A 60,948-nucleotide genomic window follows, 5' to 3' on the forward strand; every position below is an offset into this window, starting at 1 on the left:
TTTAAGTTTGAGGGTAGCATGTAGGAAGAAAAAAAAAAAGAGACAGACACAAATCCAGATGAGGGTCTTGCATGTGTGCTGAGCAGAGTGGGTGCAGTCTGTGTGGGTCTGCGCACGGGTCCGTGTGTGTCTGTACTTAAAGATTGTGGCCTGATGATGTTGTCTGGGCCAATCTGCTGGAGTGAATGGTTTGAATTTACGAGCCCACGACAGTCAAATTGTCCTAATCACTAAGTAAATAGATACTTCCCCAAACTATCGGGGCACACACCGACAAAACTGCCGACAAGAATGAGGCTGAAGAGTGAAAAAAGGAGAAACCCTTCACTGTTAATTGTTGTTTTCCTTCTTATTCCAACCTATAAACACCCGGTGTAATTATTCACAAGTGCCACTTTGATTCAGCCGAATTTGTTTGAAAGAGGCTGAAGGTTTTTTTCGCTTGAGTTATTCCCTTACAGAGTTTGGGTTGTACACAGAGGGTCTTTTCCTTGCAGCGCTTTCAGTTAAATTGAAGCTGAGAGCCTGGGCTTGGATAGAATTACACACCTTGTGCCCCTTTCTGAATGACTTGCCTCTAATCTAACCCAATCTGGCTTTCTGCAAACCTTATGGTGCTATATTTCTTTACATGCAACCGGGTCTTAAAATAGGATAACAACTGATGAAGCTAATCCACTCAAATGAAATTAGATTTGTTAAAAAAAGAAAAAAAAAGAAATGCCCTCAGTTTAAGAGAATCCAGCATCTCTTGTAAACATTTAATTAAACTTTATCGTGGCCTATATTGTGAAATTTGACTCTTTCTTGATTGACAGGAACAAACTAATGTGTGCATTCCTATTCCTACACAGGACATTTGGTAGGATAAGCATGTGCAACAAGGCATTTAGACCACATTATGTTGTTTGCCAAATGCAAAAAAAAGCATAGTTCAGTGGCAAATACATTTTTCTGCATCACAGTGGAGTTGTTAGACCTTTACTCAGGAACGTCCATACTCCAAATGCCTTCCTGTCTCTCTTGGTGACACAACTGAAAGTACCATGGCCTGAAACGTAAAATAAATCATTAGTTCGCTAGAAATCAAGGTGTGGGCGGGTTGGCATAGGGGTCATCTGTGATTTCAACATTCGAGTGTGGTTCAGGCCAAGTCAGCAACCCAACACCAGAATATAGAGTATCTGTCATTCCTGGTTTACACTAGACTCATGTCTGGAACAGGAGAGGAGAGGATTCTGTGTCATTACGAAGATTGAAACTCTCAAGTGTAGCATGTCACACGCAATGTGTAGGTTACACAAAAGGCCGAATATATACGTGACACAGATCTGCCGTGTGGTCATTTTGAGAATCTAAAAAGGACAGGTGCGGAGTTTTGTTTAAGGTCATTTGTTACCCTTACGGCCAAAGTTGGACATGACAATGTAAATTCTGAGTTCTATAAATCAGATTTTTGGAGGGTTTTATTGTGCTGATGTTTAAATAACTCACAGGAAGAATGTAAACTTCAAGTAAAATATCATGTAAAATAAATTAATGAGCGTTTTGGCTTGCCACACTGTACATAACTGTCCGTTATTTAAGGATTCTCGTGTAGAAAACAAAACAGTAGAAGATCGTCTAGACACATGCGTATCAGATGTCCACATAACATGGCTTATAGGAGGTCCCAGTCTTCTTAATGCACCAAAACAGCAGCCTCAAGCTTTACCGTCTCACATTAATGACAACACCAAATACCACAGCCTGCGTTTAGGCTGTAAACTGTAAACGAGGCAGCTCAGACTGTGTGTGTGTGTGTGTGTGTGTGTGTGTGTGTGCAACAGTAAGAATTATACGAACAGCTTTTTAGCAGTTGTAATAGAGACACAGTTTTTACAGCATCTGTATGAATGTGTGTGTTGCCGTGTGTGTTTATAGGCTAATTAGGATCAGCGTTACACCATAATTAGTTTTGCGGCATTCTCACAGCACAGAGAATCCTATTACAGCTCATATGCATAATTAGCTAAAATAAACATCCAGGGCTTTGGTTAGCTGTTCAGAATCTTTCAATACATCCCTTGTTTCCCCCATTTACACGACCTCCTCCGTCACACACCAGCATGTTATCCTTCCTTCCTTCCTTCCTGTTTTCCAATCGTAAAATAGTGATCTGTGGCAACCAGTTCCATGACATCTACAGCAAAACCAGGCTCTGCACCAAGAAGGAAACACGCACAAATAGACATGAACATACACAAGCATACCCTTTTTTATCTATTTATTGATAAAGAACCATAAAAGTTTGCACAGAGAAACAACAGAAGAGAGGACAGTGGCCATAAAGATCTAATGGAGGGCTGATTTAGATGTAGGAGTCAGATAATATAAAACGTTTTTAAAAGCACACACACGCATAAATCGTTTCCATTCATTGTTGTCTGGAGGTAGACTGTGGAGATTGCGACAGTGAGTTGACTTAAGGCCCGTTTATATTCCCTCTACATATGGAAATAAATATATCAGCTTCAAACGATGCATTTGTCAACACCCACATGCCTCCATATGTTACTTCTGTACGGAGTTGCTGGAGCCTATCCCAGCATGCTATGGCCAAGAAGCAGGGTACACCCCGAATGTGTCACCAGCACATCGCGGGACTACACATAGACAACCATTCACGCACACACCCTACAGACAATTTGGAGTAGCCAATTCAACCAACCGGTACTGTTCCAGTTGGTCCATTTCATTTGTGTCCGCAAGCACAAACAAAAAGGATACGCCTGCATCCATACACGTTTGTGACGATGAGTAAAAGCAGCGTCTTCTGTTGTGAGACTCCAACGGTGTGTAACAATGCTAAGTGCGACTCCTATATGTGAGTGGTGGAATGTTTGCGTAAAAGTAAAAATCTGAGAGTTTAAATGGTTTTTAGGCTTTTTTTCTTCACTGTCATTTCTCTCAGCTCTTCCTGAAGCCACCGCACATTTTATTTTATTTTTTCTACATAAGTACCCCAGTGCAGACACATGATGTCAATCCCTCTATTTATTGTGTTTATTTTGCTCTCGCTCTTCATAACATTCTGGAAAGGTAAGCCTCAGTTTCTAACTTGGCTGGACATTAAAGGGAATGTCAGCAGTCTATTTCTCCTCTGTGTGTTTATGTGTGCGTTACTGACAGATTTTTTCTTTACATTTTAAGATGAAATTGACATAAGACATTTAGACCTATGTGTATTTGTGTTTCTCCACAATCAGGAGCTATGCTCACTTTGCTGCAGTTGATGTGTGTATTTGTTTGTGTACATGTGTGTGTGTGTGTGCAAGTAAGTGTGTGTGTATGTGTCTGCCACCATATTTACAAATTTTGGTAATGAGAAATAATCGAGGTGCTGTACTGCATTCCCTTCACCGCAGGTAATTTATTTTTCCAGGTATCTATATATATTTATTTTTAAACTGACTGTTGGTCGACAGATGAAATGAAATTTTAGAGCAAGTGAAAAGTTATCCTCCACACCCATCTGTGCACTGCTCAGACTTGTGTTTACAAGGCTGATTTTAAAATGGTTGTGACCCGCGGGTGTTTATAAGACGAGTTTAGCTTGCGAACATCTCAGAAGTCGCTGAAAAAGAGTTGCACTGGGGAAGAAATTAGTTCCAGAGAGAAGGGGGGTAGGAGATGGGAGGTAGAGAGATTGAGAGGAGGGGGGACAATGGAAAGATGAGGAGGAAAAGGGCTCAGAAGGAGACTTTATCATGTCTGTGTGTAACCATATCTAAATCAAATATGGATTTGGAGGTAGCAGCAGGACAATACTCCCCTTGATTTTGGTGTAATTCAACCCCCCCACAAAATAATGTGATTTAACCTGCGATGAAAATGTGCATAGACAAACAGATATGCTGGCCCACGCATTTATATGTCTGTCTGAGCATCTGTCCATTTCTACATGGACAGAAAACAGATGTTGAGAATGTTTAGGCTTGTCCGATAATCAGGCTGCCATTAAACATGTAGCGGTTTACACGTGTGTGCATGTAACAAACCCTGGTGCTGGTAGCCATATCTGAGTGGAGGGGATTACATCTACTCTGTGCCACACACACACACACACACACACACACACACACCCCTTTGTGGCCATTTATTTCTGGCTATGTACACCTAAGTGTTCTTAAATCTAAGGTAGACATTAAACAGATTACATGTGAATTATATACATTTAAAACAAAGTCCTCATTCAAATTTAAAATCATAAATGAGTGATGTCATTGACGATTATGTCAGTGCTTTGTGTGTGTGTGTGTGTGTAGTGTATACGTTTGGTGTAATTGTGCCATGCAGCATACATCCAGCACAGAAAATGAATTGGATGGATTTCAAGTAGTTAAATTGCACCAAGGTCATGTAAACACAGCCTGATAGAATGGATTTGATTTCCATCAAACCCACCAGGGACACACACGCACACACACACACACACACACACACACACACACATGCACCATGCTGCTCAGACACTTTCAGAGACATCCCAAAACAGAAGCACCTGCAAAAGCCGAGCGCTAAAGTGCAGTGATTACTTATTTCTACAGAGAGTTGTGGAGAGTAAAGAAAGAGAAAATTCCAGTGAGCGAGCACACACACACACACACACACACACACACACACAGCCGAACCAGTTTTATTCAACAGCTGCACTTCCTCATGGCTCCAACTCAGCACATTTCCTTCAACCACCTCTTCCAGACCACAATACTCCAATAACCAGCGACGCACACACACACACACAGTGCATTAGTTGTAGATTAATGAAAATGTCTCGCTGAACAAGGAAGAGAATACCTTGCTCTGTAAAATTGCGTGCGGACTGTGTGTGTATTGTGTCTGCATGTCAGAGGTGAGGACGGCATGTTTCATCTCAGTCTTTGTTTCTCACTGCTCGGGTAATTCTTTTCTTGACTCACTGCTTCATACTCTTCCTCATTCATTTACCTTTGTCAGGAGGTAGCCATTAAAGCCAAAAGCCTGCACCCAAATTTTTATTACAAAACCATTTATATTCCTGAAAGAAAAATAAATCCCCGGTTGCCTCCGACTGCATTAGGCCTGCGGTTGGGTGATTTGTTTAGGCTGATAACTCTCGGGGCCTACCAGCCACAGCACGCTTTCTCTCAGTCTCAGTCTCCTTCACAGGGGCCGTATAAGAGCCATCGTCTCAATGGTAACCAGCTGGCAGCAACATTAGCTTGTATTTTATGTGACCTCTATTAGCAGAACAAGATATCTAACAAAGAAGGCCGTTTTTATGCACCCATTCTATGTGTAGGAAAGAAAGGAAAGAAAGGAAGAGAGAATGAAGGAAAGAAAGAAAGAAAGAAAGGGAGGTGTGGAAGTGTTCTCAATAAAAGCAGTTGGATTTGCTCAGAGTTCTCGTAAAAGCAAGTGGGCCGGATCAAAACGACCGGGAGGGAGACCTAACGGAGCAAAGGGTCTTCCGAAAAGTGTCCCACGGATTGTGCGTGCTTGTGTACAGACAGACGGACATTTTCGTTGCGCGTCTTGTCGTGGTTATGCGTGCGTGATTTTTCATACATGTGGCTCTCGTCTTGAATGTAGCGTTTCACCCCGGAGCTACAAATTCTTCCAATTCCTGTTCAAAAACTGGAACCTGATTTCCAGACTGTTGCTCCGGCTGCTTCCTGGTTGCATTGATTTCCTGATGGTTTCCGTAGGGTCGGGCCGATCGGGGCTTCATCTTCCTGACATACCGGTAGTAGGAATTCCACAAAGTGATGGCCTTGGACGAGTAATGGCTATTCACATCGAGCTGCCAAAATGTAACTCAACTCTGGACGACTGGGGAAACATTCCCATATCTCCTGTTAAATTGTCTGCCGATTCATTTTGTGCAATTGCTTCCCCCCTCTCCCCCCCCCCCCCTTTTATTTCTTGCCCTTTCCTTTTGCTCCTTTCGCTCTCTTTCTCACGCTGCGTTTGAAGTCTCCATCCCTCCTTCCCATGGCAGTATAAATGACAACTAGTGAAATACAATACGCTGGCCCACCGTCATATATATATATATATATATATATATATTTTAAGAGTCATGATAGCCATGCCGTTTGTTCGGTTAATCAAATGTGGCGTAATTGTCATCTGAAGATTTTAAAGGACACGGGGGAGGCACCATAAGACAACCCTCCGAATCCGAAGCCCAGAGTCGTCTTTGTGTTTGACTTTTGTGTATGGTCATGCTGAGTTAAAGAGCTGTGTCTGGATGGAGAGAGTCCTGTGGGAGTCTGCTGTCCACCCACTCATTGTCTGTCAGTCTGTCTGCTTCCAGTCCTCCCTCCATTCTGTTTTCACTTTTCTTCTTTTTTTTGGGGGGGGGGGGGGGGGGGGGTTCGACTGTCTCCATTGTTGACCTCAATTTCAAGGGAGAAGAGAAAAGGATCCTAAATGTTTTGAAATGCACATTTATTTTTCAGATATAATTTTTTTCTATCTACTTCCTCTTGTCCTTCAGTAAAGATGGACAAGAGATATAAATATTTAAACATTTAAGAATATTTGACAAATATTTCTGCATTTATGTTATAGAATATTACCGGTATGTATGAAGTAAGTATAAGACACAATTTATAGTTGGTACCATATAAAATATATCCTCAAAATGCACACAAAACCGACAGCGCCCCATATTTCAGCGGTCGCTCTGGTTTTCACCAAACCATTTCTCATCTTGCAGCTGAACTGTGATCCAAAAATCAGCATGTGGCTCTTCAATCAGCTAAAGGTCTGACCGATTGCATAGTGGAGTGGGATGTGCCGCGTGATCTGTGCGAGTTGCTCTGGATGCCTTTAAATAGCCACAACTATTTAGAGACGTGCGCCAGGGTGTGGATCCCGTGTTGTGTCGCTGTCTGATAAGGTGTCACTACTAATTAACCCGGTCACATTGTAACACACAACTCAGATGATGAATGGTGAGTGATGATGATGATGATGATCTGAGAAGAAATGGGAGTGCACTTTTTATACTACACTGAAGAGACAATAGAACAATCAGAGGAGCAGAAGAAGAAGCAATTGAGAATATGAAACACTTAAAAGTGCCAAAAATGACATGTGGTTAAACTCTTTTTGTGCCACCAGGAATCCACCCATCAAATTAAATCGAAAGAGCCGACTCCCATTGGACAACGTGCATGACTTCACATCACTCAGCGAGTGTTTCACGGGGTAACAGACCAGATTACAACACCGGGCAAATATGCACTTTATCGCCTACTCAAGTCTTTGATTTTCTCTTTTGCTCCATTTGGATTGACATCAATTGTGCAATATAGTAGGCTTGATTTCTGCTCCAGGCAGACAGACATCTGGCTGGGGGGGTTGAGACAAGGACCGGACAGTAAGCGGTGAAGTCAGCACCAGAAATAAAATCGTAACTGTCAATGCGCGTTTATTCACACACTTTCACTGCTGATTCAAATACCACATTCACACAAGCAGCATAAATGCAGGTGACTTTAGCTTCATTGTCCTGCCATTGGCTGGCGCCTTCCACGTGTCCTCCCTCGCTCTAAACCAATCAGTTCCCACATCCTTAAAGGTACAATATATATTTTTATACCAAGTACATGTTGTTGGGAAGCCTTGTGTAAAAGTTGTGTTAGACTGGGAGTGGGATCATATTAGGTTGCAGTGCATGCATGTGTATTGTACGCACGGCTGTGTGTGTGTGGTTTGAAATCGGATAGTTCAGAGAAGCCTGTGCTAAAATATCCCAAAGAATGCTTATGACGAGGTGCCAACTCGCAGCGATTGCAACTGGTAGTGGAAGAGAAAGAAAAGAAGCCTTTGGTTTCATTTGGGTGGCTGTGGAACGCTCAATCAATATTTTAAGGCCCTCCCCCCTTCATTTACAGAGACGAGATGACATCACTGAGGGGGGCAAATATCGATTGTTCAACACTCAACACGTTTGGGCTAACCCTCGGGATTCTCATAGTATGCTGCATCTTTACTAACATAATATTACCGCACATAAACACTCTAACACTACTAGTGGAGTCGCCCCCTGTTGGCCGTCTGACTGAAAGCAGTTTTAAACACTTCACTTTGGTTCCTTCCACAGTTTAATCCAGGGCTGTCAAATTTACGGCCGTCCCCTAATTGTGGCCGCTGCTTCCTACAGCAACGCTCGCGGTTGCTGCTTTACCCGCCCGCACCGAGGGGGGGGGAGCGGACGCCTGCATAACTGTATCGCATGATTTCTGTATAGTATACGTACCGTTATATATCACTATTGCAACTGCACATCATCAGTAGGGTAGAACTAATTTAAACTAACGAAAGGGCTGTTACTAATCACGTTAGAGAAGATTAGATTTTTCTTAACGAAGCTCTTTTTTGTGTGGAATAACCGATGCGGCCCCGACCTCACCCAGACTGCCTCCTGTGGCCCCCCTCATTTGAGTCTTCATCGAGTGTTTTTCACACATTTAATAATACTTACTGAGGCCTGTATATCCACTCCGATGTGTGAAATGCTTTTAGCTGTGCGTGCAGGAGACAGTGATGACATTCAACATATCGGTATCTGATATCATAATTAGGTGGTTCACATCTTGGCTTTTTCCCAGTCCTGCTAATTGAGGGGAAAACCTTAGCATACTGCCACTACTGTGTTAAGTGCATGGAAATGTGTGTGCGGTGTATCTGTGTGTATTTACACGTTTCTGCGTGTGTGTGTGGTGAACACACTGGTAATTCTTTTTTTTTTTAGGTGCTGCAAAGGCAAAAACTCTTTAGTTTCTCTCTCTCCTCACCACTAATGTGCAGATATTAGGATCCTCTCCCGCTCCCTTTCATAATTGTCAAACACGATCATGTTACTTCATTCATTGTTAATCTTAGGTGTGTTTGTGTGTTTAAACATATCCCTGCTCTGTTGACTTAGGCTAGTTCACATAAATGGCTACACGCACACACACTTTATTATGGTCCCTGTGTCAGGAATTCAAGACATAATGGTTTTTTCTTTTGTGCATTCTAACTCACATTTATTGACAGAACTAATGGAATAATGTTAATGTCCCAAAGGTTTGCTTGTTTTAGTTTTTAATGTGTTTTACATGCCCCTCAAGCGTCTGCCGATCACCATGTGCTTGTTTAAGATGCCGTCTCTGCCTCCGACTCATCGTATCTGCGCTCATGCATGTCGATGTTTATCGATATAGCTAATGGATTTTCTGCTGGTCCAAAGTTTGCTTGTTCAGTAACCCAATGCGTGAGTCAGAATAGAACCATGGCTCACGACTGTCGGACAATGTTCAATGACCGGACACCGGCCGTGGAATAATGGCTAAACAGGAATTTAGGTAGGTGCCCGACCGCAGAGAATGATGGGAAATCCTTGATAAAAAAATATTTTTTATTTCTATGACAAAACGTTAAACAAAAAGCTATATCTTGAATAATTGAACTCTTCTGTTCTCAAGCCTGGTGGTGTTGGTTCGATCCACGAATGGTCTAATATGTGTTTAATGCTTCACATTTCTGCTCTCCCATGGTTCTCTCTCTTTGTCTCCCTTTGTCTCAGCCCGTCCTCCCTTCTCCGGCACCAGTTCCAACAGCCCCCCAGCATTGTTTAGAGAAAAAAAACCAAGGAGGATGGATCGTCTTACCTTTTCAGGAAAGAGGAATAAAAAACAGTCCGAACCTAAAACTCCCTGAAAACACAAGGGAGGGCAGGAAGAAGTGACGCCAGGAGGGTGACGGGTGTGTGAGAGGGCTGAAGCATTTTGATTTAGGAGGTTGGGGAAGGAAAGACACCAACACAGTGTGTCTTTGACACATATCCCAATCCTCTGATTAAAAAAAAAAAAAGAAAACACTTCCAAGATGTACTTCAGAGGACAGTAGAACCCAAAAAAGGAGATGAAATCTAGAACTGGGGCAGAGAGAAGTTTTTAAGAGAAGAACAAAAACCTTTGCAGCAGCTTGAGTCATGGTTTTAATCACAGTAGCTGCTACTACATGAAGGAATTCACAGACACCATTCTTCCTGTTAATCCCTCAGACTGGAAGAGCTCAGGAAATGTTGAAGAGATGTCGCTTGTCTCGCTCTGGTAGTCAGAGACACGGACCAAGAGTCAATGTCACCAGTTTGATGCTGGCTGGGAAGCTTTTTATGAATGTCACCCCGTCTCATCCCATCCGCGTTCACCGTCAGCTTTTAAACAAGTGTCTTCCTGAAGATGACATTTTTCATCAGCACCCGCAAAAAATGCATAAAAAAAATAGTAGTGTGTTTTACTTCCCGTCAGACTCACTTTAATAAATAAATGAACATTTTAAATCTAACGAAATATCTAAAGACTCTACTTATTATGATTGACTATGAGTTTGGTGAAGTGCAAACATATAATTTATGAGATTTTCTCTGCAATCAGTTGGAGCACAACGGTTTGCTTGGCAAAAAAAAAAAGAGATGAAATGAAAACCATAAATTATAGGTTCATAGCGTGAAAAATCGATTCATCCGAGTGAAAAGATTTGGACTTTTGGTAAGAAATAAATAAACACATGTGATTATATCTGACTAATAGCTCTGTTATTGCAAATTAAAGAATTCAAATGTTAAATTTAATTTCTACAGCCAAAACATGATGCAACGCATATCAAATAGTTTATAAAGGATCAATAGCATGACACTATAAATAGTAATACTGCATTACACCTCAGTGATTTCCACTGGTAGCTTTCCATTATTCTCATTCCACCCGGAAGGCCTTGGATTCCAAGTAAGCCACTGGATGATGTTTTTGGTGGCGTGAATGAGCGTTCAAGCCTCGTCTCACCCAGCCCGTGAGCCATGATCAGCTTTATCGGGGGATTTTACAGAAAACTGAGACGTCACACACACACACACACACACGGGGTCGATGTTATCGCTGTGATCAGGTATGCATGAGAAACTCACTTGCCCTCTAGATAAGGAGGCACAAGTTTCCAGCTTTCTTCTGCAGATGTATCGTGTTACTAATATTCTGCCCTGGGCATGCATACCTACACGAACATCAACTTCCACCTCTCCATCACCCCCTCAGCTCACGCTTGGTCTTTTTCACACGGGTTGTCCAAATTTTGACGCGCCATCGCATGTCAGATTTATTTCAGATACAACAGATGAAAGTAGGCGGCGATGTTTGATGGACTTTACAGTCATCGCTGTGTGTCAGGCGCACACAGGATCAATGCTACGTTATTACTATGTTACGACTACAGCAAAGCGCCGTTGAATGTAAATGATAGAGAGTGCGGTTAGGCAGAGAGAATTGACACGTGCTTCCTTTCCCACACATCTTCCTCAAGGCTTAATTTGCCCTTTTGACTCCAATAAATTTAAACAATAAATATATGATAGATTTACAGCCAACGCAGAGAGGAGTGACAGGATTAGTATCTTTGCAAGCTGACGCTAAATTGTTGGCAGATGTCTCTCATCTGCTGACTTTGTGCGTCTGGCTCTCTGAGTTATGTCGATTCATAGGACAATGAGAGCACAGGTGAGCATCATTTGGATTGCAATCGTCAGACTCAAGGAACTTCCCTACTTCGAAAGAGATGCGTCTCATCCTTGAAGCTGTGATTGGGGATTCAAAGGTCACGGACTCTGTTCTCGCTTATCGTGACACATGCGGATGGTTGATCGTTACCTCCGTTGCAGCCGGCAACTATGCGTCCGCCCGCTTGGTGTTTACCCAGGAAGTCAAATCCAGAAAAGAACCTGAAGAATGAACCTATTGTTCCAAAATCTACTTGTTCTGTCGTAAGTCAGAGCGTTTCCCGGTTCAACTTGAAGAGGCTTATTTAATTACTGTTCCGTCACGTGCAAGCTAAAAGTATGATGTCAGTGTTGTCTGTGAATTCAGAAAGCAGCAGTAACAACTGGGTTAAATTTGACTAGCTCAAAACCTGCAGCTCCAGCGTTCTTAGTTCATCAGACGTAAATGGACAACTACAGTGACCAAAACTCTATCCCAGCTTTGTCTTTAGTGACGGTTTATGGCGGTGGGAGGGAAAAGCCCAGAGGTCCTCATCGGGTCTCAGAGATTTGAACCCAGGCCCTTGCTGAGCATGTCTTCTTTCCATCCCCATTTTCCTCACATACGACCATCACCTGCTAATAACGTCAACTCAAAGTTTACCCAGGCGCCGGGAAAACATTTATAGAGGACCGAGACGAGTCTTGACACGTTCACTCAAAGGCTTAAGAGTGAGATTAGACGCGAATATTGACAGTTAACGCACACACACACACACACACACAGTGGTTGGCTGGATGGACAGCTCCTACCGCACTAACTGGTAAACGACAGGATTAAGGTGACACGTCTGGAATGAAGAAAATCCTCTTTCATGAGGAGCTGTTCTCTAATGCCACAGGGCAGGTTTGGCCCTCGCTCCTGTTCTGTGAATGTCGATCAGCCTCCCAGTGTGAACCTGTCACGGCCAACTGCATGTGTGTGTGTTAATGTGGCGGGTTTAGCATGATGAAGTGGTTTAAGCCAGCAGAGATTTTGTGTGCAAACAGCTGAGCACAATGTGGCAAAATGGGACAGACAATGAAATCATTTTAGAGTCACGCATGATTTAACAAATGTATGTATAATATCAGTGTTTGTTATGGAATCAGTTGCAAATTGTGAAAGTGAATGATTCCGTCGTCCCATATCATCCATCTTTTCTCATGTCGGATGGCCAAAGTTGACATGAAGACCTCAGAAGACACAGAATGAGAGCGGTTTGAGGTAAACATGTTTCTACCAGCTCACCAAGACGGTCTGAATCTTTTTACATTTTTCAGGGGGGGATTGTATGATTTGGATTTTTAATCTTATTCAACTATTTTATTAATTTAATTACACAGACACTGTTGTTACCTACATCTGCCAAATTCAGTGATCTGCCGATAAGAAAGACCAGACATTTTAATTTCCTGCTTGTTTTCTGATTTGTGCCATGGGTGAGACTGCATGTGTGTTTGTGTGTCTGTGCGTGTGTGCATGTGCATGTGCGTCAGTCTGCTAGTCTGCTATTTAAGTGACTCAGGAGAGTCACAGGGAGTTCACCCAACAACGACGTGCCAACACTGTCATATTCAAGCTACGTAGGTAATTTACAGGAAAGCTGTCGCACACACACACACCTACACACACACACACACACACACACACACACACCTACACACACACACACACACACACACACACACACACACACACACACACACACACACACACACACACACACACACACACACACACACACAGAGGAAACAAAGTCCTCTGTATTCCACATGTCAAACTCAAATATAAGATATTTTTAGTCGTCGATGTAGCAGGAGCCGGAGATTTACAGAGGTAGGTCAACGCTGTGGAATAAAATACACCTCTGAAAGACTATAAATATGTCCAAAAATCACAATTTAAATTACTTATTCTATTTCCAACAGCCATTTTGCCAACATATCCTTGATTGTTCCAAAATTGTATATGAACCACACCAACTATTAATCAAAACAGAGAGGGTTCAAGGTCGCATATTTGGACAAAACATGAATATATTCCACGCTACCCCGTGTCCCTGGAGTTTTCTGGAAGTCCCGCTGTGAAAGCTGAGAGGTATCGAGTCTCTTTACTCTGGTCAGGGCTTCGCTCACCTGGCCCATCCCCATCAAAGGTCTTCTGTTTGGGTGTAAAAGAGTTCAGTTTCTGGGCCTCCCACCACCAGGCTGCATGGTGGCATGCATGGAAAGAAGGTCCTGGAGTGGAGAGCTGCTAAGTGAGCGGGGGCCACGTGCGAGCCTGGGGAGTGAGTGTACAGGGCAGGCTGGCTAATGGTTCCCTCACTGGGGAGAAGAGGAATGTATGCTGGGGGAGAGAAGGGGAGGCAGGGCCCTAAAAAGCGATGTGTGTGTGTGTTAATTGTAGATGCTATTTGGGGGACATGTGTGTGTGTGTGGACTACATTTCCCCTCAGCACCCACACCGGGGGGGGGGGTGGACTCTTGAGAGAAATGCATTCAACACTTCATTCATTATACTCAGTACTCAGTTGTCATCCTCGGACACACGCCGACACGCATGCGTGCAGAAAAGCACACGCATGCAGTTGTGCCTGCAAGATCAGCTCAGGCGACACGTTCGTATGTAAAGCATGTCACTGATACCGTCAAGGTTAGAGGTTCAAATCCCGCTGGGAATACCAGGCAAAAACTGCATTTACCCAAACAGCGGAGTGCAATTTGTTTTATGGTCAGCCTTCCAGGAGGAAAACACACTCTCTAGCATCACTCCAGAAAAAAGACTTTTGGGTTCTTTAGCTCAGACAGCTACAAGGCAAGGTGTAAAGCATGCTTTATCTCATTTCAAAATGTGAAGGTATGATGGCATCTCATTATTAAAATATTATCTCGCACGCAACAGCGATCTAACGCCAAGTACTGAGCACAGTTATGACATAACATAAAAATACTGGATGTATTTGTTCCTGCAAAGTAACTACATCTTCACGTTCACACACTCATGCATATTTTATGTTATTATCCCCGTCTCACCCGACTCATGTCTGCAGCTCGATGCCACAGACAATAAAAGGAGGAAGGATGGAGGGAAGGACTGGACTCTACTGTGAAAATAAGCATGCGAAACAAACACCCAGCTTGAGGGTCGGGTTCCACTGTTGTGACGACAGCGATCGCGATGGAGGGCCATCGTAACCGGAGACGACGTAACGCACAGGATGTAACGGGTTGGCTGCTGAGATACAAACAGCGTTCAAAGATGTGTGGTGCAATGCGTGGAAAAAATTACATAAAATGATGAGTGAGCACATTCAATCGGAGACGCATAAACGGCGACAAAACAATATGCATGCAAATATGCACAGAATCAACACAGGCTGGGGTAATTTGATCAGAACCAACCCTGGGATAGCTGCGCAGATGAGACTTCAACCCAAATCTGGGAATCCCCACAGCCAAAATCCACACACACATACATGAAGCATTAACGTCCACATAGATGTCTTTATATGAGCGAGTAAATCTCGTCTACAATGTTTACATGACGGCTAATAGGTTATAAACGTCAACGCAATTAATGCGCAGCATTTAAAGGCGTTCATTGAGTCCTCCACCACCTCAATTACATACTGATGCTTTCCTTCTTAAAATGGCAGCCCACCTCAGCTCGGTTTCTATTTCTGACCGTATATGTCCCAATCTGTCAAAAATATAAAAATCAATTGATCCTGTCCTGCCCAAAAGCTTTTATTTCCTTATTAACGAGCTTCTTATACAAGGTAATTTTACCATTTGGTATGAATCTTGAAACACAGTCTACTACTCACACGACTAAAATGGTTTATATATTTGAAGCTTCCATACGTGAGAAAAAAAAGTCGACTCTTGCCGTTTTCCTCTCGCACTCGTCTTCTCTGTCTCACCTGAGCTAAAGGTCCTGGGAACAACACACTAACTCCTGCCGTGAATGACAGCCCATGGCCCGAGGTAGCCGGCGCCGCCTCAAGGTGAGGTTAGACCATCTCTTTCTCAGGTTTCCCTCTAAACGCCCCCGTTCTCTTCCTGCCTCTCTCTCCCCTCTTAATGCACCTTAAGCCTCGCTGTCGTGACAACGCTGCATGCAAACAAATGCAAAGCTCTGCAAAACCTTCACAAAGTGACAGGTGAGCGTAATGATGCAGAAGGTTGGATGCAAAGAGTGCCACACATTTAGTGTCTTAGGATGAGTGATAAACAAATGTGATTAAAATCACAGATACAAACCTACATCAACGGAAATACCGCCACATGCTCATCTGTGTGTGTGTGTGTGTATGTGTGTGTGGTGTGTGTGTGTACTGCCTGAGGTAGCAGGGTTTCTATTACAGTGATGCTTCCTTTCCCAGGTGAAAAGGACGCGGTGCAAAATCCCACAGCCTCAGGGGTCTAAAGCACCAGTTGCTCCCTAATTCTCCCCCCCATGCACCTGCAACACGCCTGTTCACTACGATCAAAATAAGATAGAAGTGCACCAATCAGATCCCACCCTGATGACACCCACACTTCAATTTATGTCTGAAAGCGTGCACGATCAAGCCGAGTTTGGATTCTGCAGGAGCCTATAGAAGAAAAGCACCATGTTTAGGAAGAAAAGCAAAAGTGCAACCCATAATAATGAGAAGAAAATCAATATCAATCAGATTGCATTTTTATTCTGCGGAGAGGAAAGCGCCCATACATGTTAAACAATAAATTATGAAAACACGGCGATGTTGTTACTGGAAGCCCTTTATGAAGACTCGGTAAGAATATTATTGGTATACATTTAAGTAACTCGGCTCCTCGATCGATTAAAGACTCAGACTTTCTTTTGCACTGCGGGCAGTTTTCATATTCACCGTTTATTTGCGGACAGTGCTGTCATCCCCACAACTCATCTGGTAAAGCCGTCACATTTCTCCTCAACTAGCTTTTTACAAAAATACACCATTATCGTACAGGCATAATTCATTTCAACGCTGCAGTGCTTAAAATGCAATCCCTACAGTTTATTCACCAAGTAATCTGGATTCCAGCTGCTTGGCTGTTTAAACGACAGCTTGCCAGAACTAGCTCAGCCACCATGGAGACCCCTTACTCAAACAATTGTTTAAAGTGTCGGGGTCTTTACGTTTGGTCGACCCACATGTAGAGACAGCAAGAACGGAAAGGGAAGGAGAAGATGAGGAGTACATGCAGACATGCAGAGGAGAGGGATGTTTAGCGAGGAAGGCTGGAAAGAGGGGTTCCTACTGTGTGCATTAGTGTCTTGGGGTTCTTGTAGTACATGGAGGCCACAAGGGAAGTCAGAATGAGCAATGAGACAATTAAACAAAAGGAGGACATGGATAATGTTCTCATCCATTTGAATGAAAGTGCCAAAAAATGAGGTCTGAAAATTGTGTAAATTGAAACGGCCATACTTCAAGATTATTCATTTCCTGTGGTATCTGAGTAAATATTATGAAGCGTACTCCAGAATACGAAGCGTGCTATCCATCATGACTCACACAAGCCAAGTTTGAGCTCACCGTTTCTTCAACATAATTAGTTGGAGCATTATAGAGGCTGTAAAATATAACATCTTACCTAAAACAGGAATCCGGAAGCGGACGGCAAGCGAGCCAGAGCTGCTTAGGAAGTGTTGAATGGAATTCCATTATACTCCATATGATTGATTTTTTTTATTTCTGTATTTACGGTAAGTATTTTGTGTTAATTATAGGAGAGGTACTGTGTTACTTTCTTATTGCTTAAAGCCTGACTTTACCTTGGCTTGCCAGAGACTGATATTTCAGCCTGGTCTCATTCCCGTGGCTCAAATCTGTTTGACATCAGACATCCATCACATCAGAAAATGTATTGAGCATGACCAAATCCTTTGTGAAGGTTAGTTTTTGATCCAAAACATAAAATATTGCTTCACATTCACAAAGTTAGCGAGGCGTCATGCATTGAAGTGCTAAAGGTTACCTTGCATAGATCGGAGCAAAGCGGCGTTAGCATCTGATCATCTGGAGGGAACGTGTTGCAGCTGTTTCCAACACATTCTTCTCCTCTTTTCAAGACAGTGAAATGCTACTGTACAAATAAACACTAGCAGTGTTGGCTTCTGGTGGGACATTGTGCATATGCATGGAACAGGGCTTTATAAACATGTAATAACATGGCAATGACAATCATGTGCCCTCCTAATTGCACGGCGGCTGATCCCACCTTCTACTCAGAGGGGAAGGAGACCCGAGACTTTGCACCGGCTGTGTAATTTCAACCCCCCCCCCACCCCAATTTAATCTTGTAACGTTCACACAGAAAAGTGAGGCCCGGTAAAGGAGCAACAGCAGAGAGAGAAAGAGAACGAGAGAGAGAGAGGGGGGGGCTTTCTCGCTCTGCAGGCCAGCTGAGATGAGGCGAATGACTGGATGCATTTCTCTCCTCTTTCCAATGCCTGCAACACCGCGTGCCAGCTGGCCAGACAGGAGCAGAGACTTCTGGGATAGATTTATGTGTAGCGGTGGGTCTAAACTGGCCACACATAAGGATGGCCTCTGAAGAATTAACATTGATTGTTCCAGTTGTCGGGGTACGTGTGCAGGATCCTGGCAGCCTGCATACGTCTGGTTTGCCTTGTCTAAGCCGCTCTCCGTCAGAAATACAACTGCAGACACTTTGTAGAGACTAACACACATGTTCGCATGAACACAACCACCCCCTCATCCCCACTTGGCTCCGGATGAGCCGACCACAACACATGAAGAGGCTCAGTCGATGCAGCGTGATGACTAAAACTGCTTCTCGTTCATCACTCACTTTACAGCAATGTCTTTGTTTCTGACCTCTTTAGTTTAGACACCCATTATAAATACCACTGGTGCAAGGAAATACCCCCCCCCCCCCAATGTCCTTACACATGTCCGCTAAAATAGAGTAATTTAAATGCTTGTCTAAGCAACAATTTTCATGTCTGTGGAAAGCGGGATGAAATGTTCTCAGGATGCCGTGCAATCCAGCCGCCTCTGAGCCCGCTTTGGATTTATACACAAAAAGGTGCTGCTCCACTCCAGTAAGACTTTTCTCAGGATTCTGAAACCACAGCTGACTCAGAACTGGCCTGCTGACCAGAAGAAGAAGAACGTCTGATCTGGAGAAACGGTTTACAGACGATATTGCAGAGGGACAAAAATAAATAAAGAACATGTTCATATATTTAAACATTCCTGGATCCACATAGCGATCCGGATGATCGTCAAAAGGTTCTAAATTGTTCTCGCTATCTTTATGCACCAACCATGTAAAGTAAAAGTTAATCAGACTTGATTTTAAATCCATAAATGGGGGTTTTAATGTAAAAAATTGAAAACAAATTCCTGACCTGATTCTGGATCAGAACCAGAGGACCTTTTTCATGGTAATGCGTTCCCAAACCACCTCTCTAGTGACCTATGCTTATCCAACAGTGCAGCAGAAAGGCGGTTCTCCATTCCTGATATTTTCTGCTCGAGTTATGACTTCAATTTAATACCTCCTCTTGATTTTTCATTCTATTTGCTCACTTCAATGGATGTTGCTTCGCTGATGCCATCAATGTCACTTTGGAAATGTTGTTGAGGGAAACAGTCAGTAACACCAGTATTGGTTCAGATATGAAGCTCAGAGGTTTTATGAGAACAGATCAAGAACCGATAACGTGATAGCAGAATTTCAGTGCAGTCGGTGCAGAAATGGACGTGATCACAATGACTAATTCTTGCAAATAACATCTGGCATGTGACAAGTATGAGAAACTGGGATTTACGGTGCATCGACAGCGTTCAGACAGAAGTACAGAGGGACACGATCACAAACTGATCTATCAAAGAACATCTGAGGGATGTAGATGGATCATTAAACGCAAGCAAACACATACTCAGAAACTCTAGCGGTTTTCCAGCGGAGTAGAAATAACATTATGCTGCTAACTGTGCATAACAAATTGGCTGCCAATTGTCTCTGGAGTATCACATGGCCACCAACGGCTACTACGATTGGCTACCTGACAGGATGACACGAGTATTGGGTTAGCAATTGATTGGGTGACGTGCGGTGGAACAGATGGAGTAGAGAGGAAGTGTATTCCCAGGAAAGCACACCAAACCACTGGGTTTTTCCACAGGCAGGTGAGGTGGACACACACACACACATACCTCCCTCTGACTGGCTTTGGCTCTTCCTGGTTTTCTCCAACCCTCATAAGCTATTTGGTTCTGAATAGATCTCCATTATGTTTAATTAGCCTCTCAGGTTTCGCTGGAATGAACACACATGTGCGTGTGCGTGTGTAGGTTTGTTCTTTTTCTTTTCTGACTGTAAAGTCGTGTCTTGTCTGCAAAATAGGTAGCATTGACCCATTAAAGACAAAAATCAGAATCGACACACTTTCAAATGCAAGAATCAAACAGTCTGCTGTGATTCATCAGGATTTATGATGTCACTGGCTGACCAATGACAAACAGAGCATGGCTGCCCTTGTTAAAGGGGGGTCTCAATGCTCAGAAGAAAGCAGGACCCATTGACAATCAACCTTTAATCTCCAATCATACCCCTTGTAGTCACTTCAGTGTCCCCATAAATCTGTCCAACCTGTGACAGCCCAATACTGAATGAATGCACAAACCAAAGCTCAGGCACAAGCCGTGCCTTTCCACTAATTTACAACAAATCAGAAAAACAAACCTCCTGCACTGTGAGAACCGACCCACTCCCCCTCTGTGCAGAGGTCTGCAGCAGGGGGCTTTATTCCCTTCACCACTGGTTGGTCCGTTCGGTCCGCTGCCAGCTGTCTTTTATTAATATGTTTGAGATATGGATGTATTTTACCTTTCAAAAAACATCGGTGAAAAATGTGCCTCTCCTGGAACTCTTTTCTGAGCGTGCCGCCCTCTGTGTTGAATTCTTCTTTGCTGCAGAGGCCTGTGGGGGTTTATAAAAAGTGCCATGAAATCCAGCTGCTGTTGGCACGGCAAATATCTCTCAGCAGATAACATGCATCTGCGCTGTTGGTGCACTTACAGCCTCACGAGCGAGGGAATGTTTGGTGTGTGCTACAACATGAAGGGGGAGAATTCACGGGTGTCAAACCGTAAACTAGATGAAAACGGCTCATTTCACGCTCTCTGGGCAGGTAAACCAGAGAAATGAATGAATGGATTGGGAAAATAATCACACACCAAAATGTGTCCCATCAAGGCACCCCCTTTCTCACAAATATAAAATGATTTAAAATAAAGATTTGTTCTACCTGAAGTGACTTCAGCGAGCGTCGTGACAAAGAGAGCCGCTTCCAGGATCCTTGAGCAAATGTTACAGCAATTTCCATGATATTCATAAACAAATTAGGATTAAATATACTATGTTACTATATAATTTTATGTATGTTTGTTTGTTTGCTCTTTGTTCCCTCAAAGGTGACCCTGAGGATCTCAACTCCAGGTCATGTTCATGTTCAGCGGGCCCTACCTTAGTAGCTTAAATCCATGAGTAATCTGTGTGGAGGAAATTGTTTCCAGGTGTGTTAAAGACACTCCAGAACTGTTGGGCCTCGTGTTAATGGTTTGCTGAGACACTCAAGGCGGCTTGGTGGTGTAGTGGGTAGAGCTGTCGCCTCACAGCAAGGAGATACCGGGTCCTATCTGTGGCCCCCCACCCTCCAAAAACATGCAATTTAAGTGAATTGAATTGATTACTCAAAATTGTCCGCAGTGTATGAGTGTGTGCGTAAACGGTCGTCTGTCTCTGTGTGATGCTGGAGTGGCAGAATCCTTTCGTCTGTCGCTGAATAGAGCCGACATGGAAGTTCTTGTAATGAATCCGGATGCTTCCAGAGCAATTTGGGAACCCATACAAAAATTTGAACAGACAATTCACAAAAAAGTCTTTCTTTGGGTTATTGGCTCTATTAAGTGGGCTACAAATGTTCCCACATAAAAGTACTACTAGTGGGTAGAAATGGTAAAATGTCTTCGAGTCATGAGTCAAACCACTGAAATATGAAACTGAAGCCTCACACATCACCAGTCAAAGAAATGTAAACCATAGGCTGTTGGCTTTATAGTGGTGAATGTGAATGTGCGTTTTGTGCCAGTAATGTAAAAGTGAATATCAAATAGATATTCAGTGGATGAGGATGAATGTCACATAATTTAACTCATCCTACAGGGAGATAAATAACAGGCGATGACATGAGAAAACCCTTTTTCTGCCGTTTGCCTGTTATTTCAGTTAACTCGTAATGAAGGTGCTCCTTTTCCTGTAAGAGACATTTCAATTGCATTGCAGGTCTAACCCTGTTTTATTACCGGTATACTGAATGCATTTTTAAAAAAAAATTACAGTCAGCTCTATCACGGATTGTTGCATTATATTATCCCGATATCCTAAAGTCCAAATCAATCATCTTCATGCACTCTGAGCTGTCCCTCAGACGAAACACAGCAGTGCATTGCTATTATTAGAATGACTAGCTCCTCATGCCAGCCGCCATTAAAGTGTGCACGAAGTTCTAATGTAGAGGAAACGCGCACAAAAAAGAGAATACATTTTCTGGATTAATATCTTGGTTGTTTCCTTGTTTCAATGACAAACCGGGGGGGTCAGGACCCGGGAACAGGAAGTGGCCGTTCTGTCCCAGACCCTTTCTCCCTGCACCACCCTGGAGGGAATCACATGGAGATGAATTTGGGTGCTTAACTTAATCATTCAACATCATTTTTTTAAGCTTTAATTTCCTTCCATGACCGTCTGCAATCAATACAAGTCGATTACTTTAAACGGGACGTAAGAGCTGCAGCTGTATGTGGTATAACAAAAAAAACTTCTTCTTGTGCCCAAAAGTACAAGCCACTTTAAACATAATTAGTTATGGAACACGAGACATTTTGAAAAGGTGCCTGAATCAGCGATTCCTGTTTTCTTTTACAAATTACAAGATTGCACAACACAGAATAAAGTTCCTGACAGCACTCTGTGGAATGCATGACATAAGGGAAGCTATGAAGGTGGACTGGTGCATCTATCTATCTATCTATCGATCGATCGTATCCGTCCAGAGCGGGGGATGGCTGGTGAACATGAACACCAGGATCATGACTGCAGGGACTTTTCTCTTGATATTCCAGCATCCTCCGATTCCCTTTCCTTGTTTTTCCACTCCACCTCCACCTGCAGGACTTCCTGCCAAATAAAACACAGTCTGACAGCAATAGACCAACCAGCGGCAAGGCTGCTGGACATTGGGAACTTTAAGCAACTTCAAAGTCAAACTTAGTCGCTGTCTTTGGAATGCCTGGCAAAAAGTTGGAAAATAAAAATCAGCACAAGAGATGACAGAGAGGAAAAGAAAGACAATTTAAAACCGGAGGTCTTTCGGAGGAGTCGGTCCTCCCTCGAGGAAATCTGTTAGCAGCTATTTAACTTCACCTGACTGGGGAGGCGTTGGACCTGTTGACGATGCATCATCTTCCCTGAGGGATAGATTTTATATGACCATGAGCTTATTCTGAAGATGAAATGTAAACGTTATTGCTCTCATATATATTTTCAGCGCGAGTGAAAGCGTTTGCTACATTGTACATCCTCAGCTTTCTTGAAAGGCTAATACAACCAGTAGCGACAGAGGAAAAAGCCGCAAGGACAGATTGTCTTCCTGTCTGGTAGTATTTGCACGTCAGTGGACCCAAGCACGCCGGCTTTTCGGAGCATCCAGATACGTGATGAAGTATGTGAACGCTTGACAGAGAGAGTGCGAGAAAAGGAACAGACAGAGAGACAAAAACACATGACAAAAACACAGTTTGTCTCAGAGCCAATGAATGATATATATGTCCCTATGTGTGTGTGTGTGTGTGTGTGTGTGTGTGTGTCCTGGCACGTGTGAGGTGGTGTGTGGGCGTCAAGAGGGAAAGCTCATAAAACCCATGATCACACTGATGAGGTCACGGGGAGTGAAACCGGAGAAAGCCTTTCATTTCCTGTCTCATTCCATTCCTCGGTCTCCTTCCTCCATCCATCCACGTCTTCTCTCTTTACTCGCGTTTCTTTTTTTTTTAATCAGCAACGTCTGAAACCAAACTCTTCTCATCCTCTACCATCTAGGAGCGCTTCAGATACCGTAGTTTAGGTTTCTTTTAGTAAAACAAGAGTACAGGGACAATTATTTGTGACTCTTGTTTGTACTCATCATAAACAAATGCTTGGCGCTCACGTTAAAAACCTTTCTCTGTTGTTTGTGGTTTATCTCGCCGAGTTACAAAGAACTCAATTTCACCATGTTCTGTTTTCAGGAACTCAAGATGCCAAGAGGATTCTGCTTTCACTAGCATCTATTTTTGGGTTTGTTAGTCTGGTTTTCATCATAGAAGTCGATCCAGATTAAATTGTAATATGGATTCCCCCCCCCCCCCCCCCCAATATTTTAATCAATTACACATAAAACCACAACAGATTTATTTAGACTCCTTTGGTTGATGATAAAAGAGAAACTTTTCTGCTGATCAAGGAATTTTTGGCAATCTAAGTACCGGTAAGGTAGGGAATTTCCATACCAGATGGGATTCCACAACGTGATTACATGCCGCGAAACACCGAGCAGGCAGAATGAGAATTCCAGTAGAAACGCAGGCACGAGAGATGTACTGGAATCCAGCGCTGATATCCGAACTAAACTGTACTGATCTGTTAATTATATAAATGTCTTAATCTGAACCCACATTCTCCTCATTGACTACGCACCCACTACGGAGAACAAGAAACGGAAGAGGGATTAGAAATCCCTACAGAACTGATGTAAAAACACACAATATATCAAAGGTTTATTAAATGTCTAGCTAGTTTACTGGACGATGCTGCAGCAACACTTGCAGTGGACATACTGACACCTTCATTAGCAGGTTCCATTGCTCGTCTTTTCTCCTCTAATGGCACTAAAAGATGAAGAGTCCGCATGTGCCTGTGTAAGTTGCTTGTAGAGCCTGTGAGGTATGGCTTACCATCAATTTTCTTCACATTTCACCAAATCCTCCAGGCACACCTGAGCTCAGTCCATAACACGACAGTAGAGACGCACGGCACTGGAGGACAACCACTCCTGCTGTTACCCCTCTTGTCATTGGCTCATCCACTGGTCAACACTGGACAGAAACTCTGAGAATGATGCTGAGGGAAGCAGCGTCTGCTTGTATGAATGTGTTGTGTTCCCCAAGACAAAAACACTGGATGCGTTAAAAACAAGACACGCTGCCAAAGTACGGTGCAGAAGATCAAAAAGCAAGCACAAGACAAAACGATGACAAAGTGAGTTAATGTCATATAAAATGGGCAACGTTTATGACAAAAAGAAAAACAATGGAATACAGTATTGTAGTCCAGGCTGTGTGTGTGTGTGTGTGTGCGTGCATATTTCTCAGATCATCACTAGGCAGGCTGCCACTTGTGATTAATGTTGACTGAACATCTCTTTGTGTTTGTGACTAGAACATATTCTATTTGTTCCCTCAAGGGGAGAAAGTGAAGCGGCAGCACGAACAGTGATTAGGTATCCTGCATTCAGCGTAACGTTTAGCGCTGGAGACCTCAGGCTCTCTCGGAACTATATTTCATGCATTTTTCTTTGTTATTTATTCCGGTTTCATAAAAACAAATTAGATAATGTGGATTGGGAGTCTGGGATTAATTTCAAAGCAGCTGATTAGTGTGTGTTTGCATGTGTATGTCCTGGGATAATTGTGTCTGGGACAATGCCTGAAAAGCCTTCAGGCTTTACCGCAGTCTGGGAGATAGACCCCCCCCCCCCCCCCTCCTCGTCATCTCTGACCACCCCCAACTGCCCCTCAGCAAATTCGTACTGTTTTCACATTTTCCTATTATGTGAAAGAAAAACTTGTTCTTTAACCGGTGTCTTATTTCCTCTTTCCGTGATTTAACACATCTGCTCCTCTTTTTCTCCCACCTTCCTTTTCTCCATCCTCGCTCTTTCCATTCTCATCCACGTCCCTCCTCTCTGATGTGAATCTTATCACAACAATGACTGATAAAATGTTTGCTTCTGACAAAATGTACCTGGAGAGATATGTTGGAAATATTTTTATTATCATAAACTTTGCTTTACTAATGTATCCAAAGACAATGGAATCAGCTTTGATCAGACTTTTGTTTGTTTTTATTGAATGTGTGTCAGAATTAGCATTACTGGTAAATAAGATATTCACAATGAATCGCCCCTCATTGGTAAACAGCACTGTAGAAATCCAGAACTTCTGCACATATAAAGGACTAAAACTGACTAACAGGGAACATGCACATACAGTACTAAAAACGTATGCTGAAAAACTACACAGGAGTAAACTACTGCAGGACTCTGATTAGATCCAGACCAATACGTCCCCTCTGAGGGTCCAAACTCAGAACCCGGACCTCCACGCGTTCCCCGGGTCCCAGGACCAGGCTGCGGCGGCGCTGGTTGGCAGGAAGTTTGTCGAGGGTGATGTATCTTTTGTGGATGAGGCCGGAACGGCCAACGCCGATGTCTATGAAAGACCCGAACAGAGCCGTGTTGTCGACTCGGCCCGTCAGCACCGCACCCACCTGCAGATCACTCATCGACACGATGCCTCGCTTAAAGTCTGCCCGTCCAAAATCTGTTGACGGTTAAAAAGAGAGGCAATATCAGAAATATAAAATAAATAATCACTTTTTAAGGGAGGGGACATGCTATGAGTAAAACATCAAACACACATATTTGGCATTGGAAACGGGGATGCAGGAAAGCAAGCGGGCTCCCAAAAGCATGGGGGGGGGAGGCAGAAGTGACAGACAAGACACTACACGGCGAGAACCAATCGAATACCCGTGTCTGCATACGTCCATGTTTCTCATCACTCTATTTTGACCCTCTTTTCCATTTGGTGCATTCATGAGATGTTGTTTTCTTTTCTCTAGCGTTAACACAAACGAGGACGGCTTGCACCCCAGGAAATAGTCCGGTCCAATTATCCTCCCCGCAGCACTGATTTCATGCGGTAGCCTCAGCCCATCTGTTTACTCAGCTGAGCAAAGGGTAGGAATTCTAGTGCAGAGTGCTGCAACCCAATAAGGCCAACCTGAGAATGAACCTCAAGGAGAAGAGCTAGCCAACACAGACTGGGAATCCAGACTCCACTATTTTCTCCCCACACGCTGTACAAAGTGTACCCTAAAGAGCAGCCTGGCATTAGGACACGAGCTAGTTTGGATCTACCTGACCGGGCCAAAGGAACTTCTATAGTAAAAAATGATCTCTAAAGAATATAAAGACTTTTCAGGCCAAGATGATTTGTCACATGAGCCAAGAGCATAGAAGGAGATTATTTAGCTAATTTATTCTTTTGAAAAATGTGTAAGTATTTTCTATATTGCTCATCTCAAACAGGAAGTTCTCAAAGGCTCATTTTCTTGACATAGAGGCTTAGTTACAACGTTTTAGTTGAAGTTTTGTTGAGAAACAAATATCCAATATCCATATTTATTTACAAGAGCGACTCTTGTATTTCAAATACCATTTTCAATTTCGTTTCAAAATTCAGACCAGCAAAGGGTTAGACTCTAACCCCCCCCCCCAGCAAATTGGCAGCAATTTCATCACAAACATGGTCCCATGAAAACTGAGGCCAAAATTCTTCCTGAGAAAGCAAAATTGAGCTTCAGAAAAAACGGTTCTGACCGAGAATAATTTTATGGCCATTTTTACGCTTGCCTGAATGTATGAGAATGAATTGCATGAAAGAGAAAAGCAGAGGCATTTCTGTATTTGTGGCAGTAAAGATATGATGTCCAAAAGCACAGTCTGCTGGACCCATCACATCATAGTGTTAGTGTTTCTGGGCTGTAGGGAGGAAGGGTAAGCACTGTCAGACGCTATCATGTTACACTGCCAGGACATGCCTATTATAATGAAGGCAATAGAAAAGCCAGTGTGTGTGTTTTAACTAGCAAACCAGTCAAATAACTGGGCAAAATACAAGTTCAAGTCTGTACCAGTCAGCGGGGGCCAATAAAGGACATCACGAGGGAAAGATGAGAGCCTAAGAGGAGTTACTGCGACTGCTTGGTTGCAGATTCAAGCCGGCTATGAAATTTATATGATTGAAAACACTGATAGTTCTGTGTTCAGTGACTTCAACACAGAGACATATGTGAAGCGATACAGATGCTTGGCACAGATATAAAAGATCTGACTCTGGTTTGGTTCAATTTAAACCCCTTTAAATGGATTAAAAGGGGTTTCAAATGAACAGAATTGAATGAATTTTCTTTTTTTTTTATTATTATTGATAATTCTCCTTTGAGTTTTTTTGTTCTTTTACTTCATGTCTATGTTCTGTGACATAAAGCATCTTTAGACAACAGAATATCAATGTTCCAGCAGCGGGATTCTTACTTTGTCGTATGTCAAGGCCCAGTGGCTGCGTGAGACCGTCTATGATGAGCTTTAGGGTCTCTGCGGTGGTGTCAACTGTCCTGGCCAGTTCCTCCATGCTGCTGCTCCCCACTTTCCTCTCCACACTTTGTCGCAGGCCTGCGCTTCCAATCTGGTCTGGACTCCCCCCCACTATGGACAGAAGTCTGCAGAGAAATGGAGATTGTTCAAAAACATGTAAAAGCATCAAGGCGGAGCTTAAAAATCCCATTGCCTTGATAAGGACAAAATATAAGAAGAAGAGAAAAGAAGACAGGATGCAAGGAGGGAGGGAAGGTACAGGCAGAGCAGGAAGACTGATGTGGAAAAGAAAAACGAAAAGACAAAGGACAACAAAGAATCAGGAAGAAAGGAAGGGAAATGAATGCTAACCCTAGGAAAATGTAAAAGAAGGAACAAGGGGCTGGAGGAAAGGAGGGAAGGTAGGAGGTGTGGAAGTAATTACACATAAAGTCGCGAGCAGCCAAGTCGGGACTTTGTGTCCTAAAAGCACAATCATACACATTTATTTTACCCCCTATTAGATCAGGTAAATCCATGGAGGGCTGTAAACACCCTCACACCTCGTCTCATGAAGCTGCCTCCACTTTGCTAAGGTTGGACTGTTTGTCCTTCTGTCAACTGGCTGGAAAACTCTCCTTCGATCCCTTTACTGTAACAGGATGTCCCACCTCCAAAATGTCTAGACATTTCCTCAAGCTGCACCATTTAAAATTCATCGAGTCTGAGACTTAACGCCAAGCTAATTAGCTCGTCTATAACACAAACAGACTGGCATCAGCGCCGGTAGCAAACCGGCGTTATGGGAGACAGCCGACGTGTGAAATCGTGCGTACAGTCTGCACTATTTAGAGTCGGCGGTTTCCACGGCTAGTGATAAAATGCATTTGCCACTATGCATGTGTTCATGTGTGGACCAGCTGGGTAGCGTCCATGATGGATGTCGCTCACTGGCAGCCTGACGCCAAACAGGCTCCACAGCTGCCCCCCCCCCCCAAGCCGCCATGATGGACACAACAGGTGGACGGCAACGTATAAGAATACACACATAACACACAAAGTTGATTCATACAGCGTTGGCAGTGGCAGGGACGATGCGGATGTAACGGGACACAGTTTGTGTACAAATGAGACAGCTGTGAGCGGAAAGCCCCCCCCAGCTAAGTCACCATTTACCACCCAACAGAGGGAGACGAGCTGAATTATCCCTTAACACCAGCGGACCGGATCGGCACAGAGTAGAAGCCAGACACATGTCAGATAGCCCCCCCCCCCCCCCACCAGTGGGAATCCAGCCTGGGACCTTCTACTGCTGCTGGTCACTCCTACTACTCCCTTACACATCCTGTCTTTCTCTACTCTGTTGAAGCGTGTTAAAATGGAACGAAGCTGAAAGTGAAAGCAGGCTGACCTCGTTCCCGTAAATTAGAACACGTCTCATCTGAGGAGAGAACGATGTTGAATTACGATCAAGTTGAGTCCTGGCTCCGGATCTTACAATAGTTTTGGTGGGTTCTACTTTCAGGTGTGTGTGTATGGGGGGGGGGGGGCATGAAACAGACTTTATCCAGGCCCACAGCAACACTCTGTCTTGTATTATAGCAGCATTGAGTCCTCAGAGGAAGATTCAGAACGGACTGTGAGTCAGAGTGAATTCAATTTCTTTATTTGATCCAAGATGTTCTAATAAAGTAGATCCTCCACACCTTCTGCCTGTATGTGTGTGTGTGTGTGTGTGTGTGAGTGTGTGTGTGTGTGGTATAAGGTTACAAAAAAGAGGGCAATGTGTGGGCTGTAAACAGTAATGGAGGATCCAGTTTCACTGATGTGATGAACATGATATTCCCCACACATCATATAATCGCACACACACAAAAGCAAATCCACACAAAACAAAAAAATCCACCACAGTTCTCCCTCCATACTTCTTGTTTTCAGTTGTAGATGAGGATGTGAGAATAAAAGGAGTAATCTCTATGATTCCATAACAGTTTATGCTGTACTCAGTCTGATATTTAATTCTTTGAGAGAGGACAGAGGTCAAAATGCATGTAATTTGCATGCCAGACCAGCAGTTGGCAGTGTAGCATGTCAATATCAAGAGCAGCGCCACTGCATGGTGCTTGGACTGAAAACATAATGGTCATGCAAAATGTGTGGGGATAAAAGGAAAGCAACATGATATACGGACGCACACGCCCACGAAGAAGACGCACAAGAAACACGTTTTCAGAGAGCAGCAACAATCTATCTTCACACGTCCATACGGAGGGACACGCCCACCCCACTCACATGCAGTGAGCCCATTAAAGAGACGACAACATACTGGGAGTGATGGTTTGAGCCACTGGTGTCAGGACTTATGTAGACTAAACACAGCTGAGTGACGACATCTGCAGCAGGGAGGCTTCTCCCTCTCTTTCGCCCCCCGTGTGTCACGGGGCATGGAAGTCTCGGACACATGTTGGGCGCGTTTTCTGGATGAGCATCAGCAGCCAACGATCACCTCTCACTCCGGGAAACGCACACACAGATAAACACAGGCAGCAGTGTATCTAGTATCTCGTGCCTCTGCAAATCAAATCAGATTCCTGCGCCGCCATGCAAACATCTCAACCCTTATATAAACGTATCAAACGCGTACATGTAGGTTTATTTCATCCCATGTAAATATATATGTATATAGGCGTGAGAATGAACATAAAAAAGGGAAATGTCTACATGTATATCGAATAAACCTCTCTCGTGTTTTGGATGGACTGTACCTCTCTGCCACATGGTAGGACTCGGGGTGTATACAGGTCTGGTCCAGGGGGTTAAATGAGGTCGGTATGTTGACACCAGTCTTTCCTTTGCCGGCCTTCGCCGCTGGTTTCACCAGCACTGCAGACGCAGGACGAGCTGATGATGATGATGCACTGTTTGGACAGAGAAGAGAAGGCCGCGTAAAAAGACAGCATTTGATACATTTACAAATATAAACCTAATAATACTTGAACGGCTTTAACATGTACTTTTACTCACTTTTTTTTTGTTAGTGTTCTTTAGCAAGTTTAGACATTTCATTGCACCAGAATTCTTGATCCATGTCGTGTATTGCGCTTCTATGCAGACGCACGTTAACATTCTAACGTGTTTGATTTCCACTTTATTTTCCACGCATGTGTGTGTGTGTGTGTGTGTGTGTGTGTGTGCGTGCATCTTGGCCCATGAAGCTGCACCTTGAATTGAATGTTTCTGATAAATTTCTTCAGAGAAAAGTCGATATATATTTCTCAAAACCGGGCTAATTCAAACTGAAGCGGCCTGTTTGGCCAGACAACACTCAGTGCAAGTGCTTTAATCTGACACATAAAGGAGATTAAAGCGAGAAGGCAATGAGAAACAGAACTGAGTCCATGTTTATGTAGAAACGGCTTTAGAGATTACCTGGTTTGCAGGTTGATCCTAATGAAGCCAGCACATTGCTGGAAGGACTTCGGCCCCATGCCCTTGACCTGTTTGAGCTGCTCCCTGTTGGTGAAGGGACCGTTCTGCTCTCTCCACTCTGCAATACTCTTGGCCCTGCCTGCATTCAGACCTGCTAGATGCCTGAGGAGATCAAACAAATGTAAATGAGAAAGGTTCGCAGCTCATACGAGATTCCTAGAACAGACAATCACCCAGAGCGTATTGTGCAGACGGTAAAATAAAGTTGAAATGAGCAGGGGCAAATCAAAAGATGCAGTTTGCTAGTATCGGATATCTGCATGCGAAGCAATGAAAAAACGACGTTTGAAACTCAATCAGGTCCGCTCTGTTAATGTCCAGAGTGACTCACTCACACGTAGCAATGTCAACACTCGACATAATGCCTCAGTCATCAACACGTCTGTGTGCTTAAGGTGTCTATGTGTTGGTACCAGAACTACTGGCAGGAGTGGAAAAAGCTCACTTGCAGAGCAGACGGGTAAACAGATGACCTGATGCCGGCTCATTTCACCGTTTGTATCTACCGTGCGATTCCTGTACTTCTCAACGATACATGTGTGTTGCCTGCTATAAATGCAAATTCATGCATACATATTGAGTGTGTGCGTGTGTGTGTTCATGTTCTCACTGAGCATCTGCCTACGCATGTGTGGATGAAGCTCTGTCATGCTGTGACTTCTAAGGGAAACTATGTCAGCTTTAAGCTCTACTTCACCTCCGTTTCACTATTTGCGTGTGTGCCTGTGTGTGTGCGTGAGTGTGCACGTGAGTCCAGGTGTGGTGTGCGCTAACTTGTGTTCACATTTATGTATATGTCTTTAGATGGAGTCTACCTCATCAGTGTCTCAGAACAGATGTTGATGTCCACTCCCACAAAGCTCACACACTCCTGCACCACGCCGTCCAGGGCTGCCTTCAGAGCTTTAGCTGGCACATCGTGCTAGAAACACACACACACACACACACACACACACACAGAAGAGATGTCAGGCTGAATAATGGATTCGCAGACAGAATGACAAGCGAGTGCTGACTGAGACAGTTAGTGGTCGATGTAGTCATAATCATTTACAGATAAAAATCCCATTAAACAGCTGTGGAAACCTTCACGCGGCTCACCGTGCCACCCTCGGCTGTCTCAATACTCTGATTTTTCCATCATTTGAAAACAAACATGTCTACCCATTATGTTTTAATGGATATTTTTACTAGAATCAACCTAAAGTGTTCCGTTTACATAAACCCCACGCTGTATATTTGCTCACTATTATAGCTTGTTTCTGCTACGTGTGATATTGTCTCATATCGGCACAATTTTCCCAAGGGAATTGTTACAATTTATAAGATAGACAGATGTAACGCAATGAAATACAGTCAAAATGAGACAGGTTTGACTGGCAAGTAAAAAGCAGGTGAGAGGCAGGGAGAAAGAACAGGAGGTAAAAGAGGGGGGGATATTTAGTTTGGCTCTCAACGACATCTGACGACCACAAACGGTTCTTGTTAGCAGAGCTCCCCCCGTCAATAAGGAGCCCCCAAATGAAACCTTTACACTTAACACTACACTTAAAATATTGCCTGGATATATTTTCCATATGCCCTGATAAATAAGTAGCAGGGAGGAAAGGTCATGACGTCAAAAAATCAAGCGAAAGGAAAGGTTTGTGTTATAAATAATAATAAAACATCCTGAAAAAATGCACTGAATCAAAATAAGATATCGGAAAAAGACAAGACATCCTATGAAGCGGATCGCCGACAGTTCACATGCATGTGTGTGGGAATGGAAGAATAAAATGGGTTGTTCTGTCACACGATCTGAACAAATACAGCAGACAACAACGGCCGCTTGTAAACACACCCATCCCCGACAACAACAGCAGGACAGCGAGACAGATGAGGACACAGGGAGCGTGAGACGGACCAGATGCTTTCCAAGTTTACCGCTATGCTTATACAGACGGTTCTAAAAGCCGAGTACATGATTTAGTCTGAATGACGATAATTACAGATTTGGACAGATTGTGTTTCTTATTATTGGGTTTACAACAGGACGGCATCAACAGGGAGTAACACACTACACTCTTAACTACTGTATGTCTTCACTCGGGCGTTTATACATCCATGACAGGTTTACTACGATGCTGATTCACATGTAACTCAAACATTTGTCCTGCTCTATCAGCTCCACCAATGTAGACAGGGGTGTGAGCCTCTGCCTTCAATTAAAGTACCGGTAAGCACGCTGCTTTTTGCTTTGAACAGTAGATTGCCTGTGCACCACTCTACAAGGCTGTTGAGTAACTCCTGACACGAGCTGTTAGTCATTGTACGTAATGTGTTGCGTGAAAGGGAGAGGCTTGCCTATCAGTTAGAAACAAGGCATCGTTCCCACCAAACCAGGAATGAAGGTTTCCTGATTTCCGGTAGGTGGATGCAGAAAGAAGAGAGAGACACAGATGGTCAGAGAAGAGGAAATAATGTGTAACGGCACACCCCTGGATGCTTTCACATGAGAAAGGTGGAGGTGTGCGCGAGTGAATTTTTTAACCTGCTGTAAAACCTCGACGAATGTGTTCGCACATTCTTGGTGAAACCCAATAGAGCTGGGAGCAGCAGAGGATCGGAGACATACAATCGTTAAGATGTGTGTGAACCTCGGTACGAAACTGTTCAATTAGGGATGGGAAAAACTGAAAGGAAGCTGAAACCTCACTTCATTAGTATTGATTTCATCCGAGATAGAAAAGAAAAGCGATGTGCTTGTTTGACATAACAGCGACAAAAGAATAAATGCATTTTCCGGGTGTTTGTCCTGAGATCCCGAGCGGCGCTCTGCTCTCAGTTTCCTGAGGCACTGATCGAACCGATGGAGCGCATCCATCTTTTAATCCAGCTCTCGGTTCACACATCACCGGTCGCTGTCATTCTCGTGACTTTGAGGTAAACTGGGAGCTGAAAATTACAAAATTCTGAATTATCATGTGTTAATATTTTTTTTCCTCCTGTGACTTCTTTTTTGCCGCTCTAATTTAACGTCTCTACTGCTCTCTTTTTAAATTACAACTTACTCTCACGTTTCATTTCCTACATTACTTTTCATCCGAACTGTTTTCTAAGACTAAGTCAGGACATCAGGATGCACTGATCTAATACCAGAAAATATTTAGTGCAACCTTCATTGTTGAATAAATCCCCACGTCCCAACACAAGCCTGACTTAGTACACTTTAGACCGTCACAAACTTGAATTTCATCCATCCCACAGATACACTACCATCCATTTCGGTTTTAACGCCTGGACCCCTCAAACCTCAAAATCATCAAGAGTCAATGGACTGGATCCCATATTTGGATTGGCGGGATAAGCAGCTGAACGCAACCAACACATATACAAGAACAAAGTGCAACTGTCTGCACCTCGAGTAACTCTGCAATGTTAGTACATGTCAATCAGAGAGAGAGAGAGAGAGAGAGCATTGAAAACACAGAGCAGGAGGGAAATACAGCAAACTCAAACAAGCTAATGTCCCTTTCTCTTACACAGAAACACACAAAGATTTTCCTTTGGAACACACACACACGTACACACATAACGTAAAACACACTTATTATGAACTGAGAAGCAGGAAGCAGATTCTAGTTAACTGACAGTGATGGAGACGTCTGAGGACTGACAGCTAAACAAAATGCTTTTTGTGACTAATGTAAGTAAGAGCTCGCAGATGGAACCACAATGAACCCATAACGGCTGCAGGTTCCAGCGCCTGGAGGCAGTCGATAGTGGAGGGATAAATGTGTGACGATTACCAGCTATAGGATCATGTGGCATTACGACTCACATGTTGGCTGGGACATGAGAAACTTATTCTCATGTCCTGCAAACTAGGTTTATTTTAATATGTCTCTTCTTTTAGAGAGAATGTGTGTGTGTGTGTGTGTGTGTGATGGCTGCAACATTTGCATACCTTTAACATTTCTTCTCTGATAATCAATGGATTATCATTCACAAATGCTCACGGTGCCTGAGGTTACCTGAAGGTCATGTACTCCTTGACTGACAGCTTCTATAAAGGACTCTGAATCATCCCTTTTCAACGTTGTATAATATTACAAGCACAGAGGCTTAGCTAACAGTTGGGGGGGGGGGGCGTGCCTGCGAGAGAGCGCAAGACACGAGGAACTAAAAAACAGAGCATTAGAAACACAACATAAAACAAGTTGAAAAGCAGGCAGTGGAAGTTCAAATGAAGTTTAATAATCTGGGTAAAATAAAATAGTGGAAAAGTGGTTGGAGCAATCTATTGATTTAATATCGTTTTATTTTATTCTGACGCTTTCTGTTTGTTTAGTTCTCTACAACTGTTTTTGTATAAAACCCCAAAACAACCTCGGTATAAGTTGTTATCTATGAAAATACTTACTACTACAGAAAAACAAACCTCACTCAATGAAAATAATTACGTTGCTCCAATAAGTAGCCTGACATGACAGCCGGTAAATGCTTTATAATTTGCTGAGTAAGTCGAGAATTGGCATAAGTCTGTTTAAATCTATTATACAGTGACAAACAATCTTGACTCATCTTGGCACACAAACACCCAAGAGCAAGAACTTAAAAAGTATAAGCAGGAAGTATCAATCAATCAATCTCAGCGCTTCATTTTTCTTTTTTTCTTGCTCCACTTCCTTGTCTCAGCTCTGTCTGCTCCTGTCTCCCCCGAAGGCTCTACCTCTCAAGAGTAAATGATAGCACACAAACACATTTCATTGGCTGCACACAGACACGCACACACACAGCACTGCAGGCACAGGACATTGGTATGAAAAGCAAAATCGTTTGCAATAGGTGTCGGTGAAAACCTCAAACCTCATTTTTTAAGTCAACACCAACTCGCCTGAAGGTGCAGATTTCATATTTTACCTGGCTGGCTGTACAGAAACTCAACACTGTCAATGTTAAACTGAACAAATACCTCGTGAAAACACAAAAAAACAACAATCCTAAGAGATTAAATAACAAGCAACTGGAATCCTTTTCAAGATTGAAAGCATTTCACCTCTCATCCAAGAGGCTTCCTCAGGTCTGAACTCCTGCATTAGAGGTGGAATCTGATACCACGTAATTTAATGGCCTCGACACGGGACCCTGCTACTTCCCAGCAGTGTCCCGTTTGAGATTGCTGCGTTAAAAAATAGGTCAGTGGTTGAAATAAATGTGTATTTTCCAACCATTGGGGCATCAACCACCATCTTCAACGATCAGTGTGATAGTGCGCCGGTCTGCCCGTCCAAGTCATGCCATCAGCGAAAAATTCTGACAAGAACTAATGGAGTGAGTGAAGGAGCGCATTTGAAATAGTCCGGGGTGGAGAGTGGCACTTTTATTAATATCCGTCTTGCAGGCAATGTTTTTTCACACAGCAGTGTGTGTGTCTGTGTGTGTTTTAAAGTAGCAGTCTCAGAGGCTTGGGAATTACCCGGCTGTCACAAAAACCATCCCAAAATGCAGAGGTGACTGACAGATGGAGGAGCTGCCCAAAGGCCACACCGGCTAAGTGCTTGATCATGAAATGTTTGTCCAATGCAAGCGTCTCAGATCAATAAGAGGATCAGGGGCCTTTTAAATGTAGGTTACCATTGATGTATATATATTTTACAAAAACAAAACCCCATAATATCTATTTTTCTATTTAAACAGACGTATCTCTGGCAAGGTCAGTATCCAGAAGAGCCTATCAGCCGGGGGTGCTGTAGTGAAAACAGAGTTCCCACACCAATAGTTATGTCCAATCTGATTTTAATGGGCCTCACTTTTTCAGCCCTCAGCTCATTTCCTCCTTCCTGTCAGAGCTGTCACTCACCGAGTCAGCAGAGGGAGAAAGAAAGAGAGCGCATGCTGTGCCAGCTGTCTAGAGTTACATCTGCCCTTATGCTTCTTGGGTCTAACAGCAATAAACTTTCACAAAACTCAAAATGCCATGAATCACACAAAAGAATTTGCCAGAAGACATGCACGAGCGCACTTTTCTTACACCCATTCTGCCTCATATACATTTTAACGTACACACACTTAACCCTGACTCTGAACAGGGATGAGGTGCGCTTTGCTGTGTGTGTGTGTGTGTGTGTGTGTGTGTGTGTGTGTGTGTGTGCTAACACACAGGCCAAAGTTATGTCCCATCTCATATCTGTCAGCACCAAGAGTTTATTTACCTGGTTATCATTTGTTGACCTAGTCACATGATCTGAAAGCAGGAGGCGCACAGGCCTCTGGCACCCCAGGGAGTCCGGTCAGGACTTGATGAGAGACACGTACATAGAAGCACAAGCACTTGGCACGATGTGACACGCTTTCTCCGATTAACTTCTCCCTCGTAACCTCGGATCGCCGTCATCCATGTTCCTTTTGTTGCATACAGTATATTAAATCCTTATTCTGCCTCGGTTGCTGCAGATACAGAACTATATTCTTCTCCTCTTTATCCACTTCAAATGGTTTTTTTCCAGTTTACATGTTTTTATGTATTTTTTCACCCAAATTACCAAACAGAGGATCCTACTCCGTTAATATTCCCTCTAAATACCAGACGCATTGACACAAAATCATATACTCTTGTAACGACCAAAGTCAACACTGAGTTGAATGTTTTTTCATCTGTACACACACACACACACACACACACATATGGACAAGCAGGGATATACAAGAAACAAATGTTCAAACATACGTCATCCCTGATCTCCATTAATTGAATTAGCTGTCACCCTTAGCATCATCTGTTGACACAGGCCTTAGCCAAGTTTATCTATGTCCCAGTTAGCCCCTCTTCTCTGATCCTGTTTAAGTTTTTATCACTCGTCCTGTCAGAGCTTCAGTTGCTTGCTCACATTCCCAGTATGCATCAAGTCTCGATTGCAATATGCTTTATTTGTTTAGCCCGAAATGTGAAATCCACGGCTGAACTCTGCTGAAACTCGGAATAAAATCACCTCAGCTTTTATTGAGTCATACTAGACTTCTTCGCTCTCCTCCAGTGAATAGTGGTTGCATGTCGGTGCATGTCGTAGAATTACATTTCCGTTTTGGTCAGAATTCTCTGAAAAAGTCCATTCCGGTTGAATAAACCGGAGACTAATGAGAAAAATAAAAACCCACATTCTGCGCCTTTGTACAGAACATCAGCCATTTTATAACAAAAGGAGCAACAACTGCAGACGCCGCAATAACAAAACGCACATGTGCACAATTGTGGTTTAGTGCTAATATGCTTTTTACGCCGACATCCCACCACACACACACACTTGTCTGTCCGTCCGTCTCAGCAGATGTCCCACCGCCCCGGGACAGAGAGCACGCGGGGAAGACGTAAACGCAAACCTACCTGGTAGGTTCCGATGCCGATGTGTTTGGGATCGATCTTCACGAGCTCAGCCAGTGGATCCTGAACACGTCTTCCAATGGACACTGTCAACATGCGCACACACACACACAAGCATTAGGTTTCGTGTCTCCTGAGAATCTGTGTTTTGCACTTCTCATGACCGTGCTATCTGAATCACTGTTATTGAATATGCAAATCTACTTTATTTATAATTACTGAGTATGCAAATTGGCGGCACCGCTGGCCCGAGGCGAGCCAAACTTAATTGTCATTTATTCAGCCCTGGTAATAATAATTAAAGCCGGGTTTTAAAATGAAGTATTCGCACTTGTCATTTAGCTTCCTGATGGATGTTCAAGCCGTGTACCTTTAAAAGTACCAAGACCTGGACGCGCTAACACGCACAGTCAGATTTAGCACACAAATAAGCACACACTGAGGTGGTGTTGCTCTTAGCGATGACGTCTGTAAGCTGTTTCACATGAAGCCAAATGTCTTTTCCATGAATACGCTGTCAGGGCTCGGTGACAAGGAGAAAAATTACAAACAACCTTCCTCACATACACACCATAATACATGACATAACCCCCCCCCCCCTCACTCCCTCCCTCCCTTCCATATTCTCAGACAAAGGATGCGAGAGAACTTGGGAACAATTTTCATTTTTTTATTCTGGGATTATTTTAATCTTATTATATTCTCATGATTAACCAAATACAAACACATGAAATTTACACTTATAAGAACTGAAAGTTTAAATATAAATTAGACTGACGTTTCTCAGGTGTCCATGGGGTGCTGGGGCACTATGGGAATTACGGTAACTCCACCTTTAGCGCCATCACCTGTTTATCTCTAAAAGTGCTTCATATTTTGATATACTGATATGAATATTAGAGATTATTTTAGTGTCAAATTCAGATGCATCTGCCCATCATAGGACAGACAGCCCAATGACAGGTTGTGCTACAATGCTGGCAATTAAACCACTAACAGCAAATATTCGTATGACAATGACGGGTCAGCTAATATGCCACATTCATGACAGCCCGAGATGAGAAGTAATAAAGGGAGTATGTCTGGAATCAATGGCTCTCCTCTCCTACGCTCTGGCTGCTGCCTGAGATAATATTTAGACAGGGATGGAGTTTCAACCTTGGCCTTGCTCTGTGCACCAGCAAAACTCCCCAACACTCTTTAAAAATCTATTCTGTCTCACTCTCTCCTCATCTCCTCCACTAAGAGGAGCCGAATGTTAATTAAGTGCATCATAACTCTGCAGCACTTATTGAAAATTCAAATGCAAAATACGATTCCACAATGAGAAAGAACTGAGACACAAAATGCATCTACTCTGGCCCTCGCCTCAGAAATCCTTTTAACTTTTTTATTCTGTCACAAATCAGACAACCAATATTAGAACACAAAGTACCCCGCTTCTTTGGGCGGGGTTGAAATGTCACCACCAGGAGTCCAAGAGGGACAATGCTTGTAAATCAGTTACCTGCATACTATGCATCACGACCATTTGTGTGGACAGAGACAGAGCCACACTTTCACCAAAAGGTAAGACAAATAAAATCAAATGCAATCGATTTTTTTTACATCCATCTTTTAGAGTATTAATGGCTCTCCGTGGCTCTTGTGCTGCCGGCCACAAGCAGCCAAGACGAATCCAGCCATGCATGACTTATAGCTTTTATTGAGGAAGTCTGCTGGAAACATTTGTTCTCCAAGCCTTTGAGCCATTCATTTTTATTCTGCTGTATTTTGATGGATTTAAATGTGGAGTGAGAGTGAGAGAGAAGTGAGTGAACTTAATAGCCACACTGATGATCTGACCATCGTGTGCTTTTTTGCTGGTACGGTGGGAATAAAATAACGTAAAATAATGTACCTTATGCTCAGACAAAAAAAATACAAAAATTAAGTGGTAGTTTGAGAGTAATTTCCTGTAATATATACGCATTTGACAATTAGAGGTGAAATAATTGGTCAACAAAATGTCAGCTTATGTCTGTAGGTTTTTGATCATAACAATCAACATGAACCCGCATACCTGCACTCCTCAGGTTAGGGTCCAGGTCTGGCATTTCTTTGACTGCTTCTGCACTCACACTGTAAACAGAAGCTCCGGCCTCGTTGGTTATACTGGGGAAATAAAGGGAAGGGGAAAAGGTAGAAGAATGAGCGGAGGAGTGAGGGGAAAAAAAGAAAAGATAGAGAAGGAAAGCACAACATTACCATTAAACTTATTAATAGAAGCATAATGGTGCTGCTCTCTCCTTGGTAGGTTGGGTTCAGCCTCCAGGGCAGGCAATAAGTATACAAGATGAGCGCTATCGCTGATACGGGCTTAAAATGAGCAGCAAACAGAAAATATCTACTGCTTAAATATGGCACCGCATCGGAAAGGTCAAGGGTAACCATGATCTGACAACCTTTTCAGGAAATCAGACAGTGTGATATGTTTTATGATACCGAGTCAGCAAAAAGCCCCAGCACGTCATTTTATGTGACACTACAGCCATCTAGAGGTCATTGGGATGTACTGCATCCCATGAGCAATGTCCCACTTCTCCGAAAGACAAAGCTTTATTTTAGGGGCATGGACTTAATATACTTTAATCAATAGGGTTTATAAATCAAAATGCTTTTGTGTGGCATAATTTTTTTTTTATCTCAATATCATTATATTACTTACATGTCTTATCATAAGCAATACTCTATTTAACATGAAGACTGTATATTTATGAAAAGCGTCTGAATTAGCAACGGTTTAAAATCATTCAAGATTTTAACAACATTGTTAATATTTCATATCACTAATCAGTATCAAAGAAGACTGTAAATGATCTGATATTCATGCACCTCACGCCTTTATTACAGATGTAAAATCACGGAAATATTGATCAGCTTTGTATTGGACGTGGCAGCATATGATATCGTTTCCCGTGGTAAAGTCGGCAGGATGGTACGACAACGCCACTGATACCCGTGTTAATGTTGCCGACACACAAATTACGCTGTGATGCTGTTCAGTCCCTCCATTCTGTCGGGTGAATGGAGGGAGGGAGGACCGGAGGAGGGATAGGGGATATTTACTCTTAGCGCTGACGAAGGGGTCAACACCTCCCCAATGTCCACAGCTCAGAATGAGGCGCACACACACACACACACACACACACACACAATACCAGAGGCCTGGACCTTGCCACAACAACCTTGCCAATTTCTAGTATCTTGTTAATGAGTGGCAGAGGCCTTCTGATTCGAATCACATCTAAATAAACTCGTCCTCCCTCTTTATCCCCCTCTTCCCGCCGTCTCTATTCATTACTTCCTCCGCTTCACTGTTCTTTTTGTCAGCTTCCTGTCCATCGTGCTGACAGCTGACATATCACCATGGTGACACTACTAATGAGCACAGACACATGACCTTCAAGGGGGTCAGAGGAGGGCTGGTCATTAATCTGACACACACACACACACACACACAATTGTTTCTGCTGATTAACACACAGAATATATGAAGATTTTTTCTTTCTTTTTTTAAACTTGTGATGTCAAAATCTGTTACGGCTTTCAGTCTTCAGAAAATATAAGATATTTACAACACTAGCTTGAAAGTATATTAAGTTGCCTTTTGTTTAGGAACGACTGACCGAACAACAAATCAAGTGACGAGCACAAAAAGAAGAAAGAAGTCAGGAAGAACACGGAAAAAACAGAGCACAAGAGGATGAGGAGAGAAAAGAGAGGGAGGCCACCAGCCCCTATCATGTCCAAACTAATTAACGTTGCTGCCGGGGCAGCTGGGTAATAGCACTGTCGTGGGTGAAGCTCTGAACCCTCATTGAAGGCTGTCACCATGGTGAGGGCATCATCCTGGCAGCCAGCAGAAGGTTGTCTGCTCTCTGGCCTGAGCGGGAGGATGGTCAGAACGTGGACACACACATACAAAGTCAATGGTCGCCTGGTCGTGTAAAGCGATGACTTGGTGGCGCTGGAGGGTTATCACTTATTCACACTCTCAACTGTACAGTATATACACACAGAGGCCTGCTTTAATCCCTGTCCTGTCCTGGGGCAAAGTCACAAACGGGTCCCCCTATCTGTTCCCCTACCAGTGGTCTTTGAGACACTCCCGTGGGCCTGACACAGACACACAAACACAAACACAACCGCCCTGAAGGAGGGTAACATCGGAAGAGATGGATACACACTTTGATACCTTATTACAGCCTGAGTCTAAATTAAAACCAGTTCATCAGATCAGTCCTAAAAGACAAGGGGGGGAGATAATATCACCAACCAATCTGATACACAAGAGAAAAAAGAGGGGGTGGGGTTCAAGAGGTTTAGTCGAGGAACAAAGTCTTTAACTTGTCATGACGATCTGAAATGTCTCCAATAAATCTTCGGTATCTTAATATACACCAAAGATACACACAAAAATATTTTGAGAAATACGATTTTTAAGCCGATGAAAACTGCTGGAACATCTACGGCGCAGAACGGCCAGACGAAGAGCCAAACGTAACAGGGCTTTATAGGTCAGCATGCAAAGTGTCGCTTTCTTTGAACTCAGTTCAGGGTTCCTTGTCCTCATTTTACAACCTGAGAAAGGAGCGATGATGTCACAAATTACTCGACCAAAAATGTCTTCATACAAAAGACGCACAACACGACACACACACGGACACACACAAGTTTGTCTGTCCGGCTGCTCAAACAGCTTGGGTCCATTGTTCAGTCAGCTGCAAAGCTTGACCTCGGGGAGACAAAATGAGGGGAGCACAATTTTCTGTCTCACACAGACACAGACACACACACAGACACACACACACACACACACACACACACGTCGGGTCTGAAGACGATGACATTTTTCACAGAGAAAAGCGTTCAAATGGCAGGTGTCAAGGGCCGTCAGTCTCCAGCAAGATGCTAGAAGGCAGGCAAACGCGCACAGACACACACACACACACACACACACACACACACACACACACAAACTCCAACTGCCAGTGTGATGCACATCTGAAAAGAGCAAAGCCTCACAGACTCTCGTGTCAATCTGGGAACAGGCGCTGCACTCGTGTCACGCCTGTTCCCAGAATGCGATTCCCGAATGTCTCCTGCATACACATCCCCAAATCAAAAGAACGCACGGCGTGTCGCACAAACTCGTGACACATTTGTCACACGCAGGACCATCGCAGGGGTGGGGGGCAGTGGCTGACCACCAGTCAGGCATGCTGGGAGAGAAGAAAGGGCTGCTGGTGATATGGCTGAGACTGGAAGAGCCCCCCCCCCACCTGCAAACGTCCCATCTGAGACGTAACATTTCCACGGGTTCATTTCACTCTTCTGAATAAGGAGACGTTCCACATCCAGGCTGGGGCCTTTCCATGCCTCAAAATCTACGTGGCCCCCTGCTCTGACTTCTACTGCAGGCCTTTGAGGGGGGGGGGGCGACACGGACGGACTCATCATCGCTGGTCCTGCCACTGCATGTTCATCACTCGCTCAGTCCGGCCCTGGGAACTCGCCTGGACAAAAGACATGACAGCGGATACACACATCCTCACCCACACACCGCCGCCCCTCCGAGCCAATCAGCTAGCCAGTAATAATGATCTCATCCCACCAGGAGTGAGCTGGGGGGAGAGACGGCCAAGGACTCGGTGATTCCCGAATGTCTCCTGCCACAATTGTTGAAGTTCTCTCAGACAACTCTGAGTACGAACCAGTCAAGGAGAGAGCGATGGGAGGGGGCGGGCCTTTGACTGTCAGCACATGCGTGTTGTTAAATGCGGAAAACAATCTTTACATTCATGGTATTCTATATTATGCGTGTGAGAGTGATAGATTTTCTTCAGCTAGCATTACCTTCCGTAGCAAAAAACACGTAGGAAAGTATCTTGTGAAGTTAATTATGTTCTTTTTGACATTCATAAAACATGATATCAAAGAGAACCAGCTTCCACTATCGACTCACAAATTTATCCAAACAACTTGAAAAATATTCAAGGCAAGGTGGTAAAACTTTCATATTAATTTTTCAATTGCAAAAATGTTCTTCTCTCTTGAACAGATAGATATGCAACACTTAAACAGCGCTAAAGCAGTGGCAGACACGGTCATGCTGCACACACACACACACACACCAAAGATGTTTATTTTCTAACCTGTCACAAACTAATGTTTGGCAGGAGGTCTTTAAATTATTGGGACACAGATGCGTGACAAACATTCATGCAGTGGGAGCCGTCACAGACACAGACGCAGCTCGTCAGCTCGCCGCATGACGCCGGTTTCAGAACGCCGTTGTTCAAGATTAATCATGCGAGGACACTTTGTAGTAATCTTCATGAGGGATGAAAAGTTATATCTGGTGACAACAGTCAAGGACTTTTACATCTGATCCGGTTAAAAAAGCTGCTGTTGTATCGTTGCTCATTATTAATATTAACCAGCGGACTGTTATTTTAATGTGAGAAAATGCCTACAGCCTAATTCAGCCAACAGAATGCAATAATTAATGCGGATCAATCATGCCAATATATTCTAGATTCATACACTGAGCTTTCAAGAAAAATGCTTTCTGATATACGGAGGGGAAAGAGCAATGTTTTAACATTTAATGACGTTAGGGGGAAAATATTTAGTCAAGGTGTCTTCTAAATAATTACCAGATTAAATGACAATCAAACAAATGATCGCTGGACAAATTTTAAAATACTTTAACACATTCATAGCTGCTCCTTCACCTAAATAAGAAGACTTTGACACACACACACACACACACACACACACACACGGTAAATAGAAGTAAGGATGTCCCGCAGGCTGGCATTTCTGGCTGTCATTCCAGCTGAGCACTGAGGCAGAAGGACAGAGAAAAAGAGAGAGACAGGCGGGTGGAGAAGAAAGGGTGTAGACGTGTGTGTGTGTGGGGGGGGGGGGGGGGGGGCACAATGAAGGCTCACAGTGAGGCAGGAAGCAGATGGTGCAAATGAGGCCGGGGTTGTTAATGAACTTCTGCACTGTCAATGCTGCGAGGAGCGGAGAGGAGAGGAGAAGAGAGGAGAGGAGCGGAGAGGAGAGGAGCGGAGAGGAGAGGAGAGGAGAGGAGAGGAGAGGAGAGGAGCGGAGAAGAGAGGAGCGGAGAGGAGAGGAGAGGACAGGAGAGGAGCGGAGAGGAGAGGAGCGGAGAGGACAGGAGAGGAGCGCTCCAGCAGACCTTCTACACCTGTCGATCACCAACCGCTTGAAGATGATTGGGTGGAAGGTCAACTGACACCCACGTCCCACATGTACCAGTAAACCAGAAACTGGGTCAATTAATTATACTGGGGGCAACCACACAGAACACTCGCTGTTCCCGATGCTACCACTATTCTCTGTCACTGCCATCATGTGATTTGTGTAATGGCAGGTCAGGGTCAGCTGTGGGTCAGTCAGCACTCTGAGGAGGAAGAACTTCAAAGTCTGCAGCATCTGTCACTCCTTGAGACCAGCAACCATTCCTGATTTCCCATTATCACCCATCAAGGGATTCCTGGCAGCTTTAACGGACCTGCTGGATGGTACGGAATCATTTCCGTACCATCCAGTGCTTCTCGCAGCACTTAATAAAAGAGTGTCTGCATTAAAATAATCTGATTGATTAACGGTAATCACTCTTCTAAAAGTTGGTGCTTATGAATACCAGAATCATACATATGACAAGGAAAGACAAGAAGCATGCAGAAAGATAATTTTATGTTCTAATAAAAGACAATGATTTCACGTTAGCATCAATGTTTCAGTCATCAGCCAAAGAAATGCACAAGACCAGACACAGGAAATATCTGGATAACTACGGCCGCCACAAGCTTTCCAAGTTCCAAGTTCATGCACCAGCAAAAGCTTTTGTTCCACAAATCGTATTAAGGCAAATGCTGACCAGTTGCACATGTGTTAACATTCTGCACCAGTAGAGTTCATCACATCATGTGATGGAGGACATTCAGATGGCGCCACACCAAACAGATGTCCAACATTCTTATGTGACGGGAAGAGGACGACTCGCGTCTTTAGCTCCAGTGGAAAACCGGAGAGACATTACATCAAGATGTGTGACGTGAAGTTTGCTTCTCTCTCTCTCATGAAAATAATCAGGTGGAAGTTAACTTTATAAACGCCCTGCTTTGCGCTTTTCTGTTCTTGCAAATAGACAGAAAATGGAATTTTAAGAGAAATAATGTGGGTTATTACCCCAAAGATGTGACCTCTGATGTGTGCATGAACACAAAGAAGCAGGGAAAACTCCCAGGATCATTCTAGGCTACGGTCCCAATGCTAACCTCAGTTCAACAAACACACATGGAACTCAGCAGAGAGCGAACAAGGGAGAGCAAGGAGAGGCCGGTGGTTATTATGCTTGGAGCCAGGTTCTGCGGTGTTGTATTCTGAAGTGTGGACTGTGCTTGGTTATAGACACAACGTGAACCACAAAACGTCTCTTTAATTGGGTCGAGGTAAAAACAAAGTCCAGATGTCTTTAATAGACAATATTCCTGGATGGACACGTTCCAATTTATCATTCTCTGAATCTGTGCCCCGCTCCGTCGCGCCCACATTTCTACCTCCTCTGCACTTTATTCTTCCACAAATCATAAAATAAAAATAAATATCAAAAGGTCAGTTCAATAATCACTGTTCTGGGATTCAGGTTACTTGCAAACTCTGGATGAAAGACCTTAGTCACCTTACCAATACGACACATCCAGGGGGTGAAAATAACGCTGAGAGATGAGGTCAGCAAAAAAGGACTCAGTCTCACGACACGCTGTCCCGTTGCCAATGACGACCCTGGTACATCTAACAGAGGAGTAAGAAGAGGAGGCTGATGAGGATTAACCATAGGATGCAATTTACCTTCCCTGTTTGCAAGTGATGCATCAAAATTATATTACTGTATATGCTTTAACAGTGATGTTTTTTTTATAAAACATTTTTATATACTTATACACGCTTTGGACACAAACAGCAGTACCTGTATTTTGTCATAAGGTGGTGCAGTTTGCTGGCTTCTCTATGCTGACCTGAATTGTGCAGGTACACAACATCAGTATGGAGAATCTGACCTGAGAGCAGCGAGGTAGAGAAACAGCGGGCAAGAAAATGAAGTGATGCGGACAAAGTATTCTAGCAAGTAAACCAATGAGTAAATCATGTTTTATAATATATTACCAACATAATGGTATTTTTATCATTTAGTGGAGGTACCAAGACCCGTGCACTATATGGTTACTTACTGGTGGGGGACAGAATTGCCAGTTTACAGCCGTGTTTAAACCCAGGGTCCACCCCCATGATGACGCAGCCCCTGACTGGACACAGCAACAGACGCTGACGGAGGTTTCGCAAAAACATTGCGATTGACTCCTTCTCTGCTGCACTTGTCAGCTTAGTCCTAAAGAGATGGAGCAGGAGAGGGACAGAGGGAGTGAGGATTGAGGAACAAAGACAAGGGGAGAAGGGAAAGAGTGTAATTTAAATATTACCAAAAGATAAACTCTGAGAGAAAAACATGTGCACATTTAGTTAAATACCTAAAACTCCTTGTAAGGAAAGGCACAATAAGCCTTTTATAAGAGTCCTCCACTGCATTCCTGATGATCACACAAAGCTCCTCTCTGGCAAATGTCCTTGTTCTCCACCTGGATCAAAATATTGGAGAAAAAAGAAAAAAAAATCATTTCCACCGCTATATGAACATTTGAGAATGATAATGCCTTCATTTTAACTGCCTCATATAAAAACATGCCCATCAAAAACTTGATGGGATATTTCCATCCCGCTTGTTTTATTTTTTTTGTCCATCTGGTGGTGCATTGTATTCATTTACAAGAAAACCTCATGATTAACACCCGAGTTGAGTATTTGTCTTTAAAGAATTGTTCAGTACGTGTGTGTTCTTGTGTGTGCGCGTAAGGGTGTTGTTGACCTGTTGTTGATGCACCACCTGGTGAACTCACTCTTCACTCTTTCAGGAATGTTCACCTTCACCGTCAAAAACTTCAGGCTCTCCCCTCGGTTAATGGCCAGGGTCTGGATGAAAATGCATGCATGCATGCAGAAAAAAAAAAAGAAGAAACACACACATGCACCTGGTGAAATGAAACGCAATGAATTTCTAACCAAAACAAAAGGTTTGCACATTTTGAAAACCCGCAGTCTGAATCCACAGCGGATCATGCTGCAGGTGATGGTACGGAATATTAATCAAGTGATTTGTTTTATAATTAGGTTTGCATTTGTTGAGGGAAGGTTTGCTTATGTAATATTTAATAAATAAAAAGTTTGAAATGTTACTTTTGAACATGAAAATGTTGCGGCTAAACTTTAAATAGGATTTATTCCTTACGAAGCTGCAAGTGCAAAACCGTAGATCTACATTTTTAGAATGTAAGAACGCAAATTGTTCACATGGTTAGACAAAGTTATTGAATATATAACACCCATAAGCAATATGCACCACAATGCTGGAACAAAAACATCTGAATCTCTTCTCTCTCCACACATCTGAGTCAAAGTGACGAGCCTAGCGGTGTGTCCTATGGCCCGGCTGGTTTTGTGTTGTGTGCTGGTCCCCCCCCCCTTAGAGCAACTGTTACATGCTGTTAAGCAAACAGTAGTAAGTGTCTGACCTTTTCTGTGGGGAACCTTTAGCCCGCCACAGAACAGGACCAAGAAACAAGACGTCAATCTGGAAACCAAGCGGAAGAAGAGAGCTGACAAATGCCACCACGACACCACCATCAGCGCTGAGCCCGCAAGGCCTGCCCCCACCCACACACACACCCACACATGTGGTGCCACAACCATTACCACTCAGCAGCAGCAGCACACAAACACAAACGCACCCCACACCCACAAACTAAATAATAATAATTTAAACACAGCTAATGGCACAGCAAAGTTAACAATTAATGCACTGGGCTTGCTTGAATGATGTTTTGACGCTAGATTTCTCTCCTTCTGCCGTGTTTCTGCCCGGGGCTGCTGCGCGGACCACGTCGAGACTTCTAAAGCGATCTTCATCAAAGCATTGAAATTTAACAGGATGTCAAAAAGTGGGTGCAAAAATCAAAACACTTCTTTTTGGGAAAACACAGGAGTGGTATATACAGGATTCCTCTCTCAATCTGTGTAGTTTGAGATAATTATACGTTCAACGACGATAGAAGATAAATGAAACGACGGTTTAATCCATCCATTCATGTTCGTTTAGACGAGGCGATCGCAAACGTCTCGGCGACACCCACTCATCCACCTTGCGGGTCACGAGTTCACTGTTCAATAACTCAAATGAAATCCAGACATCAGATAAACATCATCATCATCATAATGTGACACAGCTGCAAACACACCAAGGGGCTGCACCTTCGCCCACTGTAATACATCCAGCTAAAACTCCTCATTATCCCCATGTCTGGTTTCACACGGTGAATGCAACCAAAATGTGGAGAGTTTCCAACAGTGTCCTTGCTGGTGATGAATAACCTCGCATCTGTCTGTACCTCTCTCAGTTTCTGTCTGTTTTGGGTGAGGAGTGGGAGACAGAGGGCGGTCTGAGAGGTTGGGTGACGGGGGACGGCGTCAGAAGCCTTTGCTCGTGTTTTAGACGGGCCACAAGTGACAAGAAGCCAAGCACCGGCCAAACCATGACAGGACCAGACAGAATGTCTTTCCTAGATACCCCATCATCCTTCCACCAGCCCCCCCAAGGGAGGGCAGTCAGCCAGAACCTCTCTCTATCCCTCTCCTTCACCCTTCATTTAGAGGAATACGATCATCAACACATCCATCCATCTGACATATCATGGATAAACATACATTCAGACACACATTGTGGCCTGACAAATAAAATGAGAAGGACTAGCAACACTAATTAAAGAGGAGTAAAATCGCTGGATATAATATTCATTGTAAAATAGGAACTTATAACCGGCAAAGCACAAGGAATGTACGAATTTAGCGAATATTATTCTTGGGACAGCATGACTGCACGTAAATATTGACTTTTTAAATATCAGTCATCAGAAGGGGATCACAGAACACCATGACACACAGTTCCTTTACGTAAATACACAGAGAGAACACCAGACTGCCCCCAGCTGCTTTTATAGGATCGTATTCTGTCCAAAAAACAAGAAGGCAGCTCACATGACAGCCTAGAAAAGAGGAAGAGAATGTTAAATAGCTCCTGTTTATTCTTTTGTCCGTTTCATTATCTGACCTGTCGATCTAAGAGCAGAGTAAGACCTAAGAGGAACAAAAGGATCTGAATAATTTTTATCCTGTAAATATGTGTGTGTGGGAGACTCTAAATAAACTTGTTTTGCTCCGGCCCATCAAAAAGATAATCTTTAATTGATGAAGCAGCTCCATTTACTGAAGCGCGTCTGCAGGCAAGCCCCAGACTGAAGCAGAACCTTCAATCGAAAAGCAAATCGCATTACAACCAATCAGAACACTTATTAAACGCGCCCTGGTATAACGCCAGAGCGTACCGGCTACTTATAGCTAAAAGGAAAATGCCGGCACGTCGAAGATGTTCTCAAATCAAATATGACAGATTTAAATCTGACTAAGTCATCTCCATTTTAAACTTTAAGATCAACTGAATACTAGATACTTACCGGTACTATTCAAGAACCTTTATAAAATTGTACAAAGGCATGAGTGACGGAATTGAGATATGAATAAAAATGACATTAGAACCTTACTTTCTAATTCTAGAGGGCATTTGAAGCAGACAAAAAAAAACACCAAACGATTATTATTATTATTTAGATTAGTGTCTCTGTATGCTTTGGTAATATTTCACTTTATTTTCAGATTTCAGTTTATCTGTTGGATATTGCAAATATTAAAGAGGCAATGTATTTCCTACTCAAGTGTGTTTTCACTGACAGGATGTAATTTGTTGGCAAAAAATAAATAAGAAGAAATGAAATATATTTTTTCAGTTATTTTGCACTGCCTCAGTATTTTTAACTAATTTCCCACAACGCACAGTACTTTTAATTTAAAACTCCACCAGATCTAAAGCTTAATAAGATGCAATAAAGCAAACGGGCGAGTGTGTGCTCACACACATGCCTCCTGTCCAAACACATCTCCCACCTGCTTCCCCTTTCCGACAGCGTGACGGCTACAAAAGGTTTGTTTTAGCCGGAATCTGACAGCCAGCAGGGTCACAAGCTAGTCATCAAACGAAAGGCCTCTCATGCACCAAAGAGAAGGAAATGAGGAGGTGTGGGGAGGATTCCAGGGCTGAAGTTTAGTCAGAAGAGGGCAGGAGGCAGATCGGGGCAGAGCAAGAGAGATAAGTGACGAATGCGCCCCAGCATCGCTCATCTGTTCATTCTTGCCCCCCCCAGTACCAAATCCCGCTCCCTCTCCCCATCCATCCATCTGCCCATGGGCCCAGCAGCAGTAGCTGTCACTACAGGAGAGCGCCTGTCAATCAAAGCGTCCTAATCCAATGGCATGTCGACAGGGGACATGTCACATATGCTAAGAGGAGAGAATGAGGGGACTTGCTGGGTATGTTTGTGTGTGAGCAAGTGTGTGTGTGTGTGTGTGTGTGATTGTACGACTGTAGGGTAAAGCACGGTTGCCAAAGAGTGTGTTGTGGCAGAAAGGCAGCGGGTGATGGAAGCTGTGGTGACACATGAGGCCGGGAACCAACTCTGAGTAACCCACTAGTCATTAGAGGGACAGAGGCGGAGGCAGAGCAGGCCACAGGAGGGAAACACATGGCGGTGCGCACAAAGCTAACTGCGACTGACGTGGTTAGCATTCAGAAACGGCAGGCATAAAGTTGATAGACGTGACACAAACAAAAAAAGGTTTGCATGCGTGAATGTTGGAGAGAAAATCGAGGCAATTAGCATGGCCTGGTGTTTGTGTGTTTACTAATTTCATATGCATTTTATAAATCCATCTAGTGATTTTTTTGCCCCCTTAATTATATTTAAAAGGACATGTCAAGTTTGTAACATTCATTATAATTACAGATTCTTTAACATTTTTTACGATTCTAAAACGTATGCAATGAGATCAATGCAGAGCAGCTCGCTTACGTTTGCTATGGTGGATGGATTTGAGGTTACTTTCTCATTTTGAATACCTGTGTAGAACAGGTCTGATTGGGTGAGCTCGAGCTGACCTTTATGGAGCCTCTTTGGCCTTGTTAGGATCATTCAAGTCAGGTGTTAAAATCCTACATCGCTCAATGCGAAATATCAAAAGGACAATCTCCAGAAACCCAAGACGTTAAGTAAATGCTTCTCGTCTGACAGCAAAAGCCTAGCAGGAAAAGCAAACTCCGACCCATCCTGCCTGCCTTTTTTTTTTATGTTGTTTATGTTGAAGGGATGAATGGATTTACTAAAAAGAGTCTTAAACTAGTCTGTCTTGCTACCTGATGGGACTGGATGCGCTGAATGTTGCAGGTGAAGTCAAAGTAGAGGTGAAACTTGTCAATGTCCTTGTTTTTCTTTTGCTGGGCCCCTTCCTTTTTGGGGCCTTTATCAGACTTCTGCTCTTTTTCCTTTAGTGTTGCCTTCGATATAGAGGACTGGATGGTCACACTGCTGTCATCACACCTACATAACAAATGAAAATAGAAAGAAAAAGTAGGAAGCCATTGTATTTTCATAATTATTGGCACTGCAGAAAAAAATATATAGTTCTCACAGTTTTTTCACGTAGGTGAGTGTCTCGGGGTCTTTGGCGATCATATCAGCCAAAATATGTTCCACACCAGTGACCACTTCCTCCACCGAAGACAGGCCTTCAGTATCAGATTTTACCCATGCACTTAAGTCCAGAGTGTGAGGTGTGTCCATCAGTGCAGAAGCAGCTGTCTCAAGTCCAAGCGCTTTGGCCCTACGAGCCTTCGTCAGCTTACTGCCTTTCTTATAGGGAGAATACTATAAACAAAGACAGATCAGGTGAGGCTAAATCATATTCAAATGATAGAATACTTAAAAATGAAAGAAAATTCTGACCACGTGATCAAGTTCATCAGTGGATCGGCAGCTCCTCAGGGCTTGTTCCAGCTCAGTTGACAAAACCCCGTCCTTCTTCAGAGTCTGAATGACAGACTGCGCCTTCTTAGATAGAGAGCTGGAGAAACGCATACAAAAATATACAAAAAGCATTAACAGAAATAAACTGCAGAAGTCAGAGAGGGCAAACCGTCCACATGGTGATCTGGAGCATCGTCAAAAGGTTAGAAATTGTTCTGGGTATCTTTACACACAAACGAGTAAAACTAAAAGTGAATCAGAGTTTGTGTATTTTTAACTGATTTTTTTAATCCATCAATGGAGTTTTCAATGTTAAAATGTTATATTATTTTCCTGACCTCATTCTGGATCAGATTCAGAAGACATTTTGCATGACAGTGTAATCAATGACTGATTTTTGGTGAGTGAATTGAATGCATATTTTATAATATGATTTCTTGAAAAAGCCTCCATTCTAAGTAAATAGGAAAATCCAGATTTGTTTGTTGTATCCAGATGGGCATCCGGATCGCTCTCAAAATTTAATGGGATCCAAGTTAGACCAAGACCCATCTTCAGATTAAATATTTACACATGTCAACATTGAGACATGTACAGCAATCACAAACACACAGGAATAAAAACTTAACTACTAGCACCATCTAGTGGCCGCGGTTAAATATGTTGAATGGATCCTCCTGAGATCATGAGGATTGGTGCAAACATGAGTGGATGTTCTGGTTTAGTCTGAGGGCCTTCATTTGCCTACCAAAGCTCCTCATAGATCAGCTGGACGTCTCTGACAGCATCGGCGTCCATGTTGTTGATCATCTCTTTACGATATCGCACTATAAAAGGCACTGTGTTCTCCTCTCGAAGCAGTCTGATGATATTTACACACACCCATCGGTCCACACAACTCAGGGTGGACAGGGTCTGTAAGAAAATACACAGTATCTATTCTGTATATACACAAATGGGAACATACACAGAAATAACCCCCCCCCCCCCCCCCCATACAGCAACTAATTATTAACTTAGAGTAGACAAAAAATAAAAGCTGCCTGTCCATTGGTCCATTGTCAATATTTTGAAACAAGTATCTTTGCGTGAAAATAAGGTATCGATTATACCTGATGGTGCTTATATTCCCTTTAAATCCTGACCTATGATATCTGATACTTTATGTAGTCAGTGAAAGGCAAAAAGAAAAGTGTGTTCCTCAGCACCTTCACTCTTAAGATACATTTTTTTACACTCCTTTTACAAAAACAGAGATGAACAATTTCCCACATGTAAAGCACAGAAAAAAATACCTCTATCATGTCCCAGTTCATGTTGAGCTCATTCCTCAAAGCTTGAGCCTCCGATGGTTTTAAAGCAGTTGGTCGACCCTGGCAGGCCCCACTGGTCTTCTGTTTCTTTACACAGGGCTCATCAAATGTAAAATCATCCTCCGCTTCCTCTTTCTTTGCTGTGAGCCCAGCCAGTGACGACCCCTCGCGTGGCGATCCTTCTGCCTGGTGGGGCTGTGGCACGATAAATGAAACCCTCTACAGGGAAAACAAACAAACAACCGAACAAGCAGATGTCAGCCCAAAGGATCACAAAGCAGAAACAACTGAACTTGTTGAATTAACCACACTACCGTACAACAGCCGCTTTTTGTCCACTGTTCAGTCATACTGAATAATAATAAGAAATACCGGTAATAAACCTTAATTAAATTAAACTAACATGTGCTTACAATTTTTTTTCAACCTCTATTTGACATTTTCTTTGTGCATATACATGCAGATTGACTCATATATATATAAATATACCTCATCCTTCATTTTGATACTTGGCCCACTTTGTTCCGCATTCTCTCCCTCTGAACAATTAGCAAGTTCTTCGGGGTCATCATCTTTCTTGACTGTATTATTTTTCCTCTTAGTTCTGCGTAGCCCAAGTGCAGCAGAACTCTTTAGAACGTCGGCTGCCTTTGCTGAAGGTTTACGTGGTGCTTTTGGCTTCGGATCTTTGGGCTCTGTGGGAGCACTGGCTTGTCTGGGTGCTTTTGACTCCTCTGTTGTTGCCCTTTTCTTCGCAGGTGCTTTCTTCGCTGTCGCTGCACGGTGTCTGGCAGTCTTTATAGGGGCTTTTGTCTTTCGCTCTGCTGGCGTCCATTCTTCCTCATCACTAATGGCTGCCAGATCAATGGACCTAATAGATGGATGAGGGACAAAATAAAGAATCAGCTTATTGCAATTAGAGAATGCATACAGCAAAATAATTATTGTTACATGATTGTCAAAGGTTTTTCTGCTCTCTTTCAAAACTGTAAACTCAGATGTAGCGGAAAATAAGCTACTGATAATTATCTTTCACTGCCAATGTCAATTATGTATTTCAGCATTTGTTTTTATCAGATGTTGATGTTTTACAAAGTAATATATTCATAAATAAATTCTTATTTTACCATCAAAAGCCTTTTCTCCGTGTTGCTTTTGTTATTTTATGGAAGGAAACCACTGTTGAGATGTTTGAGGTGTCACTAAAGCATCAAAGTCATTGTTTTGAATGACATGGGGGGGGGGGGTCTTCACAAAATCGACCTTTTCTGGTCATGAACTGGTGTTTTTTTTTAAAGAAGAGTCCACATTTTCTCTGGTCTTTTCTGTGTTTACATAGTCCTAGAACACAATATTCTTGGAAGATCAGTCAAAATGTATCCGTTATCATCATATTTACATAAAACCGATGTGCTCCAGCCGATTTAAGATTTAAGTGCATAAAATAAATGCTTTACATGAACAGCACTTACATATCCGAGTCCATATCTCTGTAATTTGCAGCCTTGGCAGTTGTTGCTCGAGGTCTCCTCGTCATCTGTTAAATCAAGTATTTAGTTAGATAGCGTGTCTCCTTTGGAGCACCTGGATAAATTACCGGGGTCATAATAAAGCTTTGCTGAAAGTCACATTTAAGGCTAGCTAACACCGAGTTGTTATTTTAAAATTGGCGCTTTTCGCTGACGCGTCGGTGGATAGCAAGCTACATAGCACAACGACCTGGTGTAAGGAATGGTGGCGCTATTTCCCAACATGACATTAACCATAACTACGTAATTGTATTGTTATACATTTGCTAAATATCAAGACGTAGGTATTTCTCTGAGTTCCGACGCTCACCATAGCTCGTGAAGCAGAAAGGCTTGCTTCTCACGCCAGCTGGTAAACAGACGCCCGGATGGTCAGGAGCTATGACTACCGCCCCCAAATGGGCTGGAGTGTAATTGCAGCATAAGAAGAAGGAAAAAAGAAACTCGAAATCAATTTCCGCAAACGACAAGTTGATTTGACCTACATTAAAAATGTATTCCAGTCGTTTTTTTTATTTAATTCCTTGGTGGCCCTTACTGAGGAAAAAAAGTTTTAGTTAAAGTTTTGTTGAGAAACAAATATCCAATATCCATATTTTTTTACAAGACTGACCGACCTCTTGTATTTCAAATACCATTTTCAATTTCATTTCAAAATTCAGACCAGCAAAGGGTTAGAGTCTAACCCCCCCCCAGCAAATTGGCAACAATTTCATCACAAAAATGGTCCCATGAAAACTTAGGCCAAAATTCTTCCTGAGAAAGCAAAATTGAGCTTCAGACAAAACGGTTCTGACAGAGAATAATTTTATGGCCATTTTTACTCTTGACTGAATATGTGAACTGCTGTATATCTTGTATATCTCTGCCACTGGTAACTGATGATGCATCAACATCAGGAACCAATCAGAAATTAGTTTGTGAAAAAAAATGTGGTTTTACTGGTCATAAAGATGTTCTCCCTCCCTGCCGCTCACATTTCCTTTAGCCTCTGAGCAGCCTAAAAATCTCGATCGTTCATCGTGAAACAGCTGAAGTAAGGTAAAGTCATTATTTCTGTGTGTAACTACTAGGAATAGCAGTGTGTGTGTGTGTGTGCGTTTTGTGTAAAACATTTTCTGCTACATACTTTCAACACTCATGTGGTATGTATAGTACTGTAAATATATACTGTGTGTGTGTGTGTGTTTGTTAGGATGTCGAACAGTGACACACAAACCGAGACTCTCATTCAGGACCAGAATGCCTCCAGGCAACCACCAGTACAGCGGTAAGGAACGTGTGTGTTTGTACTCATTACTACTTAAGCCAGTGCTTCTCAATTATTTTCTGTCGCGCCCCCCCTAGGAAGAAAAAAACTTTTCGCGCCCCCCCCCCCGAAAAAAAATAAAAAAATAAAACACTCTTGTATCCTTATTAACATACAAAGAAATATAGACCAACTTACAACAAAGAATAACTTTATTACAATTTTTTTTAGTCTGCAACCGAAAATAAGGAAGTCTGGTCTTTCTTCTTCCCCCACCGCAGATTGTTTACAACCGCTCTTCTTCCGCTAACACTCCCTGCGCGCACTCTGACAATCAGGGCGCCACTGCCAACTACTGGAGTGGATGTGCAATTACACTTTATTCTCGTAAGGCAAAAAAACATTTTCTCCGCGGTCACAGGCGCCCCACCATTTGAGAACCACTGACTTAAGCACAGACTCTTTTTAGAGTTTACGCTTGTTTGAACCCATTTAGACAAACACTTAATAAACTCCAGTGATCTGTTTCAAGTGTGGCACTGAAACCTCGGCTGATTTGTGTAATCCATTAAACTGGACATGTGGACTGACATAAGCCTTTCTCCTCTGTTCAGAATGGAAAACAAAGTGTGAGGAAAAAAGAAATATACAACAGAGAGCTCATCATAATTAGAAAATATTTAAGACACCGGTTGGTAGTATAGACAGGATTAATTTCTACAAGTCTGTGATGTTCAAACATTTTCATTAATTTCTTAATAAAGATTTTTTTTATGTAAAATTATATTTAATTATTATGTTTTTGTAATTTTTACCGAACGGACACATCAGTCATTTGAGATTCACAGAGAAAACACCGTATTAAAAAGGAATGGGACTTTCCACCGGTTAAATAGTGTTGTATCAAAACTTGAAAATTGGCGTATGGTGTCAATGTTCCAGTGTGTATTCACTGATGGTTGCCATGACGGCCCCAAATCATGAAAAATGCATATTTTTCCCTGAATATATTTATTATTTCCCCCCAAAACTGGCATCCCAACCATCATGCCAGCACAGGAACCAAAGTTCTCCCATATAGGACTCCACAGGAGGTCGACCCAGCTCATCCATGAACAGCTACGGTGGCTGTTTACGCACAAAAGTGGCAATTTATTCACCTCCTCCTCCTCCTTTTCTTATTTTCATGTCCAGGAGCCGCTCCTCAAGCAACGCTATGGTGATAGCTGTCACCCTGGTGGCCTGTTTCTTGATTGCGAGCCAAGCGGTAGTCGGCTACTTCCTCATCACACAAAGGAATGACATCAAAGCTCTTAAGGCGCAGACCAAGGTCATGACGTATGAGCTATTAAAGAGGAGGTCTGGTGAGGATTCCAACTCCAAACGGTTCAGACTGAGAGGAGAGAAGCAACTGTTTGGGTCGAATGTTCAGTTGGTTATTTTCCTAACCCAGTTGTTCCTCTCTGCTGTTCCTCTTCCGGGTACTAGACTCTGGGAGCTCACAGAAGCAAATGCACATGGCCGCATCTCCAGGACTGATGGCTAGCATTGCTGACGCGGTAAAACATTCTCGTACCAGATGCTTGACACTGATATATTGATTTGTGTACTGAAGTAAAACTGAGGCCATGAGAAACTTTTCATTTCTCTCATGTTGATGATGAGCACATGCAGCAGATGCAGCAAAGCACTTTATCTGCTGCATTTTAGTCACATTTAAGCTCAGGCATATTTGTGAATACTATATTGTGACACCCCTATTCAGAGTTTGTGCTTTTTGTAATGTTGTTGTAAAATCAAACTCAAAGATTTATCTTTGTTTCTGTTGCAGGAGGGATTTCTCGAAGCGCAAGAAAAAATGTGTATGTTCTGTATTAATTTATTGTATCCATGCTGCAGATTTCTAATATACATCAATCAACTCCATATTTACAGAAAATATTTGATTAGAATTCCCTGTCTTCTCTCAGCCTCTCCTCAGGCCACTGCCTGCCGGAAGGAGGCCTCTGGGGAGAAACCCGTCAAGGTACGGGGTTTCCGCCCCGACTGTGACAAGCAGGGTTTGTACCGGGACTTGCAATGCCACATGAAAGAATGCTGGTGCGTGAACCCAAACAACGGGTTGGTGATCCGCGGACCTTTCGCGAATGGAGAAGATGACTGCAACACAGCTGGTGAGAAAAGACGGTCATGAAGTCAGACTGAAAATAGGCCTTCAGTGCTCAACGCAATGGAATTCTATTTATGCTTTATGTATTTTGACGTGTTTTTTGTGGCAGTCATCAGATTATTCCTTCATGTCTTGACCAATCCAATGACAGATTGATCTAGTTTATTTTTCTTTAGTTATTTTCTGAGAAAATTCCCTGTCAATGTTCTAGTCCAATTCAGATCTTTCTATATACATCATTCTATAATTGTAAAAATGAATGCTCTAGATGTGTCTGGAAAAATAGTTATCTTTAAATAATGATTTTGGAACTTTCAAAATACACTGTTGCTGATGATCTTAATGAACCGCCATTGTGTTTTTTTTTTTACCCCTTTTCTAGAGTAACTGCAGATGATTCAACCTCCTCCCAAGAACAGCTATACTTTACCTCCAAATGCTGACTTTTCTACAATCGTATCTGTAAAAGGTTGAGAGCTCAAGGTCATTATATAAACTGCTGGTAGCCCTCTGAAATATAACCCTTTCTCTGCTCATTTCGCTTTGTTCAAATGAATGTTTCAGGTTGTTAGATGGATGAAGAGTAACGCTTTTACAAGCGCCTTTTCAGCTCTTGTAAAACTATTAATATTTCAGA

The 60,948-nt window shown here is 43.0% G+C and overlaps 1 protein-coding gene across 1 annotated transcript; it reads right to left on the reverse strand.

The window, feature by feature from the left end:
• Positions 1-25,785: 25,785 nt before the first annotated feature.
• Positions 25,786-56,900, reverse strand: srbd1 (S1 RNA binding domain 1). Its single transcript, XM_068741641.1, has 19 exons — positions 56,836-56,900; positions 55,853-56,234; positions 55,346-55,582; positions 54,799-54,965; positions 54,030-54,147; positions 53,716-53,951; positions 53,441-53,624; positions 48,953-49,056; positions 48,558-48,665; positions 48,261-48,418; positions 47,999-48,089; positions 47,716-47,823; positions 41,012-41,103; positions 38,953-39,035; positions 32,402-32,508; positions 31,527-31,688; positions 30,863-31,015; positions 28,059-28,243; positions 25,786-26,280 (listed from the first exon to the last, which is right to left on the reverse strand). The coding sequence occupies exons 1-19, from the start codon at positions 56,898-56,900 to the stop codon at positions 25,988-25,990; spliced, it is 3,033 nt and encodes a 1,010-aa protein (XP_068597742.1). The 3' UTR covers positions 25,786-25,987.
• Positions 56,901-60,948: the final 4,048 nt, after the last annotated feature.

This window comes from Brachionichthys hirsutus, chromosome 7 (genome assembly GCF_040956055.1).
Source record: "Brachionichthys hirsutus isolate HB-005 chromosome 7, CSIRO-AGI_Bhir_v1, whole genome shotgun sequence".
NCBI lineage: Eukaryota > Metazoa > Chordata > Actinopteri > Lophiiformes > Brachionichthyidae > Brachionichthys > Brachionichthys hirsutus.

Coding starts and splice junctions, on each gene's coding strand:
- srbd1 (XM_068741641.1), bottom strand. CDS start 56,900: ATGACGAGGAGACCTCGAGCAACAACTGCCAAGGCTGCAAATTACAGA. Junction 53,952..54,029: donor CTGATGAACTTGATCACGTG/GTCAGAATTTTC, acceptor CTTTGTTTATAG/TATTCTCCCTATAAGAAAGG. Junction 31,016..31,526: donor AGGATCAACCTGCAAACCAG/GTAATCTCTAAA, acceptor CTGTCCAAACAG/TGCATCATCATCATCAGCTC.